Consider the following 72,089-nt stretch of genomic DNA (forward strand, 5'->3'; position numbering starts at 1 on the left):
CGAAGTTGGGCAACAAAAACCAACAAAGAAAACAGACTAAAAATTAGCATTTGTAGGGGTTTGGGCTACTAACGACCTAATTTGGGCATCAATAACCAATAGAGGTAACAATTAGTATGTGTTTTCACAATCTTCTCGATAGGGCATCAACAAAAGTCAAGTGAAAGAATAAGAAGTGCCTTCTTAGCATGCGAGTACAAATGATTTTTTGGGATAAACAAAGCTAAGCGCTTTAGGTTACACTAGAGGGCGAAACTGATTATTATGTGGTTACTTGTAGCATGTGGCTAATCAATCACATGCACCCCAAAGATTGCAACGTTTCTCTATCACATTGGAATTTTTGTATCACTTGTGCAAATCACAAAGCCACAAGTACAGTTTATCATGTCACTTAAGTAGCACCCAATTTAAGCCAATACATCCATGCCCTTGGTGGTGTTATGGCATTACTACAACTGCATCCAATTCTTGAAAGTGATATAAGGTAATAGGACAGTTAACAATAGAAGCTAGGGATAGTAAACAACAATAACTCTTAATACCTCTTATTGTAGCCACATTCAAAACGTCTTTCTTGTGATGAATACATTAGACATTGCTCCTATTTATGAGTATTTGCTTTCTTTGCAGTTGGCTTCTTGTTTTTCCTAGCCGTATGCTCCCCCAAGAACTTCACCTAATCTGAGGATTGTGTCAAGCTGGTTCTAATTTTTTTTAATAAAGTAAACACTAATGCAAGATCGTAACTATTATTCTTTTTCCAAGTTTGACACTGCTTTAGTTGTGTGATAAAACATGCAATCAACCATGGAAAAGCAATCAGGCCACAACTTTGACACCTATAGGTCAGTCCTCTTCAAAAAAACAGGAATAGCCAACCCATGGTGACACATCCCAACTATAAAGTAGGCCAATTTCCCAGTAATAATACATTGTGCAGCATTCTATTTTCCCAGCATGTGAAAACATCAGCTTCACCATTGGGCAATATTGGTTTGAGGAAGAGGGAGCACAACCATTTATTATTATTTCTCTCAATAAGGTTATCAAACTCACAGAGACAAGCTCTTGAAAACTGTAGAAAAATCTAATGGGCTATAGCTGACCTTGTACAAAATGGAAGCCTGATGGGGAGATGGCCATTTCCTCAGTGTCTTTCAAAGCTGACTTAACATGGATATGGAAACACCATTGCTTCTGCAATACTCACGGCTTTCTCCTTTCCAAAATACTTTTCAATGATCGACAGTGTAAACTCTATGGCTGTGCCAGGTCCTCGACTTGTGATGTGAAATCCATCTATTACAACCCGTGACTCTGCTGAGCTTGAATCTGAAAGGCATCCAACAAATGCTGGATGACAAGTGGCTTTCTTACCCTGCAAAAGTAAAAATCATATAATTAAAGGAAATCTTTTCCAGAGCTCTAGCAAAAGGAAAATCAATTTCAATGAGCTCTTCTCCAGTCCATGCAGCCAACAAATGTTTAAAAGCTTGCTAGTATGCAAAAGACATTCTATCTATCCCACAGTCCATCTGTTGTGTCGAAAGAACACAGCTGAAACTGACCTTCAAAAGCCCACTTGCTTCTAGCACCACAGCAGGAGCTGCACAAATTGCACCCAGTGCTTTCTTGCTCTCAGCTTGTTGCTTTAGTATCTTCTTCAAAGCCTCAGCATCATGCAGCCTTTGAGCTCCAGGCATTCCTCCCTGAAAATTAGGTAGAAGTTATAACCAAGCAGGTTGCAAGACACTGCAAACTTGCAACTATATGGAAGAAAAGCTATGTACCCCTTTACTTGGGTCATACAGAATCATTACCTTGATGATCACACCGTTCAAAGCTTGGCATGGCAAGAAACCCAAAGTAGACTACTTTCGGGTGCTTGGTTGCATAGCCTATGCACGTGTTCCGAAAGAGCTTCATGGGAAGCTTGATGACAAGGCTATAAAATGCATATTTATTGGCTACAGTTCGGAAAGTAAGGGCTATCGCTTGTATGACCCACGCACGAAGAAAGTCTTTGTCAGTAGGGATGTCCTATTTGTTGAAAATGCTGCATTTTCACATGATCAGTTTCAAATGCCAGTCACCCATGACATTGGTGATGTCTAGTATTTGAGTATCTCCACCATGAGGGATGAATCAAATAATGATGAAGTTAAGAGAATCAGGAAAAAGTATACGGCTACTTTTTAAAGAACATTTTTCTTTGGAAAAACTCAAAGAACAACAGAGGTTATACGGCTTGAGTTTTGTGTGACACAAGACTTGACTATAGATGATAGACATGTAACAATGGTTCTGAAGCACCTGGCCACCCACTACATGAAGCGCATAGTTCTAGCTTTTCAGAACAACAAACTGGACTCTTCTTTCATGTCGCTAAAAAGAGATATGATCCCAAAGAAATGGACGATGAAGTACATTGCATCACAATAGTGCACATAACAATGACCCAACTCTCTTTCCCATGGGTTAATTGATCTCCACTGAAGCTGCTTTGGCCCTAGGTAGAACCGCCATCTCCTCCTAACCAACTAAAAGAAAGACAAGAAAGGATCTTCCAAGAGGTGCCCTCAATGCAAGACGAGCACTCATGAGTATTAGTGGTGTCAGAAGCATCCCTAACTACGTCACTCTATTGCCCAAAGGCTTCCGATACCACTGCGAAGGATTCTTCCTTCAGAGCCAAAGCCTAGGATCTTCACACACAGCTGCTCATGCTGCCACATTAGTCTCACTGTACCTGTCCCAGCTACCACAAGCTATCCAGAGAGACTGCCACAGCTTCGCAACTTCACCCATAACATAGTCACATCAGTTTGGAAGCAGTCAGCCTCTTTGGAGATATTGCTACATCAACACTTTGCTGCTTTCAAGATGCCCAGTTGTTATCAACAACCAGATCAGGCAGTGTCTTGATCATTTGCAGGCTGCCCACCAGTCACCCTGCCTCCTCCCATCATCCATAGTGTCAATGTCATCATCTACCTGATCAGAATGTAGCTGCTGTACCTCTGTTTCTGTTGTCATCTTCATCCAACACTGTCAGAGCCAATGGTGGATACTGTGCTGGCTTTTAGGATCCGTGTCTGGATGCCAGACACGTCTGCTCCCAGCAAACCTATAATGACAGGCTAGGATGGATCTTTAGTTTTTAGAGCACCTCTGTTCTAATACCATGCGAAGAAACAATAGGGATTGTGGTGGAGACAATAGTGTATGGCAAACACTAGTAGTGAATGAACTCGAAAACACGGAGGATAGACGAATGATGAAAGAATTTAATGATGAGTACAGTTAGCCTCAAGAATCCAATGATGAGGACAATTGGCCTCAATCCTCTCTAGGACCGGAGCTGACTCCCGAGGGGTGAGCCAAGGAGCCCAGCATTGATGAGTGGCTTGAGATGACTGCACTATCCAGACCAATCCAGGCAAAGCATTCATAGAAGGGATTCGCACTGGAGGGAGTGAAACACACTCCTCCGGGCAGGTCAATGTCAAGAAAGACACCAGCTGAATGTTGACAGCAGTGAAGAGAGCCAAACACAGTCCTCCATAGGTATGGTGAATAAAAGGTAATCTTCAGGGGCAACAGCAACAGACCACAAATATCAGCTGGCTGAGAAAGCCTCCAGGAAGATGGACAACTGCTCGAGAATACAGCCAACAGGCTGTAACAGGAGAAGTAACAAAAGGCGCAGGTGACAGACCTCTAAAACAGTTGGCAACAGCTCCAAATCATGGCTGGCAACCTCCAGGAAGGGCAGAGCCAGCGAAAACCGGTGTTGATGGATGGTGACTGCAGCAATTGATAGACGACAGCCCTCAGAAGGTAGACAATTGCAGCAACTGATGGGTGACAGCCTCCAAAAGCTGAAGACCCTGAAAATACAGATAGGTAGCTGCTCCTATGAATGGAGTGGCAGCCTGTCAGTGTGGACAGCAGCTCCAAAACACTAGCAGCAGCCCCAGGTTGGGCAGCAGCTCTAGGACAGGTAGCCTCCACCAAACACCAAAGATATTGTTGAGTTATGAAAATGTCAGTCAGACCACATGGGTGCTCACCCCTGAGTCAAGGGAAACTATCCACATGCATCCATGACTAGCCAACCCCCAACAGTATATATAGACGAGCAACACTACCCTTCAATATATCATACCTATTGAGCAATCACATCTTCTGCATTCATTATCCTCCATCCGACATCTATCAGAATTCATAGGAGCGCACATGTAGACAGAACCTTTGCATTTATAAGCTTTGTGTAACAATCACATCTTCTGCATTCGTTATCCTCCATCCGACATCTATCAGAATTACCATCAGAATTCATAGGATCACACAGGTAGACAGAACCTTTGCATTTATAAGCTTTGTGTAACAAAAGATTTTTTTGTTCACTCATATTTCTCTGGCCATGTTTTCTTTCCAAGGGTGATGTGCTGTAAGAACCTAGACAGATCACATGAGCTAACTTGACTACAGATCTTTCTGCCTTGAAAAACTCAAAATTTCACATAACAGTGTCAAACAAAGTGGCTTGTTAGGAATTATCCAGTTGACCAGGATAATTTAAAGCATAAGCAGCTTCAAATTTTCAAATATGAGCATTCAGATTCTGCTCCACCACAGTACCATATAAGGGAAGGTGAAGGTAGCGGCAGTGGCTTAACATTGTGAAGTGGGTCACGTGGTGAATCTAGCACCACAAATCCTAGGTACAAAGAACCTTATTAAACACAAAAGAATTTAAATAGGCTAACTAATTCAGAGAGAAAAAGAGAAAACACGTGATACAGCTCAGCATTCCCCAAGATGCATCTACATAAGGGATTGATGGCTACATCATAAGCAGAAAGATTATATCAGAAAAAGGTAAACCCCACACAAACAGACATATTACCGGCAACACTATGAGATCAAAGGTTGTTTCCTCCAAATCTTGAATCAGTTTATCTGCAACAATATTCACTTTTCTGGATGCTTCAACTTGCAAATCCTTCTCAACTGAAGCTACAACAACATTTGCACCAGCTCTCCTGAGGACATCAATGATTATAATGGCTTCCATTTCCTCCGAGCCATTAGCAATTGGGACCAAAACCTGAAAGAGACATGGTGCAAATCTGGATCATCCAAAACATATAAGCAACTACAATATAATCATCCACAATATGCATAATATCAGAAAAGCAACTACTAAAACCTTGTACATAAAGATCTCTCAAGCATGTGAATGAATACACAAATATTCTCTCACTCTGTTTCAAGTAAAATCATCTAATTTCAGGGTACCTTTCCTCAATCTCATCAATTTCTTATTTCAACAAAGGTCTTCTGCATGGAATAAAAAACCGGGTTTGATGAGTGATTCAAAATACAGCACACAGGGATCTTCTCAGAACTGGTCCAGAACCAACAACACTAGTATTCAATGTATGTACATGGTTCTAGTCATGAATGGCCAGCCTCACCATTGCCTTAATCAATTGCATCATGATTTTTTGCACATTGTAGACCATGATAATTGTCCTCTGTAACATGATAATGCCTGGTTCAAATAGTATCAATTCCTCATATCTGTAGCATTACAAGAAAGGAGCATAACAATCTAGACATTCTTAAAAAGTAGGAGGCCTATGCCATTCACATATAAAGTTTTGAGCAATGATCATAGCCATAGGAGTACAATAAGGCATAATTAATGGCAGGAAGCCAATCAAGCAACACTTAACCAGCAGCTCAACCAAAAACTCTGAATGTCTCATCGCCATCTTTGTTCAGCAGCACGGATGTGATACTAAAAATGATAATAAAGATTTTAGGTTTGAATGATTTTGTAAAAGGACCACAAACTCTGTGATTGACAATATCCTAACCAAAGGTCAACCACATGCAACTTAGTCTCGCTCTTTGGATTTCCCACCCGTAATCATAGATGTAAAACTTTTGATGCACAATATCCTTGAACCAGCTACATGGATAGATGGCCAGAAACATAACAACGTGCATTCTTATTAAGAGACTGGTTGTTCAAAGCCACCATTAACAACTGTCCTATTACTTATATTTTGTGCAAGGAACAAGGTGAAAATTCTGGGTTATAAGTATTACTTGTGGAGTTCCAGCTGCAGTCCAAATTTGAGAGTTGAATTCATCCCTACATGACTCTGCACCACTTTCCTGTAGGAGGACCTGCATAACACACCCATCATCTAGGTAATTGAATGCAAAAACATCCTCTTTTATGCTCTGGTTGCTTTGTGTGTGGGGTGGGGGTGGGGGTGGGGGGTGTGGGGAACATATCGGGAAAGTAGTAAAAAGATACAGTTCTCTATTATCACTTCTCTGTCAGCATACCAGTGGTTTTGAGACTTCTTCAAGTTTCTCTTTTCCAAAAAGTTGTTCAACAAACGCCAAAGCAAACTCAAAAGCAGTCCCTGGCCCTTGACTTGTAGTTACAAAGCCATCTGTTTGAACTCTTGAGCCCACTGTTACAGAGGAGCTCAGTTTATCAATAAAAGATGGATGGCATGTTGCCTGCAATTTGCAAAGATGACCAAAACACAACAACAATCACTTTACTAAACGAAAAGGCAGAAACTTTCCATGATGGAAAGTGATGGAAAGACAGCAGTAAAGCATGGAAAGGAAAATCTACACCTTCCGCCCCTCCAAAATGCCCCATTCTTGTAGCGTTACAGCTGGAGCAGCACAAATGGCACCAATGAGCTTTCCTTGCTCTGCTTGAGCAGTCACAATATGCTTGAGATGTTCAGAGTCCCGCAGTCGTGAAGAACCTGGCATGCCTCCCTAGAGGGAACCTAAGCTCCATTACATGACACTCTAAAACCTTTCACATGCACTGAGAAAACAGTTTAAACTTGAAGAACACAGCTCTGTGACAATGTGTTGCAAAATTAACATAAAATGAGTGGAGGCATAACAATACTTGCAGTATGCTTTGAGGATATGAATGCAGGCAAAGGAGTATACAGAATGTCAAAGGGCCATGCCAACTTAACAAACAGACTCTAGTAGTGATTAGTTCTTAAATGCAATCTAATGTTTCAAAAATGGGTTAGTTACATCATCAACTTTGATAGTCTCAAAAGATGCTCCTTGTAGGCAAAACCAGAAAAAACAAAGTACATCAGAGTAGGCAAAGGCCGCATCAACAAGTTCCTGGAATTCTGCATACCGGTAAAGCTATCAGGTCAAAGTCTTTCCCAACACATGATGAAATTTTTTCATCTGCCACAAGCTTCACCCGCCTTGATGCCTCTATACAACAATCCTCCTCCACAGATGCAACAAGTACATCGGCTCCAGCTCTCCTGAGTATATCCACAATTACGACAGCCTCAATCTCCTCTGTGCCAAAAGCAATGGGAACCAGCACCTAAAAATTGCAGTTAACATCAGCAGTAGGATATTTGAATGTTACGTATGAAAAATTCCTCAGCAATCCTTTTTTTACTTCAAAGAGCATTCTCAGCAAACACATTAAACCTTTTACACTCGATGTTTCACAAACTTGTTAAATATGGGAAGCAAGGAATTTGATGCAGAAAGAACCTCACATCCCCTTCTCTCTTTCAGTAAAGCCCACAATGGTATCTTTTTATTTACACTGCTGAAGTAGACATTACAGCTTGTGACTAGGTGCATTCTATCCGACTGGGCCAAGCGAAAACAGCTAACGTGAACTGCAACAAGCACAAAAGCAACTGAAACCAACAATTGGAGACTAACTCCACAAGCAAAATCCAAACCCTTTAGTGCATACTATCTGACTGGGCCAAGCAAAAACAGCTAACCTGAACTGCAACAAGCACAAAAGGAACTGAAACCAACAATTGGAGACTGATTACACGAGCAAAATCCAAACCCATTAAATCTCTTATGCACACACAGTAATCAAAGACAAAAAATGATACCACAAAAAATGCAAGTGGACTACCACAGAAGTCTGCCATGCAAACACCCTGAATGACTACTGGAAGCTGCACAATCATAATCGCTGTATAAGCAAGTATTAAGATGCCAGTTCCATTTTATTCACCTCCCTTGTGCATACACAATATGTTGCAAGCTTGATGGGCAGCCACTTCAGTCTCCACACTACTGTTTCTGCCTAAACATGACCACATGCTGCTATGACCTTCATCAACAGGAATGTTGAAACCAGTCCCTCTACAAGCCCCCCAAAGACGGGAGAAAAGAATTTCTAACCTTCCCTTCTGCAATCACCAGCTCATGCTTACATGGAGAGAACAATCTGTGAGCATAGTCAGTGGACAGAATGAGAATGCATGAGCGCCAAAGTAGCCAAGAGAAACAAGAGGTTCAACGGAGTTGGGAGCTACAGCACTGAAGGGAAGAGCACAAATGCTATGAAGCCAAAGCAAGACTATGTGTTGGCTGAAGAAACCACCAACTTCCATCATTACTTGAATGTTGACCATACAGCCATCACCTACCATTAGCAGCTCAACCATCATCTGTGCTCCACAATCCTTCAGTAACTACAATTCCACACAGATCTTATCCTCCAATCATTAATCTTCATTGCCATATCTTCTCCATCAGGCCTGCAAAGGTTAGCTCCCCATTCCCCACTGCTGCTACTGTGGCATTCCAGCAAGCCTCAACAGCCCCTACCTCTGCCATAACTGCTGCAGCCCTTGGTGGCACCTCCTGCTGCTGACACATTGTCAACGAATTCTGGCCTGTGTCAACACCCCTACTTCAAATTAGTGCTGCTGTCTCTGCTCAAAGCATGGCTTCTGCAGCCTCCACCAACTGCTCCAGCTCTATGAAGACTTGTCACACTACCTTCCCTTTTCCTAAAACACAGGTCCCTGCTGCTCATCAACCATGTTGCCACATCACTGAGTGCTCGAAAGTGTCCACCCTGGTGGTCTACATCAAAACACAGGCTGTTTGTTGGCTGGAGACTGCTCCCTGTTGTTCATGCTGTCATTCCAGCCAGTCCCTTAACCTCCAACACCCTCATCTGCCACCAAATACAAATTGCACTACTTCCAAATTGCTCATACAGCCTACTCCATCAAAATCTGAAATGTAGGTCCTCCTCAAAAGACGAAATCCCATACCCCTACCTACAATTGCTGGTTCACTGCTCACATTCAAGATCTCTTTGAAAGATGGCACACCAACCTGTTAAGTCCCTTCAATTCTACCTTTCACATTGCACAGCTCAAACCAGCTCTTGAGTCCCCCCTGATTCCTGTGCATCACATATGATGGAGCTAAGTAACTGACTCCTATGTGGCCCTTCTATCACTTGCATTGAGCCTTCCATCTTGCTCCATTTCCTTATATGATTGCCTCCTTTCTACGGCATTGTACCTCACTTAGTTATTGCCACTTAAGATTTGAAATTAGAATATTAAAAGTTCATTCACATTTCACATTCTGAGTATTTTTAACATTTGTAATTAAGATATTAAGAGGTCATTCAGATTTCACATTCTTGTGATGGGTATAGTACTTGTTCAATCATTTTCATCATTGTTGCATTTTCACATTCTTGTGATGGGTATAGCACCCTTCAACATCTATAAATAGATAAGCTGCCCACCATTTAGCCTTATCCTTTTGTGCAGGTTTCTCACTCTACTGTGCAGATTTCAGCCAGCAGCCACTTACCATCTGCTATCCCACTTTGCTTTTTGGAGGTCTCCATCTATTGTCTCATTGTAGTACTTGATCAGCTTACATTTTCAGCATTTGGTGCCAGGCGACAAGCTGCTACCATCTCTCCCATTGGACAACTACTGCCGTATTTGCGTTTTTTCTGTCCAGCAAGCTATCTACATCAGCAAACATCTCTCCTGGTTATCGCCTAATGCTTCTCTACATCGAGTGATCAGTTTTCAGCCTTCCTCTCGTGGTACATTGTTGCATTTACTAGATTTCAACCTCCGACTGCTACGTTTTGGTGACCAACCTGCTGTCCTTCACTATTCAGCACTCTCTCATCTCCAACTTGTGGTTACAACACTCAAGATCCGTCGCCCGTGGACGTCACTCTCCGACATTGCGTTACTCTGCCCTTGGACATTCTATACACTCCTACATTCATTTACAACATTCATTCACTTCAGAGTTTCTTCTCTCTATGTTTGTTTTTGTGTTTGAGTTTTGCATTTTGCATTTAGGGTTTGAGTTTTGCTTGTCTCTGTTTGAGTCTTTGTGTTTCAATCTTGGTCATACATGCTATGTTTCCTCAATGCAAACCCTAGCATATCTTCACATGGGAGGATGAGATAGTACATATCTAGCTATGTGGGTGAATGATATCCCTATATCTAGTTCCACCCAAATAGGATCGATGGATAGAGTATGTCATATATCCCAAATGAAATAGTATGGAGGTAGCATCTAGTTGGGCTCTCAACTCTGTCAATTGCTGCTCATGTCACTGGCAACTCCCTCATCTCTCTTTGATGTAGCATGTGTGTCCGGTACCCCTGTATCAACAGAAGGTGTGCTACTCCAATCTCCCCAACTGTTTGGATTGTCACCCCTCTTTGTATGGATGTTGTGTGTGTGGTCACTGTTTGGAAGATATCGATGAGCTATGATTGACGTCCCCCTCTATGCAGTGCTAACTTGTAGTAGTGATGTGTGGAGCCTCTGAACCTCAATTAGGAACCGGCCCACGTGGCGCTAGTGTCCCTCAAACTAGTCATGGAGTCCCCACACCAGCGCCACATGGGCCAATTCCTAATCGAGGAGCTCTATGGCACCTAGGTCAAACTATGCCATAGGCTCTACATCTATAAATATAGAGCTCCTCGCTCTCCACCTCCTCTGGCATAACCTACAAATCCGCTTAGCTTGGGGAATGTGGACTGCCCTTCCAATCTTAATCTCAAGCCGATGAGAGGATATCCTGATCAGGCTACTCGCCTCTCATGTGGCATGTATACATCTAGGTATCGATGTCTCTCAATGAAGCCATCTGTTGTAGTCTTCATGAAGTGGTCTCTATAGTACAACATTTTTGGGAGAAGGGGTTGCCTATGTACAACTAGTAAAGGTCCTACTACATGACCAAGTTCCTCTCTCTGTGGGAGAGATGTATAGAGAGGGAGTCAAGGTCATACTGAAAGGACGGGAGATAGTCCATGACGATCCCATATCCTATAAGCCATTGCTCGACCTATGAATACCATGAAGTCTCCTCTCCTTCCTCAACTAGCTGCCTAGAGGCCTCGAAGGTTCTTCTAGGTAGTCTATCTTGGTGCATGTCATGTATTCTGTGTATGAAGCTAATCGTCTGAAAAAGGACCTCCATCATCATTGGGGGTGCAGTAAACTTAGCTCTCATAATCTCATGCAGTCATAGCAGCCATTACAAACGAAATATTAGAAACATGTTTCGTAAGTTTCTTTCAAGTGGGGGTAAAATAAGAAACGCGGGGTTTTTAATATATGGATTTTTTATAGTTTTGACTAGGGAAAGGGTTTCTAAATCTCCATGGAATTTTCTCTTAAACAAAGAAAGGCCAATTGAGCTGGAGTGATAATACATGAGAGTCAATTGAAAATAATACATTACATATCCATGATCCATTATAAACTTGTTACTTATGTCAAAGTTAGTCTTTGCTATACTATGGTTTAGAACTCAAACATTATGATTCATATATATCACACAAAGGAAATTGAAATAAACATAAAAATAGCCTATCTACAATATGGACTAAGTCAAGTTGAAACATCATGATTCTCATTTCAAAACAAACTGACAAAATGTCAAAATCAAGAATGAATCATAATACGTCATAAATAAATGAGACTAAAAGTGTATAATAATCAACTCTCAAGACAAGACCAAATACTAGATTGACAAAGTCCAATAACTAAACAAAATCCCAAAAAGTTGGCCTCTCATTCAAAATCTCAAGCTCTCACGAGTCATTACTCATCATCATCATCATCATCATGTTTAACATTGCCCAATAGTTTTTGTCCAAAAAAACATGCTTTTGGATTCCAACTTTTTTTTAAAAACCCACGTTTTTTACTCTTAAAAATGTTTCTTACTTCAAGAAACGTTTGGTAAGTTTCAAACTAAAGAAACGCATTTCTTTGCTGCTATGCATACAATACTAATGGTTTCCTACGGATCATCTATAAGAGCATTATGATCTATGGTCTCTCGATCTGTGTGCATAGGTATGTAGCCAAGCCAAGAGTCCAAATAGCTGCATCATACATCACCGCTAGTGTGACCAGTGTGTCAAATAGCCACCTCCATGTGCGAGCCTCCTAAAAGTGTGCCTGGTGGCACTGTCTCTCCATCATGGCCAATGTTGTGTATCCTCATGTGAGTCGTCTCTGGCTGCCTATGCCAAGGTGAATCTCCCAACGGATGTAGTGAAAGTGACCCCGAGGTAGATATATGAATCCACAACCTCCACCTATCCAACTCCTAGGGTGAAGACTGATCTCCTCCTCACTGGGGCCAATGTGTGGAAGATTAGGATCTCGATTTTCCCAAGATTAACCAATCAATCCACATTGTGTACCAAAGTCATAAAAGGCATGGAGATGTTGATGCAGGCTCTTTTGTGATTTAAAGACTAGAACAATATTGTCAACATAAAGCATAACAAATACCAATATACCTACTAAGCTCCACCCCTTCACCTCCTCATGTGATGTGATCTTATATCTCATTGAAATAGAGACCAAAGAGTCTAGGTGACAAAGGACATCCCTGTTTTACTCCAATGGTGCTACACGTCACATCATAAGTCCTCTTGGACATCTCACTCGACCCACCACTCTCTCATATAGTGCATAGATACCCCAAATCATATCCGATGGGATCTCCAATGTCTGTAGCCTCTTTAGTAGTCTATTTTGTGGAATCATATCAAAGGCTTTAGGAGAATCCAAAAAGCAGTAATACAGTCTCTTCTTCCTCATTTTCACTTGCTCAATCATGCTCCTCAAGGTAAGATGTGGTCAAGTGTAGAGAATCCCTACCTGAAATCAACTTGTCCTATTGCTCTCAATCTCCATCTCTCTACATATGCACTAAGCTTTGCCTCCATTACTACTCCATATGTCTTTGCCAACTTATGGCCCACCATGATGGTTTTATAGTTACTTAGATCTAGGGGGTCTCCACTCTTGTGGATGGGCACGATGGTATATATGGTCCACTCATCTCAGAAGCCTTCTGCTAGGGCCCTATTGAACATAAAAGCAAGGAGACGAGCCAAAATGTCAACTCCATAAATGAAGTGCTCACCTTGTATACATGTGTGATCCATCAATAGTCCATGCTGTAGAGGCTCTATTGCTCTCCTCACAGTATCACGTGTGAAGAAGGTGGATGTGGTGGAGCGAGGCACCAATGGGTGCAGAATGGATGACTAGTGTGGTATATCATATAGTCCCTCTTCATAGGAGTGTGTTGTCTTTGAGTCACTAATGGTTGTGGGGTGGCATGGCTCCCACAATCTGCACCATGTTGTGGCTACATCTCTACTCGTGAGCAAATGGTACAAATCCCAATATTGTCCCTCCTTATATGCCCGTCGCTTACAACAAGTCAAGATCCGCATTTGTCTGTGGGCTGCTCTCTCTCTAATAGACCCTAGCCCTCTCTAGATCAAGAGGTGCATGTATAGCTCTCTGCATCATCATACCACCTCTTTTGAGGCATAGTCCCAGGTCAAGTGGGTTTGCTAGTGTTATGTGGAGTGTGTAAAGCTCTAGAGAGCGAGTCATGGATGGAGATGAACTAGGAGATGAGTGTCCCTAGGGGGGCAATATACTCAAACTGTGTGAGCCCATCATATATGTGATAGTTGTATATGTCAACTAGCTCATGCCTAAAATAGAAAGTGGTGGATTGGGTATGGACAATGGCTAGTATCTATGGGTGTGGAGAGGAGGATATAGTGAGGGACAAGGAGGTATGATCTGCTTTGATTAGGCAAGGAGGGATGGCGAAGGATTTGACTAGTTCCATCGTCTCGACGAAACCTAGTACATAATCTACTGTGTTGAGGACCATGGGCTGGAAGTAAGTGAGTGCTCCAAATCCAAGCCACTTCTTTGTCTCGTTGTAAATAACGAGATAGAATCGAGACCCCAGCTCTAGTAGGTATTGGCCATAGCAAGTATTCTCTCCTCCAATATCAACGGATATCATGTATGTGCCTGCCTCCTCTACATCCATCACCTATAGCCTCCCTGAATCCTCAAAATCATATGTGCCAAACTATCTACTCTACATCCTTGCATTAAAATTCCAACTGGGAGAATCTCCCTAGACTAGAGTAGTGTACAATCTCACTGGATAGGTCTCTAAAAGGAAACTCTCCCCCTCCATCTCCCTCTCCCTTCTGCTACTATGGCTCTCCAATAGCATACCTCAACCCCCATGGGGGAGAGTAGCAAAGGGCAATATATAACATCTAGCCACAGGAGATTTCCACTCTGATTCACATGTATCGTGCATTGGGATCTCATACCATGATATGGACTCTATCGTGTAGCTCTTGTTTGATCAACATCACCACTCTTCCTGATCCTCGAGTAGTGCCCTAATATCCCATGTAGCTCTTGTGCGTCGACTTCCATACATATCCATGTACTTTGGGCAATCCCCTCTCGCGACACTGGTGAGTCTATGATCAAAATCACCTCATGATTCTCCATTACCTCTTTCATCCTTCTTGGATGTATCCATAATAAGCCGTTATAGTTCCATACTATCATCAGTATCTCTAACATGTCTGTCTCATAGGCCACACATCCCTATTAAACTGCCTTGCCATGAATGATGACTCAGCCATTCTCTATATATTGCATTCTTGCCCTCCTTCCTAGCCTTGACTATTTTGGGCATACTTGCGCACCTATGCTACACTTGCATCCTAGTAAGATCCTCCTCCAAATAGATGGGATTCCCTGGGACTCCACGTACTATGGCTTTCTTCCTCATAAAGACCATCCTCTCTATTTCATCCTAAAACCTCGAGATGAGAGTGCATTTTTGCAGTTCCTTCCCAACTCTCCTGGCTTTCGTAAAGGGGAGTGCTTTTTTCTCTTTATATTTGAGGCATATGCACAAATTCTTACTATCCTCCTCAGGTGATGAGTATCCTCCTCAAGTGATGAGTCCTCCTTGATAGGCCATTTACTTGTACATTTAGTCGCCTCGCCTACCTCATTCTCTCTTGCTCCAATGTAGCATTGACAATGTGTACCCCCTCTTCTTGGTTGTCCTTTTCCACCTTCCTTTTTCTTCACTACCTCCACCCACCTTAGTTGCATAGCCTCAAGCTTAAAGTCCATTGCTTTGGAGATTTCCTCCTTTATGGCAATGATCATGTCACAAAGAGAGAGAGAGAGAGAGAGAGAGAGAGACTGAACCGGACTGCTCTGAGCAGAAACAAAGTAATGGACTGCACCGTACTGATGATGAGGAGAGAGAAAGACATGGAGAAAAGAGTCAACTAATGACTGACTACAAGTTGAACCTTCGAGGTGTCACTCATGGCCTAGCGTGGCAATCCAGATATTTTGCATGGCACATTACATGCTTTTTCTTGTCCTCTCTCTCTTGAACATGTCTTCTTTTGCTTCTCTTGAGACCTCTAAAAAGCATACTTAACCTTTGCATAGGCTACATCCATGTTTTCCACATAATGATCAGCCTCAAAGATCTTATTCATTGGATGCAAAATAGGGTGCACTTTGTTGCCACCTTCCACAACCTCAAATGAAGCTTTGCTAGTGAAACTATGCACAGTGTTATTGTCAAACTCTACCACAGGCAAATATTGCTCCCATTGTGACTTATGCTCAAATACATAGCATCTCAAGAGGTCAAGCATTGTAGAATTTGCTTCTTCTGATTGGCCATCTATTTGCGGATGGAAAGACAAATAAAATCTCAACGTGGTATCCATATTTTTCAAACAGCCCCTTCCAAAACAAACTGGTCATCCGAGGGTCTCCATCTCTAATGATCAACTCTCACATACCATGATATTTAAACACATGCTGCAAAAATAAGTGTACTATATGATTAGCCTTTATCTCCTTCCTCTTCATCAGAACGAAATGAGCCTGCTTACTTAACTTGCAAATAATGGTCTATATTCCATCATTCCCTATAAGTATTCTAGGAAGCTCAAAGATAAAATCCATAGCAATGCTCTGCCAAGGCCTATCTAAAATAGGCAAGAGCCACAATAGACCTAATGTGAGAGATTGAGTGGATCGAAGCTCACCAACTGAGAGTGGAGTAGACAGTATGGAGAGTGGAAGCACGACACCCAATGCAATAGATTAAAAGTGGAAGCACAACACCCAATGCAATAGATTAAAAGTGTAAGATGAAAGTACAAGGTACAACCCTTCAACCTTAGGGTTGTAAGAGGATGTTTACAACCGGAGTGTGTGCAACACAATAAGTGCCTGAAAATGTGTAACATAGGCACATAAAATAAACAAAATCAATATAGGGGAAAAAACCTCTCATACGAAGAGTAAAAAGTGCTCCAATGTCCTATTGAGATTGTCGACACTCCTCTGTGAGCGTAGGCGTAAGTGAAACCCAACAAACCCCCCTAAAGTGAAGAGTGATCAAAATACAAGGGTCATCCGTCACCAAACGAGATCAAATTTAAAGCGTTGCGAAATGCTTCAAATTTGTCACGAGAAAGAGCTTTAGTGAAGATGTCTGCCACATTACTGGTGGTAGGACAATAAACAACGCTGATATCTCCAACATGCAGCCTCTCTCTGACAAAGTGATAATGGATCTCAATGTGTTTCGTGTGTGCATCAAAAACTAGGTTCCGTGCCACTACAATGGCACCCTGACTGTCAGTGAACAAAGGAGTAGGCTCCGTGACAAATACATCCAAATCAGCTAGCAAGCATCTAAGCCATACACATTCAACTGTGGTAGTGAAAGCTGTCTTGTATTAAGCTTCACATGGCGATGTGGCAACAATGGACTGTTTCTTGCTAAGACAAGATATGCAAGATGAGCCAAGAAAGAAAAAATTGCCACTAGTGGAGTGACGTGAATCATAATCACCAACCCAATCAAATTTCATTGTACGCATGTAAGTGCAGTGGTCCCTCCTTGGCATAAAGCAATCCAAGAGATCTAGTACCTTGCAAGTAACAGAAAATATCACCAAGTGGTGATACTTTTTGCAATTGCTTTCCTTATTTACTTATATAAATATTTTATTTTTCTTTTCTTTAGTTGTTGCTTTTTATCCCCAGAGTTCTCTTAGATTAAGCAGGGATCTTTGCATGGCCAAAAGAGACAGCCATTGAGACAAATTGGACTAATGGTTTGTCTGAGCCTTGGGGCCAGATTGAGTCGGCACTGAAGAATAGAATGTAAGTGGTTTGGGACTATGTGCTTAGCCACTGGAAATGATACAGGATATTGAGCCTTGCCAAGACAGAAAATACACATGTGAGAATGCCCACAGAATAAAAGTTACCATAACTGAGCCACATTACACTTTTTGATGTGGTTGCAATGATAAAAGTTGCTCAGAACAACTTGAGGAATGCAAGAGTCAACATCCCTATAAATTTAGAGAGTTACTATTTTTGAACCCCAGAATCTGTTCACGTCACTATCTTTGTTTTTGCACGAGGATTAATTCTCTAGTTACGCCAAGGTCAAATTTTGCACCGATCATGGAAAATTTTAGACCAAAAGGTTTAAATGGGAAAATTATTACATGTATGCCATGTGTCACAATTTGGGCACAATTTTCCAAAAGAGAGAGAGAAAGAGAGAGAGAGAGAGAGAGCATTTTAAAAAAAGGTAATAGGCATGAGGGACAGATCTGAGCGTGAAGTTTTCAGGGGCTGAGGGCAAATTGCTGCAAGTACATCAACTATGAAGAATACTTCTTCGTCTCTAACTCATGTACGAAGGTAGAGCTTCCTCCCTCTGGTCAATCCTCTCTCTATTCTCAAAGAAAATGCTCTACATAATGGGCTAATTCAATCAAATGTACAGTTGTTACAACTCTATAGAAACAAAATTTGTATCCTTTTTCATTAATTTGTCTATATAATGATTTATTAAATTCGTTTCCTTTGCACTAATTAGATATAAAGAAAAGTGCATTGGAGCTTGCCATTGATGAGTGGTCACAGGTTATGGTGGACCCACGCGGTGGGTTAGAGAAAAGATAGTTCACACTTCCACCTATATGGCCCGATTGGGCGCCTGTGACCAGAACTCACACATATCAGGGTTAGACTCGCACACAGAAAGGATTGATGCCTTGAAGTGTGGACTAGATCCGCCAGAACAGACAGTTACAATCAACAAGATGGCATGATCATGAAATGCTTGTACAATGTGCATGTGTGGACTGAAAGCTTGAAATGCACATTTCTTTGCATAGGAAAGTCACATGAAGATTCTGATACCGTTTTTGCGATGTACGCAGAAAAAGCTTTCATATGACACCTATATTGAGGGGGTCCCTAAATTTTAGGAGCCTTGAATTAGCCTAAAAATGCTAGTCCTAAAAAATAAGGATGTCATTCTAAAAATAGTAAAATCTGTACTCTGACTGTGCTTACTAAATTTGGTTGTTTCTATTCTTGACAGTATTCAGCCCAAAAAGGAAGACCATAGAGAAGAGACAAGTGTCAAGACACTTGTCACACAAGTTTCCAAGTGTCCCACCACTTGTCACATCTCATGACATGTGGCTGGACACTTGTCTTGTGCTACTCCACTTTCCCCTTTTGTACTAGCTCTTCCCTCTCCTATAAATAAGAGCTTGTTTTTCTTCATTCAGCATCATTTTTCTTTGCTGTAAACTCATGTACAGCACCCACCACAGATAGCCAGAAACTGGCCCATCCATCCCCATCATCATCCCCCACTTCTCCATTATCAAATTCCTCCATATTCCCTCTTCTATCACTGCTGTTTTACAAGACAGCAAGCCTGTAAATTCATTACAGCACCTCCTTCTCGAGCTCTTTCTTCCATTTTAGCAACAAGAAGCAAGCCCTATCCATGTACTGCTGATCAACGATGGAGAAAGGCTATTTTCCCCTCTTTCTTCTCTCATACTGTAAAGAAATCAGTTCTTATCATTGCATAATAGATAATGCATGTGTGTTTCTACATCTTTGCATGATCTTGTGAGAGTGAGAATTACTTCTCCTCACTCTCAGGTTGATTGTAACTGAGCTCTTCCCTAAGGGACTTGGGTTGAGCATAAATACATTCCTTCGGGGGGGGGGGGGGGTGTTGCCCATCTTCAGCCCTCAATCTTGTCTCCATTACTTTTACATTTTCATGGCTGTAATTTTATGAGTAATTTTCATTTTCAGCTTAAGTGTTCATTCTCTTTTATATTAAATCTCGAAAACGAGAGAATATCATAATTGTTAAGCATACTACGTTGTTTGGGGCGTTTACAACAGTTCTGTGTTTTCTTTGCTCTTCTTTTGAGCGAAGAGCCTCATTGTTCAGGTTCAAGAGCAGCTGATTGCTCCTCCAATACAAGAACTAAAGAAAGTGTTGATCACGCCACAGAAAAACAAGGTTTTCAGCTCTGATTTAGTGCTGTTTGTGGGACTATTTCGTTGTTGGAATGATGCCAGGGTCAAAGGGTTTGTAGTCCAACTGGTATGGAACAGATCTGGAATGGAATAAGGCTGAGAAAAAGGGCAACAAACATGTAAAAATAGTAAATACAAAGTTCTGCAGATTACAATTCTGCACTTGAATTATTGAGTTATGCTCACAGAAAGTGTTTTCGATGTTGTTTTGGATATGCTAGACAACAAAAACAATAAATACAATGTTTTTCAAATTGCAATTTTGCACTTGAATTATTGAGTTATCCTCAAAAAATGTTTTCCTCCATAGGATGTCGTTCTAGATATGTTGTATTGTCCTTATGCAACTGAAATTTGCTCAAAAAATATGAAAGCCAACTATTCACACGTTTTGTACTTTGGAACATTTCATTTTTGTAACTTTTCATCTTTTAATTGATAAAGAAATACCGAAAGGGGCGCCGGACTTCGGAGCCAATCTGGTGTTGAGTGAGAGAGTGAAGTCTCTGTTTGTGTGTGTATGTGAAAAGTCTGTGTATTAATTGAAGGGATTACCGCTTTATGTGAGTCATAGACCGGTTTCGGAAAATACACTTGACAACTTGCCAATGTGGCATGCGTGGCCGATACATGTATCTGCTGAGGGCTGAAACTATAAACTGTATGTCCCGCCTAGTGTTGCATACGTAGATAAGGCATCCAACTACTGGAGCATATGTGTGTATATCAAATAAGTCACTGTCATCATGCAATGACAACTTCAATCCAGGTTCCATTGATGTACAGACTGGCTTGCAATCCTATAAGCCAAACCTCTCAAGAAGTTTACCAATGTATCTTGACTGTGATAAACTGATACCTCTAGCATCATGAATGAACTAAATGCCCAAGTAATAGTGCAAAGGCCCCAAGTCTAACATCTCAAAAGTTTGCTACAAATTTTGTTTAAATGCTGAAATCCGATCAACATGTGTCCCTATAAGCAAAAGGTCATCAACACAAGAAAAATGATCAGCATGGATCCCTCCTCTTTACATACATAAAGAATAGACTTTGATGAGCTGTTTATGAACCCTTAGCTAAGTAAAAAAGCATCAATCTTTGCAACTCTAAGAGCTTGTTTCAAGCCATATAAAGCCTTTTTCAGCTTGCAAACCAAGTGTTCCAATCCCTCAACCACAAAACCAATGGGCTGCTATACATATACTTCTTCATGAAGTTCCTCATGTAAAAATACAGTCTTTATATCTAACTGATGCACAGTCCATCCATAATGGGCAGCCAAAGCAACCATAGACCTGATGGTAGTCATGCGGGAGGTAGGAGCAAATGTCTTCTCATAGTCAATGTCTTTCTTCTATGCATAGCCCTTGGCTACAAGCCTGGCTTTATATTTGTCAATGGATCCATCTATATTCCTTTTCACCTTGTAGACCCATTTTGTTCCAATGACTTTCTTTCCAATAGGCAAAGACACTAAATCCCATGTTTGATTCTTAGTGATGGAATTAAACTCAGCTTGCATTGCTGCCAACCAATGCACACTATGTTGTGCATCCTCAAAACATTCAATCTCCTCATCATCAATTGTATTTGTTGCCATAACAAACTCCATGGTATGTGCAATATCATGCATATGAGCTTGCCTTCTAGTACAACCAGCCATGGGAGCATCCAAATGACTATCTTTCATTGTCTGTAAATACCATCTAGGCATTTGTCTTGCCTCCTGACTGTGCACAAGCTCTTTCTGAATTTCAAATTCAGCACTTTGCTGAATATTCAGATCAGCCACTGGCTGATTTTCTGCATTATCCAATGGAGTAGCTGACTGAACATTAAGTTCACTTGCTGAAACTCCAGTTGAATCACCAAATGAAATGGGCAGCAACCCTTACATCACTAGTAGTCTGATATGTGTCAAAACCAGCGAGGGATAATTCTGATTTTTCATCGAAAAGTACATCCCTACTGACAAATACCTTTTTGGAGATAGGATCGTATAATCTGTATCCTTTGCTCTCACTAGTGTACCCCACAAAAATGCATTTGACAGCCTTGTTATCCAACTTTTTTCTAAGTACCTTGGGAATGTATGCTTATACAAGACACCCAAAAGTACGAAAGTGCCCAACAGAAGGTTTCCAGTTGTTCCAAGCCTCAAAAGGCATAATATTCTTTAATGCTTTCGTGGGGCATCTGTTCAAAACATGGCAAGCACACATAGCGGCTTCCATCCAAAAACTGTGTGGCAAGCTCTTTACTTTCAACATACATCTGGCCATCTCCATGAGTGACCAATTTTTCCTCTCTACAACCCCATTCTGTTGTGGCAGAGGATATATATTCCCCCCCTCGGTCTGAACGTAGAGTCTTCACCCTACAGCCAAATTGGTTCTCAACAAGAGCTACAAAAGCCAAAAATGCATCAAACACTTCTAACTTTTTTACTTAAGAATAGCCCCAACAGAAGCAAGTAAAGTCATCAATAAAAGTCACAAAATAGCATCCACCCAATGACTTTGTCTGCATAGGGCCGCATACATCTGAGTGCACTAACTGTAACCTGGATGTGGCTCTAAAAGCAACATCATGGAGAAACGAAAACCGATGCATTTTCCCCAAAATACATCCCTCGCATAAGTGCTCAGAAGATCTCTCCAAGAGAGGTAATCCATCTAGCATCTAGGTACGCTGTAAAAGCATCAAGCTACCATAGTTTACATGCCCCATGCAAGCATGCCATAACTCCGTCTGTAGCATAGCAAGAGTAAGAGTGGATGCTAAATATGCCAACTGATCAACTGAAAGAGCATCTAACTTATATAACCCATGACATAGAGTGCCAGTTAAGACTAAAGTCATGTGTTCCTTATCTTGCACCATGCATCTGTCATCATCAAAGTTGATCGGCAAACCACACCGTGCCAAAGAAGAAATAGATAACAAATTTTTCTTTATACCTAGCACAAACAAAGCATCCTGTAGGCAAAGAATAGAGTCATCAATGGCTGTGAGCACAATCTCCCCAATATCTCTAACAAGGTATGATGCATTGTTGGCACACTGTACAGACTTGCCAACTGAGACTGCACCAACAAAAGCAAACAAATCTCTGCGAGATGTGATGTGCCTAGAAGCACCACTATCAAAAAACCATGTGCCAACATCCTTAGTAGAGCTAAACGCTTTATCATCCCAAGAAGAGTCATGACTACATGTATAAAAACAATGGTCCCTATCTGCAACAAAGGACATTGACTCAATAGCAATGGAAGGAGCATTAAAAACAAACATCCCTGACTCCTTTTTCTTCTCCTTGGCTATGTGCTTTCTACACACATTGATGTAGTGACCTAGCTTCTTGCAATAATGGCATTTGCCCTTCTTGGCTTGCGTGCCCCCTTGTTTCTTATTACCCTGTGAAGTGCCTGAAGTCCCAAAGCTCTGGGACTCCGAAGCATTCTTTGTTGGCTATCATTGCCCTTCTGTAGTGCCATAAAAGCTTGCTCAGAGGCTATAACATCCACACCACTATTTCTTCTTGTTTGCTCCTCCTCTAAGAGCAAACTAACCAACTGAAGAAAAGTAAGTGGCTATGGGGCAATCCTCATGGTGAGGTTCAAGGCTATATGAAAGGCCAAGTAGGAGGGCGGCAATGAATTCAATGTAGTAGATATTATCTATGCATCTGAGTAATACTCATCAACATTCATAAGCTGCTCATGGAAGTCCTAAATTTTGTTTAGGTAATCCTGCATAGAATCACCCTCATCCATCTTCAGTGTCTCAAGCTCTTTCTTCAAGAAAGAGATACAGGTCTCATTCTAACATCTGCTCCAAGATCAGCCAAGCTTCTCGTGAAGAAGCTCAAGACTGAATGTGAGGGATAATAGACCGCTGAACTATCAATGCAATCAACGACAAAGCCTGTGCATCCCATGTATCTTATGCCTTTTACGCTACTTATCTTTGGGGAAGTGGCTGAAGTGGAGCAAGCTAAACAAGCTGAGTTGCCCGTTGTCCACATCCTCCTAGAGGAGTAGCAAAAGCCACAACTCCAGGCCAAACTTCTTCTCCGCTTACGTAGTCCCAATGATTCTTCGCAATCAACACATTCTTCATCATGAAGGACCAGAGTGAATAGTTGTTGCCATCCAACCTGTCCTCCTTGGATATATAGGTAAATACATCACCTCCTTGATTTGCCATGATAAAAAATGCCCAAAAAAAAAAGTAAAATAGTAATGTACGAGAGTAAAAAGTACCCCAATGTCCTATTGAATCGCCAACACTCCTTTGTGAGTGTAGGTATGAGTGAAACCCAACACCCAACATCTTTTATCCATCGTACTTCACTTTCTAACATACAATGCATGTCTTGACAAACTACTCAACATCGTGTCTCAACAAAGGCCAATAAAAGAAGTGCTTCACTACTTTAATTGTAGCATCAATCCCTCTATGCCTTGCATAAAGAGGAGCATGACTCTCAAAGATCACCTTAAAAGCACAAAGTACTCATGCCTCTAGCCATTGCAAAGCTTATCATACATATTCAAAAAGTCTAAATCATTAACATAGTGATCTTTTATGGCATCCAATTCAAAGTGATATACCATAATGATTGTGGAAATCTTAGGCTTATATGACAATGCATCAACCACCACATTCTTTTTGTTAGAATTTGTCAATTTTGAGCAGTGCCCAATGTAATTTGTGGTGTGGACACTTATTAAAGTAACAATGTAGGGTATGTGCAGGTAGTGTCTTAGAATATTAAAGTAGTGACACTACGCTCTAAGTAAATAAACCTAACTCTAGTTAGTTGGTGGAAGTGTGGTTATGTCAACCTTAGACCTAAACCTTAGTTGTACTTTCATCTATCTTTTCAATTATGCAAGCAAGTACTCTCTCTTGTTCAACTCACACACTATCATTGTCTACTGTCTCATTTTTCTCTCTCCATAGCCAACAACCTGCTCTCACATTTAAAATCAAAGCGCTCGATCCATGTCATTGCCAACTCCATTTGTGAAGGAGAGGGAAGTGTTATTGTTGAAGCGCTGCCACTATTTAGCCACCCAAAGAGAAGCTATTGTTGAAAGAGCTACTCTATCCACGCAACCACCAACTTACTACCGCCAAAGGCCACCACCCTACTACAGTCACACAACTTTTTTGCACCCAGCCTATAGCACCGCCTAGCGACTAATTGCAGTGGCTGGGTGGCTTAACCCATGCCGCCACCAACTCCATCCGCAAAGGAGAGGGAAGTGTTGTTGCTACGGCACTGCCACTATTCAGCCGCCCAAAGAGAAGAAGCTATTGTCAACCACCCAACATCGCCAATTGTTGCTAACTCCCCCGCAAAAGGCCACCACCCAATTGCAGTCACATAGCCCTTTCGTGCCCAGTCTATAATGCCACCCGACCGTGCTCACCTACAATGCTCACAATGCCAATACACACAACTATGCCACCGCCCGTCTGTTATACATCACCAACTGTCAGCTCCCGCCGCTCGCCAACTACTATACAATGCCATCTATGCCTTGCCTTGTTGCACATGTTTTTGCAGCTGCGCTGCCATCTCAACCAAAGTACCAACCCCAATCTACCATTCTGCTGCTGCCACCTCTATCTGAACAGCAAACCCACCCTCAGCCAATCTGACAAAGCCCCTTTCCTAGGGAGGAGACTTACAACTACAAGCTTAAAGCAATTCAAGTTATGTTGTGACTCACACACTAGGCAATCTATTAGAAATATTGCTTCTTTCTAGGACATTCATGGATTTCATGGCTTAGCAAGAAACAACCCATAGTGGCTACCTTGTCTTGTAAGGTTGCTGGCTAGTTGAATGTGTTTGGGTACATAGAGTATTGGTTGATCCACAAATCTCATTGGAGAGCTACACCCATTTTCTCTAACAATCAAAGTGCTATTGTAATTGCATGAAATTCTGTAGTTCATGCTCACACACAACACATTGAGGTTCACTATCATTATGTCAAAGAAAGAAAGATGTTATGCAAGAGAGATCATCTTAATGTATCCTACACAAGAAAATGTTACAAACATTTTCACCAAAGCATTACTGTGACATTAATGTGATATTAAAAGGGATATTTAATGTCACATTAAGGTCATAAGTGTGGAATGTGACATTAAAAGGGATATTTAATGTTACATTAAGGTAAATTTAGGGGAACATGCACGAGAAAGACCGTCCGGGCTCTTGGGCGCCCGAACGGGGTTTAGGGGAGCCTAGAGGTTAAGGGAGTCCAGAAATAGTAGGACTCCAGCAAGTTGACGGCTGGCAAAGAGATAAGCTTGAGGGCCAGCACTTATCTAGGCATGGCTAGGAGGTGAAGAACTCTCGTGCTTCCATCAGTTTTCAGGAAATCTGTGCCCGTAATCTAACATTGGTATCAGAGCCTATGTTTCTGATCATCAATCGAACAGAAATCCGTCAGGATGTCAGTCGTTAGTTGGTTCGTCAGTATTTGTAACATTGCGTGAGCATCAAAAAACGGGCCGTCACTTCTGCCCTGCACCGTCACATAGGAAAACGGGCCGTTACCTCTTCCGTCCGTCGCGTGAATATCAGCGGGCCGTAAAGGAAAAGTAAAAGGGGAGAAGCCACGTCACATCACATACATTAATGACTCATTTCGCTGCGGGCAGAAAACGATACGTCACATTAAGGTGACCCGTTTCGTGACGGGCAAGGAAAAGAAAAGAAATTTAAAAAAAAAACGTGGGTCGCGAGGACCAGGCGATCAGCCACCAGCATCCGTGAGGACCAGGAGTGGAGTCGCCAGCATTCGCGAGGACGAACCAGCTCAGACGTGAAGCTGCCAGCAGCCGCGAGAAACAGATCAGAAGTGGAGCTGCCAGTATCAGATTGCTGTTGACAGATAGGACTGCTTCTGAGGCGGATAAGACTGCGACTGTTGTGAGACAGGCAGAAAACTTCATACATAACTGAAGCCACAGCCTGCCATAAAAAATCAGGGAAGTATTTTATCTTGTATGCAAATTTCTTATTTTTGCTTTCCAATTCCAGTGTATTAATGGCAGAAAAAGGGAAAGAAAGGGTAATGGAAAGTCCTAGTTCTGGGGATCAACCTATGGCAGATCCCCATGAACCAGACATACAAGAAGAACAATGGGAAGAATTTTTGCCACAAGAGAGTAATTTGATGATCTTTCTGCTCGTGTGCAAACTCAGGGGGTTCAAATGGAGTTTTTAACTCAAACACTTACTGAAATAAAATCTCAACTAACTTTATTGTTGGAAAGAGATAAGAATAAGATAGAAATCTCGGATGTCCCATCTTCATCGAAAGATTTAGATGTGACTATGCGAGATCCTAAGGAACCCCAAACCTACCATAAATTGAGGGATAATCCGGTTTTAAAGGATATGAAACCACCTCAATTTTACGGGGAGGAAAAAGATAGGAATAAAGATACAATCTTTAATTTCCTCCAAAAATGGGAAGATTTACATAAATTAAAAAATACACCACCACATCTCCAAGCACTGGAGGCCAGTTTAACTTTGGGGCCCAAAGCATATAAGTGGTGGCGAACCTTAAAGGAGGCGAATAAAATACCTGAAACTTGGGCTCAATTTGAATCCGTATTTTTAAAAGAATTTCTTCCTGAAAATGAAATGGAAAGAAATTTGGAAGATTGGGATTATGTCAGACAAAAGGGACGACCCCTATTGACATATTTGGAGGAATATCGTGAGATAATCCTCAAACTAGAAGGAATTGATGAATTCCAAAAAACAAGAGGATTCATTAGGACACTGGATAAAGCCTGTAAAAAGGAAATAAAACGGAGTTTACCTAAGACGCTTGAAGAGGCAATTAAATTTGCATTAATTTATGAAGATAGTACGCGTCCAGGTACACTCACCAGTCTCACTGATATGGAGCCCAAGTCTAAGGAATTAGAAACCTCAAAATTTGTGGGCAAATTTAAAAGAAAAATGCCATTTTTCAAAGGTAAAAAACAACCTTTTGAAAAGAAACCATATATGAGGCCAAAGCTAAGTCCTGATGACTTTGATAAGGCCAAAAAACAAAAATTGTGTTTTAATTGCCTATCCCCTAACCATGCTGCTTGGAATTGCTCTCAAAAGAAAAAGGGGGAAGACAAAGAAAAGGACAAGGGCAAGGGAAAAGAAAAACAAATCCATGTAGTGCAGACCTTAGAATTAAAGGGCCATGAAAAGTATAAATCTTTAGAGGTCTTGCACATGGATGTACAACATAAGTGTTGTATGTCAACTTCTTTTGTGGCAGCCTACCTTTGGGCCACATGATTTACTTAGAGTACATGGATTGATAGCTGGAAAACGGGTTAGAGTCATGATTGATGACTCTGCCACACATAATTTTATAAATTATGCACTTGTCAAAAAATTGAAACTTCCCCAACAAAACAGTGAGCATCAATACGTTGTGCGTATGATGCAAGGCCAAGACAATAAAATATGGGATACCATGGTATCCAATTTGGAAATCGAGATTCAAGGATATAAAGATAAGCTTGATTTCCAAATAATGAATATGGAAAGAGCTGATATTGCTCTAGGGAGGGAGTGGCTATGGGGATTGGAACCATCCTTAAAACGTAGCTATCACCATAATACACTGGAATTTGAAAGGGATGGTAAGACTTTTGTCATTCAAGGTGAACATGAAGTATCTGATAATCCTTTGCTGTGTTCTACTGAAGTTCAGAAGCTGATAAAGAAGGAAGTTTGTGAGGTATATATGCTATGGTCTTTTCCTGTACAAAATACTTTTACTTCCTGTAATATAAAGCAACAATTTTCTTATGTTTGCGAATTGAATGTAAATAATGAATTGAACAGTTTGTTAGATGATTTTAAAGATGTGTTTCCTTCTGATTTACCTAGTGGCCTTCCACCAGATAGGGGTGAAATAAATCACCCAATTGATATAAATAAGGATACACGCCCAATTTCAAAACCACCATATAGGTTAAGTGAAACACAGCATCAAGAAGTTGAAAGACAAATTAAGGATTACCTGGATAAAGGGTTTATTCAACCCAGTAATTCACCTTGGGCTTCACCAATTTTATTGGTAAAGAAAAAAGATGGTTCTATGCGACTTTGTGTTGACTATAGAGCACTTAATAAAATAACGGTGAAGAATAAATTTCCTATGCCCAGAATGGAAGATCTTTTTGATCAATTGCAAGGGGCAAAATTCTTCACAAAGATAGACTTAAGATCAGGTTATCACCAAATAAGAATTAAGGCACAAGATATTTCCATAACGGCATTTCGTACTAGATACGGGCATTATGATTTTTTAGTGATGCCTTTTGGTCTCACTAATGCACCAGCTACTTTTATGAAGCTGATGAATAGTGTTTTACGGCCCTATCTAGGACATTTTGTAGTAGTCTTTTTGGATGATATCTTGATCTTTAGTAAATCAAGAGAAGAACATTTGGAACACTTATTATTAGTATTCCAACTGTTAAGAACACATTCTCTTTATGCGAAGAAAACTAAATGTGAATTCTTTCCACAAGAGGTCAAATATTTAGGGCATATAATCTCGAAAGAGGGAATCAACATGAATCCAGAAAAAGTAAGGGCAATTATTGAATGGCCACCTCCACGGAACCTGGAAGAGCTGCAGATCTTCCTAGGTTTATCTGGATTTTATCGTAGATTCATTCGAGATTATGCCAAAATAGCTGTTCCAATGACAGACCAACTTAAAGGGAAAGGGAAAAGTTTTAATTGGGGAACAGACCAAAATGAAAGTTTTCAAAAACTTAAGGTAGCTATTGCTACAGCTCCAGTATTATTAATAGTGGATCCCAATAAACCATTTGTGGTTGAAGCTGATGCCAGTGACAAGGCAATAGGCGCGGTCTTATTACAAGAAGGTCGACCAGTTGCTTTTGAAAGCAAGAAATTAGATCGTGCAAAACAGAATTATTCTGTTTATGAGAGGGAGCTGTATGCAATAGTACATGCAATGAAGAAATGGAGGCATTATTTGTATGGTGCCAAACTTTTGATCTTATCGGATCATGAAAGCATTAAGTGGCTTAATGATCAACCAGATTTACATGGGCGTAAAGCCAAATGGGCCGAACTCCTCCAAGAGTTCGACTATGAAATAAGATATAGAAAAGGAAAGTATAATATAGTAGCTGATGCACTCAGCAGAATGCCCATCATTAATGAATTGAGTTTTACTCAGTTCACTTCCAGTTTACTTGAATCTTTAAAAGGGAAATGCCAGGTTGATCCGGCATATTCCAACATATGGGAAGCAATAAAAAATGGGGATCCAAATGAAAGTGCTTCTACTGAGGAAGGAATATCTGAGGATGTTCAACTAGGAAATGGAGCATCAGGGGTTGCTCAAACTGGATTCAAGTGGAAGAATTTTACCATTCATAATGGTTATTTACTCTACAAGGGTAGGGTATGTGTCCCGAAAGATATAGAAATAAGGCGCCAGATACTCTTTGAGTGTCATGATACCCCTAGTGCGGGACATCCAGGAGTTAATAAGATTTATAGTCTTATTAAAAGGCAGTTCTATTGGCCTGGAATGAATAAGGACGTCCTTGACTATGTGGTCAAATGTAATAAATGCCAGGTTAATAAAGCTGAAAAATTAAAAATGGGAGGACTTCTCCATCCATTAGAAATTCCTTCGGGAAAATGGGAGAGTATCTCCATGGATTTTATTGTTGCTTTACCTAGAACACAGAGGGGACACGACTCTGTGTGGGTAATTGTGGATAGGTTAACCAAAATGGCTAGGTTTATTCCAACTTCAACTGATGTTAAAACACCAGAATTGGCTAGATTGTTCATAGAGAACATATACCGATTATATGGCCTTCCGGCAAATATAGTTTCTGATCGGGATAGAAAATTTGATAGCCATTTTTGGCGTGCGGTATTTAGGAAATTGGATACTAAACTTAGCATGAGTACGGCGGATCATCCGCAAACTGATGGGCAAACTGAAAGGGTTAACCAAATTCTTGAAGATATGCTTAGGGCATATGCGAGTAAAAGGCAAACTAATTGGGAAGAGTATTTACCGATAGCAGAGTTTGCATATAACAGTGCCAAACACTCTTCCACTGGATATAGTCCATTTATGTTGATGTATGGGTTTCAGCCCAGAGCTCCTTTTGCAGTAGGACTGCATAAGGAAAAGGTTCAGGCAGCTAAAGACTTTTTGGAGGATATGAATAATATGTTAAAATTTGCTCAAGAAAATATTAAAAAGGCTCAAAGTCGAGCTAGAGCATATGCCGATCCTCACCGAAGAGACATCTCCTTTAAAGAAGGAGAATTGGTCTATCTTAAGGTGCCTGAACAAACTAAAACTATGAAAAAGGGACATTGTCCAAAGCTTTCACCAAGGTATTGTGGTCCTTTCATAATACTTAAAAGGGTGGGAGAATTGGCTTACAAGCTCCAACTACCTGCTGGTAGTAAAATACATCCACTTTTTCATGTAAGCAAACTAAGGAAGAAGCTGGGTGATTTGAATAATCTAATCTTAAATGATGATATTGAGGAGTTATTCTATGACCAATCTAATCCACATGAACCAGAAAAAATATTAAATGTTCGTAATAGACGAACGAGGAATACTATTTATCAAGAATGTTTGGTTAAGTGGAAAGATTGTTCAGAAGAAAGCTCAACATGGGAGCGAGTAAGTACTTTAAAGAAAAGGTTTCCCGATTTACAGTTAGACCTTCCAAATATCGTTTTCGAGGACGAAACCGATTCTTAAGGGGAAGGAAATGTGACATTAATGTGACATTAAAAGGGATATTTAATGTCACATTAAGGTCATAAGTGTGGAATGTGACATTAAAAGGGATATTTAATGTTACATTAAGGTAAATTTAGGGGAACATGCACGAGAAAGACCGTCCGGGCTCTTGGGCGCCCGAACGGGGTTTAGGGGAGCCTAGAGGTTAAGGGAGTCCAGAAATAGTAGGACTCCAGCAAGTTGACGGCTGGCAAAGAGATAAGCTTAAGGGCCAGCACTTATCTAGGCGTGAGGTGAAGAACTCTCGTGCTTCCATCAGTTTTCAAGAAATCTGTGCCCGTAATCTAACAATTACCATGTGAGAAGTTTAAGGCTTTTCGAAAGTCCTTGAATTTACTCCCCTTAGGTGATTGATCTTCATTATACTTCATCACATTGGCATTGCAAGTGGGTGTTAAAATTTGCCAATTTTGGGTTGTGCCCAATGCAATTTGTGGGGTGTGGACACTTATTAAAGTGCCAATGTAGGGTGTGTACACCTAGGGTCTTAGAACATTAAAGTAGTGGCACTAGGCTTTAGAGTAAATAAAACTAACTCTAGTTAGTTGGTAGAAGAGTGGTTAGGCCAACCTTAGATCTAAACGATCTAACTTTTCAATTCCGCAAGCACGTACATTTACTCATTCAGCTCACACATTGTCATTGTCTATTGTCTCTTATTTCTCTCTCCTCCATAGCTAGCAACCTGTCATTAATGACCAACTTATACTTACACAATTCATTGAACACAATGTCCAAACGCTTTCTATACTCTACCTCATTCTTTGAGTAGACAATCATATCATCAAAGATAGTGCCCATGAATCCCCTATGTGGCTTGAAGATGCAATTAAAAGTGGTAAGAGCATTCAAAAGTCCAAAAGACATAATAAGAAATTCATACAACCCAAAAGATGTTCGCAAAGCATCTTTCGTATATCCTCTAATCAAATACACACCTAGTGATATCCACTTTTCAAATCAATATGACTAAAAATGGTTGCTTTGCAAACCATCTAGAGTGTCATCAATTCGAGGGATTAAAAATCGATTCTTTATTGTGATTTTATTCAATCCATGATAGCTAGTGCACATGCACCATGAGCTATCCTTTTTCTGCACCAAAAGCACTTGAGTGTGAGAGATGAGAGAATACATAGAGATCGAAGCTCAAGCTTAATAACAACTACAGTCAACAACGAAGAGAGTGTGTATTTGTGTGATAGCACAACACCCAATGCAATAATCTAAAGAGTGTAAGGCGCACGTACAAAGCACAACCCTAAAACCTTAGGGTTGTAAGAGGATGTTCACACCCAAAAGGTGTAAAACACAATAAGTGCCCAAACTGTGTAACATAAGCACATAAAATAAAATAAAATAAATCTGGGGAAAGAAACCTCTTGTAAGGAGAGTAAAAAGTACCCCAATATCCTACTGACAATCATCGACACTCCTCAGTGAAGGTAGGTGTGAGTCAAACCCAACAAACCCCCCAGAGTGAAGATTAATCAATATACAAGGGGCATCAACCAAAGGAGATCAAATTTAAAACATTGCAGAATGCTTCAAATTTGTCACAAGGAAGAGCTTTGGTAAAGATGTCTGCCATATTACTTGTGGTGGTACAATAAACAAGGTTGATATCACCTGCATGTAGCCTCTCTCTAACAAAGTGATAGTGGATCTCAATGTATTTCATGCGTGCATGAAACACTGGGTTCCGTGCCACTACAATGGCACTCTTAACTGTTGTCAGTGAACAAAGCAGTAGGCTCCGTGACAAATACATCAAAATCAGCCAACAAGCATCTAAGCCATACACATTCAATTGTGGTAGTAAAACCTGCCCTGTATTCAGCTTCACGTGACAATGTGGCAACAATGGATTGTTTCTTGCTAAGCCAAGAGATGCAAGATGAGCTAAGAAAGAAACAATTACCACTAGTGAAGTGACGAGAATCATAATAACCAACCCGATCAAAACCACTGTAAGCATATAAGTACAGTGGTCCCCCCTTGCATAAAGGAATCTAAGAGTCCTAGTATCCTACCAGTAACGGAAAACACGCTTGACAACTTGCCAATGTGACATGCGTGGCTAATACATATATGTGCTCAAGGCTGAAACTGCAAACTGTATGTCTGGCCTTGTGTTGCATAAGTAAATGAGACATCCAATTACTGGAGCATACATATGGATATCAAATAAGTCATTGTCATCATGCAAGGACAGCTTTAGTCTAGGTTCCATTGGTGTACAAACTGGCTTGCAATCCTATAAACCAAACCTCTCAAGAAGTCTACTAATGTATCTAGATTGTGATAATCCAATGCCTCTAGCATCATAAATGAACTGAATGCCCAAGTGGCAAGTAATAGTGCAAAGGCCCCAAGTCTGACATCTCAAAAGTTTACTGCAAATTTTGTTTAAATGCTGAAATCTTATCAACATGTGTCCCTATAAGCAAAAGATCATCAACATATAGACATATGACAGCAAGGATCCGCCCTCTTTACATATGTAAAGGGCAAACTCTAATGAGCTGTTTATGAACCCTTGGCTGAGTAAAAAGGCATCAATCTTTGCATACCAAGCTCAAGGAGCTTACTTCAAAACATATGAAGTCTTTTTCAGCTTGCACACGAAGTGTTTGGATTCCGCAACTGCAAAACTAATGGGCTGCTGCACATACACTTCTTCTTGAAGTTCCCCAAGTAAAAATATAGTCTTTATATCAAGTTGGTGCACTGTCCATCCATAATGGGCAGCCAAAGCAACCATAGACCTAGTGGTAGTCATACAGGATGTAGGAGCAAATGTCTCCTCATAGTCAATGTTCTATGTATCCAAGGAAGACAGATTGGATGGAAACAATTATTCGCTATGGTCATTCATGATGAAAAATCTATTAGTGGCTAAGAATTTATGGGATTATGTCAGTGGAGAGGAAACTCGACCGGGAGTTGTAGCTCCCGTTACTCCTCCTCCTCAAGGAACGCGTGGACAACGGGGACCTCAGCCCGCTCCACCTCAGCCACTTCCTCCAAGAATTGCAGCTCAAAAAGCTTGGGATACACGAGATGCACAGGCTTTGTCACTAATTGCTTTGGCAGTTCAGCGGTCCATCATCCCTCATATTCGTTCAGCATCTTCTTCACGAGATGCATGGCTAACTTTGAAGCATATGTTTGCAGGAAAGAATGAGACTCGAATCTCTTTCTTGAAGAAAGAGTTAGAGACTTTGAAGATGAATGAGGGTGATTCTATGCAGGATCACTTGAATAAGATTCAGGACTTGCGGGAGCAGCTCATGAATGTAGATGAGTACTTTTCGGATGCACAGTTGATATCCACCACCTTGAATTCCTTACCTCCTTCGTACTTGTCTTTTCATACTGCATTGAACCTCACAATGAGGATTGCCGAGCACCCACTCACTTTTATTCAGCTGGTTAGTTTGCTTCTAGAGGAGGAGCAAACAAGGAAAAATAGTGGTGTGGATGCTATAGTCTCTAAGCAGGCTTTTGTGGCAAGACAGAAAGGCAAAAACAGCAAGGTGAAAAATGCTCCACAGAGTTCTGGTACTTCTGGCACTTCACAGAATCAGACACAAGGGGGGACGCAAGCTAAAAAGGAAAAATGTCATTATTGTAAGAAGCCAGGTCACTATATCACTGAGTGCAGGAAACGCATTGCCAAAGAGAAAAAGAAGGAGTCAAGAATGTCTGTTTCTACTACTCCTTACACTGCTAGTGAGTCCGCGTCCTTTGTTGTAGACAGGGACTATTGTTTTTACACTTGCAGTTATGACATCTCTTGGGCTAATAGAGCACTTAGCTCTACAGAGGATGCTGACACTTGGTTCTTTGGCAGTGGTGCTTCTAGGCATATTACATCTCGCAGAGATTTGTTTGCCTATAGGATGCTTTGTTTGTGCCTGGGATCAAGAAGAATTTACTATCTATTTCTTCTTTGGCACATTGTGGTTTGCAAGTCACATTTGATGATGACCGTTGCATGGTTAGAGATAAAGAACGTATGACTTTGGTCTTGACAGGATCTTTGTGTCATAGTTTATATGAGCTGGATGCTCTTTCAGTAAATCAGTCGGCATACTTGACATCCACTCTTACTCCTGCTATGATACAGGTGGAGTTATGGCATGCTCGTTTGGGGCATGTAAACTTTGGCAACTTGATGCTTTTGCAGCGTACTCAGATGCTGGATGGCTTAGAGAGAGACCTCCTGAGGGGGGTGAGGTGACGTGCCGTGGGTCGAGCGGGGTTTTTGGAGGTGGGGTGCGCTGGGGATACGCCGCGTCGTCGGGGGGTGCGGTGGGGTGGAGGGTGCGCCGTGTCGTGGGGGGGTGACGCGGGGTGGGCTGGGTCGAGCGGGGTTTTTGGAGGCCTGGCGGGGTCGTGTGGATGGAGCGGGGTTTTTCGAGGTGGGGTGCGGGGGGGATGCGCTGCGTCGAGGGGGGGTGCGGTGGGGTGTGCCGTGACGCGGGGTGGGGTGGTGTGGATGCAGCGGGTTTTTCGAGGTGGGGTGGGGTGGTGTGGATGCAGCGGGTTTTCCGAGGTGGGGTGCGCGGGGGCGTCGTGGGGGGGTGACGCGGGGTGGGGTGGGTCGAGCGGGGTTTTCGGAGGCGTGGAGGGAGCGGGGTTTTTCGAGGTGGGTGCGGGGGGGGCGTTGTGGGGGGGTGTTCATGCCCGCACGAAACACATTGAGATCCATTATCACTTTGTCAGAGAGAGGCTACATGCAGGTGATATCAGCCTTGTCTATTGTCCCACCACCAGTAATGTGGCAGACATCTTCACCAAAGCTCTTCCTCGTGACAAATTTGAAGCATTTCGCGATGCTTTAAATTTGATATCCTTTGGTGGCGGATGATCCTTATACTCTTGATCACTCTTCACTCCAGGGGGGTTTGTTGGGTATTTGACTCACGCCTCACTTACGCCTACGCTCAAATGGGAGTGTCGGTGATCAGTAGGACACTGGGGCACTTTTTACTCTCGGTAGGAGAGGTTTTTTCCCCCAGACTTATAGTCTTATTTTCGTATGTGCTTATGTGCTTATGTTACACACTTATGGGCACTTACTGTGCGTATGTGCTTATGTTACACACTTATGGGCACTTACTGTGTTCGGGTGTGAACACCCCCTACAACCCTAAGGTTTAAGGGTTGTACTTTGTACTTTCATTACACACTCTTTCAGTCTATTCGATTGGGTGTCGTGCTTCACTCTGTCTCTCTCACTCTCACACTATCTACTGCACTCTCAGTTGTACCTCGATCCTCTCACCCCCTCACACATCCAAATGACTGTCTTTCATAATCTGCAAATACCACCTAGGCATCTACCTAGCTTCCTAACTATATACAAACTCTTGCTGAATTTCAAATTCAGCACCTTGCTGAATATTCACATCAGCCATAGGCTGATTTTCTGCATTACCCAATGGAGCAACTAGCTGAACATTAAGTTCACTTGTTGAAGCTCCAACTGTATCACCAAAAGAAATGGGCACCAGCCCTTCAAATACATCATTGGGAACATGACATGTATCAAAACCAGCAAGGGATAATTCTGATTTTTCATCGAAAACACATCCCTACTGACAAATACCTGACAAGATCATATAATCTATATCCTTTGCTCTCACTATTATATCCCACAAAAAGCCTTGTTATCCAACTTCTTCTTAAGTACCTTGGGAATGTGTGCATACACAAGACACCCAAAAGTACGAAAATGTCCAACAGAAGGTTTCTAGCTATTCCATGCCTCAAATGGTGTGACATTCTTTAATGACTTGGTGGGGCACCTATTCAAGACATGGCAAGCACACATAACTACTTCCGTCCAAAAACTGTGGGACAAGCTCTTTGCTTTTAGCATACATCTGGTCATCTCCATGAGTGACAGATTCTTCCTCTCTACAACCCCATTCTGCTATGGAGTATAAGCAGTAGTGTACTGATAAACAATGCCTTTCTACTTCAAGAAAAATTTCAACATAGAAGACATGTATTTCCTCCCTTGATCCGAATGGAAAGTCGTAACTTTGCAACTAGATTGATTTTTAGCAAGTGCTACAAAAGCCAAAAATGCATCATACACTTCTAACTTTTTCACCAAAGAGTAGACCCAACAAAAGCGAGTAAAGTCATCAATAAAAGTGACAAAATAGTAACAACCACCCAATGACTTTGTCTGCATAGGGCCACATACATCCGAGTGTACAATTTGTAATCTAACACTTGCTCTAAAAGCAACATCACGAGATAAGAAAAAAGATACATTTTTTCTAAAATACATCCCTTGCATATATGCTCAAAAGGTCTCTCCAAGAGAGAAACCATCAAGCATCTATGTGCGCTGCATAAGCATCAAGCTACCATAGTTAACATGCCCCATGCAAGCATGCCATAACTCTGCCTGTGACATAGTAAGAGTGAGAGTAGATGCTAGATAGACTAACTGATTGACTAAAAAAGCATCCAACTTATATAACCCATGACATAAAGTGCCAGTCAAAACCAAAGCCATGTGTTCCTTATCTCTGACTATACATCGGTCATCAACAAAAGTGACTTGTAAGCCACATCTTGCCAAAGAAGAAATAGATAACAAGTCCTTTATGCCTGGCACAAATAAGGCATCCTACAAACGGATAATAGAGCCATCAATGGCTATCAACACAATCTCCCCAATGCCGCTAACAAGATATGATGCATTATTGGCACACTGTACAGACTTGCCAGCAAGAGCTGCAATAACGAAAGAAAACAAATCCATTCGGGATGTGATATACCTAAAAGCACCACTGTCAAAAAACCATGTGCTTGCATCTCAATAGAGCTAAATGCTCTATCAGCCCAAGAAGAGTCATAACTACATGTGTAAAAACAATAGTCCCAATCTGCAACAAAAAGACCCAAACTCAATAGCGTGGAAGATGCATCAAAAACAGACATCCCTGACTCCTTCTCCTTGGCTATGCGCTTTCTACATTCTATAATGTAGTGTCTTGGCTTCTTGCAATAGTGGCACTTGCCCTTCTTGGCTTGCATGCCCCTCTGTTTCTTACTGCCCTTTGAAGTACCTGAAGTCCCAGAGCTCTGTGGAGCATTTTTAGCTTGGCTAACCTTGCCCTTCTACCTTGCCATAAAAGCCTACTCAGGCTATAACATCCACACCTGTTCTTTCTTATCTGCTCTTCCTCTAAGAGCAAACTGACCAACTGAAGAAAAGAAAGTGGCTATGGGGAAATCCTCATGGTGAGGTTCAAGGCAATATGAAAGGCCAAATTTGAGGGTGGCAATGAATTCAAAGTAGAAGATATCAACTGTGCATCTGAGTAATATTCATCTACATTCATAAGCTGCTCATACAAATCCTCAATTTTATTTAGATAATCCTACATAGAATTACCCTCATCCATCTTCACAGTCTCAAGCTCTTTCTTCAAGAAAAAGATGTGTCTCATTCTTTCCAACAAATATCTACTCCAAGGTCAGCTATGCTTCTCGTGAAGAAGCTGCAAACCGCATATAGAGGATGATAGACCATTGAACTACCAATGCAATCAGCAACAAAGCCTAAGCATCCCATGTGTCCCATGCCTTTTATGTTGCTGATCTCTGGGGAAGTGGCTGAGCTGGAGCAAGATGTACAAGATGGGTGAAATAAGTTGCCCCTTGTCCACGTCCTCTTGGAGGAGGTATAGTAGAAGCCACAACTCCAGGCCTAACTTCTTCACCGCTAGCATAATCCAAAGATTACAATCGGCACATTCTTCATCATAAATGACCATAGAGAATATTTGTTGCCATCCAACCTATCCTCCTTGGAAACATATATAAATACATCACCTCCCTGATGTGCTATGATAAATGTCATTGATCAAGGAGCAAAAGAGTAATATTTCTAGTTGGACCAACCTAGAAATCTCAAAATTTTCAAAAATTACAAGCACTTCGCTATAACTAGCAAATTTAATCACACACTGTCAAAAACTATCTGAAATACATGTTCAACCAAAATTTCTTGTCCCAAAATGCACGAATTCAGTCTATTTTAGTCTGTTGTACATTTGTTAATCTTTGAGCTGACAACAAAAGCCCCAAAATTTTAATCCAAAATTTCACGAAATCTCTGCGTAAAATGTGTCCCAAACACTTGCAAAATTAAAGAAATGCTATCGAGCACAAGCCCCTTCCAAGAGTTGAACTCTAAATTAAAAACTTGAAAAATTAAAGGATTTTTCCTGTATACCTCTGATAATCCAGACCTAGGGCAGAGTTGGCAAGAGCTAGTGGAGCTCAAGCTGGAGGCAAGCGGGCTATGTAGATAGATAGGTCATTAGCCAAGCCTGCACAGGGAACCACAAGGAGCTGTTGGGTCCAGCACTGGGGCAAGCACCTATAGTGGTGGATAGGCAAGGGGACGGACTGGAGCAGGAGCACTAGAGATAGAAGCACTGCAAGGGGAGGCACTACCTGCTCAAGTGACGCACAAGGAGCTACCAACATCTGATATAGAGAGGCGAACTAGAGTGCTCAGGCAGCAATCAAGACCAAGCAGGTAGCTTTGGTGTGCTTGACAAACTTATGGTGCAAGTGCAAGCACAGAATGATTGCGTATTGGTGCAGGCTATGCAAGCCAAGTGGTGCTACAAGTGGCAATGGCAGACTAACATGTTACAGAGGGCAGCACAAACAAGCGGGCAACATCTCAACTGGCAGCCACTGTAGGTCTAGTGGCAAAGCAGACTTCCTGACTAAATATCGAGGAGCTAGAGCGTGGCAACTCAACTAGCGGTGGCCATGAGCTAGGCTGAGCAAAGGGCTGCTCTGGTACCAAATGTGAGAGATGAGAGAATGCACAAAGATCAAAGCTCAAGCTCAACTTCAAGTACAGTTGACAATGAAGAGAGTGTGTGTTTGTATGATAGCACAACACCCAATGCAATAATCTAAAGAGTGTAAGATACAAGTACAAAGTACAACCCTTAAACCTTAGGGTTGTAAGAGAATGTTCATACCTGAAAGGTGTAAAACACGATAAGTGCCCAAACTATGTAACATTGACACATAAAATAAAAGAAAATAAATCTGGGAAAAAAACCTCTCATAAGGCGAGTAAAAAGTGTCCCACTATCCCACTGAGGATCACTAGCATTCCTCTGTGAGTGTTGGCATGAGTCAAACCCAACATTGAGAACAAAAGAGGGATGAGTTGGGTTAAATTAGCCCTTTTTTCAACTGCTCATTCATCTGACTCATTATCTCCTCCTTTTGGACTGCACCAACTCTAAAAGATGGCTTATTAAAAAAGCTACTATCAAGGTTCAAATCTATCCCATGATCTTCAGGCCTTTCAAATGGTAGTTGCCCTAAAAGAAAAGCAATCAACATACATTTTCAGAAATGAAATATAAACTCTATCCAAATTAGTCACATTCCCATCATTAACATTATCATTCTTTATCTTTAGCAAAGACCAAGTGCACAAAAAGATGATTTTTCATTGCTTTTGAAAAAACAAAAGCAAATACAACAGGAATTGATTCCCCTTTAAGTTTTACATCAAGGGTATAGGTCTCATCCCTATGCTATAAAATAATCAATTTGTCATCAAAATCAATGACTCCATAAACTCTATTACACCATGGCATACCAGGCAAAACATCACAATCCTCAAGTGGTACACTCAAAAAGTCTTTGCTATCCATATAACTCTGAACATGTTGTTAGCAATTCTATGTGTCTTGTGTAGTCATCTCCTACCTCTGAGCCTCAATCTTAGTCAAACAAAGACATTATGGGCTCTAACATTGTCTTTGTCTGTCATTTTGTGTGTTTTAGACACTTTAGATGGAGACACATTGGTGCATTTCTTTTTGGACACTCCCGGCTTTCCTAGGCACCCTATTTAGAGTAAGGCCACTTTTGGCCCCAATTTGCCTATATATAAGCGGCTTGCCCTCCCACTCATTATCCATCATTGATCCTTCGTGATCAATGATGATCCTTCATGATCAGCCCTCCTCATTCTCGCATCCCCCTACTATCATCTAGCGCCCACACTCACACGTAGAGCTGCATGTTGGGGCTAACTCTTGCAACTTTGCACCCCTTCAACCGTTGCAATCACATTGTTTCTTCCCTCTCCTGAGTCCTCTCTTTGTCTCCTCTCCATGTTCACTTTCCTCTTTCCGTTGCGCACTCTCACATGGTATCAAAGCCACAGGTGGGAGCTCGAGATCTCAAAGAGAAGCGTGTTGTCCGCGACGAAACTTGTTAGGCACCTTCCATACGTGTTGCAAACCTTGCATTTGGAGTCACACATTATTAGGCAGCCTATTTATAGACCATATTTGTCTGACTTTGACAAGGATTTGCTGCGGTCTACTCCTTGGGCAGCCTTGTACAGGCTGGGCGGCACCATTACTGACCTTAGGCGGCCTCTACCAAGCTGGACAGCACCATTTTGCAAGTTCAGACTTGTGTTTCCTGCAGGCAGCCCCCCCTCCGATTTGCGTTTTAGTGCAAGCAGCCCCTGTATCTCTGCATTTTGTGCAGACAGGTCATCAGTCCTCCTGGGCGGCACCTTTGCAGGCTGGGTAGCTTGATTACAAGCAAACAAGACTCATCTTTCAGCTGCATTTCACACTGGCTGGCCTTTTCTGATCAAGGCAACTCCTTTTCAATGCTGGGCGGCCTCTTTGTCAGGCCTGACGCAAGGCAAATCTGTGTTCCCAAAGTCAGATGACAATCACACTGTTCTTAAATAAGCTGCCATCCAAATGCTTTCGCTTTATGCAGCAAGTCATTTCATTACCCTCACCAATTGAGAATAGTATATCAAAGCATGTTGTTTATCCAACAGTGAAACACAGTTGTAGCTGATATCATCACGACATTTACTGTCCAAGATCCTCCAAATGGTGGTGATGACTGCAAGGGGGCCTGCCAAAGAGCAAAACATAAGGCACTAGCTGCTGGAAACATGCTGAAAAATAGATTGCCAAGTGCTGGAGTGATGCACCAGCTGGGGCGGCTAGTAGAATAGCTGATACAAAGTAGGCAGCCTCCAAAATGCAGGTGGACCAGGTCGTGGCAGCGAGTGAATAGCTTGACAATAGACTAAAGGTGTCCTCAAACCAATTACTCTTGCTAACCAATTGCTCTTGCTGTCATAAATGTCCAGCAAGCCTTTTGGGTCATTTGCCCTTTGTTTCACCCAGGACTTCTTCTCCAATTTGACCCTTGGCTGCCCAAATGCTGCCCCAAATCAATTCGAGATGGGCTGGCTCCTGAAATCCCTTGATAATCTTCAATTATCAGCTGCTGATTTCAGTCCCTTGAGCCTTCAATCTTTGGCACGGATCCCAAGGTGGCTGCTAAACCCTGATTTCTGCTGTGAATTAGGGTTTACTGCATAAATTACAGATCAGCCCACCAAAAATGGCTGAGATCTCTTCCGAATGGCTGAGAATTGCTGAGAATGGCTAAGCATAGACTGAAGGAGATGAGAGAATGTTGTAGAGAGAGAAAATTTTGAGATTTGTCAGGAAGAACTGTCAAAATCAGTTGCTGCCATGCTCTACCAACCCCAAACGGATGCACTAACAACAATAGAAGCATCAGAGACTCTGATCTTCAGGAGAAAGTGCATCAGCAGCAATTGTCAACTTCCCAAGGTCAAGAATATGCAATCTCCATCACCAAAATGGTCTCCAATGGCTGGGAATTGGCCCCAAAAGCTGGTAGCAACAGTCCAACACCTCTTTCCAACAACTCCAAAATGACAAAACGAGATTTCCCTCTCCCTTCAGCCCTATTTAGCCTTTCCCCCACTTGCATGGGAAAGTTTGCCAAGTGGCAGCTTTCTTAATCTATTTTCAAAAATTTTCAGCCATTTAATTAATTTTCAGAATTAATTAATTCTAAAAATTAATTCAACCCTTAATCCATGCCTAAAAAATTGGCCTTGCCCATCCAAAAATTAATTGGCTAGGCCATTTGCAACCCAAAGTGGTCCCATGCATTAATTGACCCTTGGACAAGCATTAATCCATTAATTAATGCCTAGTCCCTAGTGTCACCACTAACACTTAATGGCCAATTAATGGTCCTAGGGACAAATTGACACCAAAATTCACCTAGAATCTAACAAGTGTGACTTGTTACAACTTTTGCCTTTGACACCATCTTTTTCACAAGGTCCTTGGGCCTTTAAGTGTAAAAAAGTAGCTTGCACCTCACATGTGCAACACATGTGCATCCTTTAATTGCACATTTGATTAATCCTTTAATCAAATGTCAATTAAACATAAGCAAAGCATCAAATTTTCACGTCCTCGTGATAGACCACCCCCTTAAAATCCTTGCAATCGTCCTCAATTGCACTGTAATGTGTCAAAGCAAACAATATTGCACTGGAATTTTCACAAGGCATCATAGTCAACACAACATTGGCCACTACTGGCTAACTATCTCTTATGCCCACCATTTGCTCGAAAATTTCCAGTCAGCATAAACATAGCATAAAGCTCAACAATAGTTCAGAACTGTTGCCAGAAACTCATCAGATGCATCCCAAACTCTTGTTTCTCAGCAGTGCTGACTACACAACCATAGTAAAACATAAACCAAGCCAAAACCATGGCTGAATTGTCAATGGCATTCAGTACACATGCTGATGTCCTTAGAACCAGCTGAATACCACTGAAACTAATGATCATACACTGAAAACCAGCACTTGGTAATCAATCTCTCATGATCATAACCTGATGCAAATGTACAGTTTCAGAGCTGCAATGAAAACCATACCCATCTACATACATACCACAGTGACTAGTACACTGAATAGTGACCTCATGGCAGACATACTGTCAGCACAGTACCTTGGATGCATGCTGAATACATCCGAGATCCACTATACACGAGAGCAGTCCATTCTTGGAGGAGTGGAAGTGCTACCTCCCCCTTGAGTATCAGGTGGTACTCTGGACCCTTGCCCTGCTGAACCTGAAAGAGCCCAATTCAAAGTCGGCTCTAACTAAAAGGTATCAAGGTAAAGCTGCAACAACTGAGGATGGTCTGCCAAGTCATCCTCTTTCATCCATTTAGCATCCATTGGTGAACAGTTGTGAAACTTCACCCAATAGCTTATGGAAGCTTTACCTTTGACCTTTTCTCTTTATGTGCCAAAATCTGCTCGGATACCAATATCTCATTCAGCTCCTCTACATTGGACTGAATTTCAGCAGATGCATCCTTAGGCATATCAGCATAAAAAGGCCTCAACAAGCTCACATGAAAGGCATAGTGTATCCGCTAGTGTAGAGGCAATGTTAGCCGATATACCACATCGTTGATCCTCTCTAACACTTGGAAAGGTCCATAGTTCCTCATTCTGAACTGCAGATACATTCTCGTTTGCCCTTTCATCTTTTTCAGCCTTGACTTTTCAAAACGCAGCAATACATAATCACCCTTTAAGAAATACAACACACATCCATGGTGATCAGCTGCTCCCTTTTACGTTCCTTAAGTTCTCTGAAACACATACTTTATCCTTACATAAGCTGTAATAAACTGCGGCATCTTTTGCCTACCATGCTTCACTTGCTAACATACAATGCATGTCCGATCTTTCATCACATGCAACCCAGTGTGATATTCCATACGCCACTGATTCTCTCATGTGCTATCATCATTATCAGCTTGTTGATTAGGACAGTTTCTAGCAATGTGTCCCTCCTGTTCACATGTGTAACATTTATTAGCAGCCCTCAATTCTCTATGCTCTACCACACTTTTCGAAGGTGTTTGCTGCTGTTTTTGCCTCTTTTCAGCCTAATTTTCAGATCTGCCATTTTTCTCAGCCTTCATTTCCTTGACATTCGACTCATCATGGTCTTGAAAGCTGGCATCTTTTCCACACAGCAATGTATCAGCCATAGTAGTAGTTTCTATAAGCTGAGACATGCTTGAAACAGTGGATTTAATGCAAAAATCCCTGATTCCTTTGGGCAGCCCACATACATATTTTTCCACTTGCTCATGAAGGGGTACAGCACGATAAGAAGCGACGGGCAGCAATGCATCCCAAAACTTCTTATTGTATTGCTCTAAATTCTTGCATTCCTTTGCATCAAGCTTGCTCCAAGCTGTCATGATGTCCACCTCAAAGGTACTAGTCAACTAATTCGATGCAAACATTTGCTTAAATTGTACCCATGTTGATTGATGATGCTCTACCTTGCATCAAGAGCGTGGACCACCACTACAAAAGTGGTTGCCTTTCGAATCTTAGAGGATTCGGTGAAGTTTCCCCCGGAATAGGCTACATCAAACTGCTGAATGAAAGTCAAAGCTTTCAGTATATCTTGTGCACCCCTGAACGGCTCAAATTTCACACTTTTACCTCCCTCATCATAGTCCTTTGCTGGACCTATGGGAGTCAAATTGTCATATACGGGCTGCTGTAAAAAGGGTGCATTTGCTGTATTTCCATGATAGCCAATATTAAACGAAGCATTTGCATGACCAACACTTATTCCTTGAGCCCCAAAAGCACGACGGGGTACCGATGCTTGCCCATATGGGTGATTTTGCACACCAGGCATCATACTGATGCCGCCATACATCGGATTATGCATTCCATGAGCCATATCCAAGTACATTGGATTATACAAGCCATGTATTGGTTGCTGTAAGTTATGGGGAGGTGTGCTATACTTTCCCACATTCGATCGCTCACCCACCATAGCATGAAAAATTATGCTGCCACCAAAGTATCCTCGCTGCCCCATCATAGCATGCATGCCCGGCTGTCCAAAATCCATTGGATTGGCACTTCCATAATGGCCTTGCATTTGCATTTCTTGCCCCATAGGTACCAACTGTTTAGCTTCATTGGCCTCTTTAGGAGCTTCTTGAGAAGGCTTTGGCTTGTTCTTCGGTGCATCTTGCTGTCCCGAAGTTCTAGAAGAGGATTTTCTCTTCTTGCCCTTGTTGTCCTTCGTAGGAGTGTTCAAAAACTGAGTAAACTGAGAATCTTTTGCCAGTTCAGCAACGAGATTTGCTGCTATCCTAATTCGAATCTTGAACGCATCAACAAATTCCTCTACCTCATGACAGCTTGAAGGCCCTGCATCTTGCCTAACAGCAACATTTTCAGCTTGTCCATCGTGAGAGCCTTGTCCAAGACTAGGCATTGCATTTCCTTCATTTCCATGAGAATGTCCATACTGAGAGACATCATCACTGCTTGATTCCATCACTGTATGAAGACATGTTGCTGTAATTTCTCAGCTAAGCACAAAAATCAGCACTAGCACAAAGCTTTGGCTTGCAATCAGGTGCCTCGGGCTCACCAAATCAAGAGATTGAGTGATTATCCCGGCAATGGAACCTTGAAACCAGCCTTCCTTCTTGGAATGGATGGTGATAACCTGATTTAAGAGTTAATTACAGCAATAAATAAATGCACATAAAATAAAATACACACTTTACCATAACATTCTTGGACAGTAAACACCCTATTGGCCCCAAATTGGCGCCCCTTGCAGTATTTCTGTAGCTTTCATTCAATTGGAAGGAGTACAACTCGAGATTCTTCAATCTCCTCCTGCTAACCAATTGCTCTTGCTGTCATAAATGTCCAACAAGCCTTTTGGGTCATCTGCCCCTTGTTTCACCCAGGACTTCTTCTCCAATTTGACCCTTGGCCGGCCAAATGCTGCCCCAAATCAATTTGGGATGGGCTGGCTCCTGAAATCCCTTGATAATCTTCAATTATCAGCTTGCTGATTTCAGTCCCTTGAGCCTTCAATCTCTAGCACGGATCCCAAGGTGGCTGCTAAACCCTAATTTTTGCTGTGAATTAGGGTTTACTGCAAAAATTACAGATCAGCCCACCAAAAATGGCTGAGATCTCTTCCGAATGGCTGAGAATTGCTGAGGATGGCTAAGCATAGGCTGAAGGAGATGAGAGAATGCTGTAGAGAGAGAAAATTTTGAGATTTGTCGCGAAGAACTGATCAAAATCAGTTGCTGCCCTACTATACCAACCCCAAACGGATGCACCAACAACAATAGGAGTATCAGAGACTCTGATCTTCAGGAAAAAGTGCATCAACAGCAATTGTCAACTTCCCAAGGTCAAGAATATGCAATCTCCATCACCAAAATGGTCTCCAATGGCTGGGAATTGGCCCCAAAAGCTGGCAACAACAGTCCAACAGCTCGAAAATGACAAAACGAGATTTCCCTCTCCCTTCAGCCCTATTTAGTCTTTCCCCCACTTGCATGGGAAAGTTTTGCCAAGTGGCAGCTTTCTTAATCTATTTTCAGTAATTTCCAGCCATTTAATTAATTTTCAGAATTAATTAATTCTGAAAATTAATTCAACCCTTAATCCATGCCCAAAAAAATTGACCTTGCCCATCCAAAAATTAATTGGCTAGACCATTTGCAACCCAAAGTGGTCCCATGCATTAATTGACCCTTGAACAAGCATTAATCCATTAATTAATGCCTAGTCCCTAGTGTCACCACTGACACTTAATGGCCAATTAATGGTCCTAGGAACAAACTGACACCAAAATTCACTTAGAATCTAACAAGTGTAACTTGTTACAACTTTTGCCTTTGACACCCATCTTTTTCGCAAGGTCCTTGGACCTTCAACTATAAAAAAGTAGCTTGCACCTCACATGTGCAACACATGTGTATCTTTTAATTGCACATTTGATTCATCCTTTAATCAAATGTCAATTAAACATAAGCAAAGCATCAAATTTTCACATCCTCGTGACGTAAGCAGCACGCAAAAACGCTTATAACTCACTATATGTATAGAGGATTTCCATTTGTCCTATTGTTCAATATTAAAGCCATTCAATTTTGGTAATCGACATTGGTTTTTGGGTTGTTTTTAGGAGACATTATTAGAATTTAATGCAAACTAATTTAGGGTTAGTGCAACCCCTGGTTCAATACCAGCCTCCCAGAATCCCTTTAGGTTTTTGAACTCGATGGCATCCAAGGCCCTCAACTTCCCATCATGGCACCCTCCATACAAGTGCCTATTCTATTCAAGCTCCAAGAAGGAGAAGCTAGACAGCTTCAACTATTCCTTGTGGTCATGCAAGGTGAACTGCATCCTTGATATCTTTGACTATGGGAATATGTTAACCTACCACTACCCAGCCCACCTTCAATTTCTGCATCATAACCACTGCTTACCAAGGAGACATTTTGCACCGGCTTAACTGGAGGGACCATTCCCCTTCATGTGCCATGGCTCTATTTTTGTACGTGTCAAAAGGATTCGCTTTGCAGTAATAGCCTATCTCTACCGAGTTTGGACCTTCACTGACCCTTGAGATGCAATTTCAACAACTTCTAGCTGCCGATTCACCAACCATGAAGGACTACAGCAACAAGATGGAGGAGATTAAAGATGAGCTTGCATCCCTCAAGAAGGTCTCGACGGAGGACACAGCTGTGACCTTACTGTCACATCTTCAATACAACGTATTGCACACTAGTCTCCTTACCTCCAGTGTTTGGGATACCATCATGTGGACGTTGCTTGCCGATGATAATGGAGCACAGAAAACTTATGCACAAACAAGCATAGTATATCAAGATCATTCGATATGCGGTAGATTCAATCTCATTCATGGATGCACTGAATGTGCTGATCGCACTTCAATAAGAAAGGTGATGAGCGATCGGACAAATGAGGATCATTCGATAAGCGGTAGATTCAATACGTACTGAATGTGCTGAAGGCATAAAAGCGAGAAAGGTTAGGCGCATGCATAATAAAATCTTGCGGTAAAAGCGAGCTTGATTTGTGCTTCTCGGATGGACAAAATGTTCTAAAGAGAGAAGGAGAAACGTTATGCATTCACCGTTAAAAGGAAACACACGAAACTTGCCTTCTTCTTGCTGGTCGTTTGAGATAGGGGACCGCCAGGACCAGCAGCAGCAGCAGCGAACGCCATGACAGCGCAAGAGACCCTGACGACGCCGCGACGATGGCAGAGACCGGCTCTCGCTGCTACCGACCGCGATGGAAGAAAAGGAGAGACAGCAGCGGCACGAGAGGGAGATGCTTGAATAGACCGACCGCCGACCGCAGCTAATGCCCTGGCAGCCGCCATATCCTAATAAAGTTCAACACCCCACTCCCCATTTTCAGTTTTTATACGAACTGGGCGGCTGCAAGGAATTGATCTTGCGACGAGTTGGAACTCACACACCCATCTCTACTGGTGTAAGGGGCCCATATCTACTAGGGTAAGGGCCCATCTCTCCGAGTGGGAACTCACACACCCATCTCTCCTAGGGTAAGGGGCCCGATTAAGACGGCCCCCTATTTTGTGACAGTGAGTGCGACAAACCAGCACCGATTTTAGAGCAAATCAAATGTGTAACAAGCAACCAATGGGGAGCTGCCAGCACATTGTCTTTAAATAGGCACACCCATATCAAAAAACAGTGGGCCTTTTTTGCATCACTAATTTTCTTGCACAGTACTACAAAGGCTTGCCATAGCTGCATCTTTGCCTATATTTTGTTTTTGGAAAGCTCAATCCCTTGCGAAGAGGGGTGAAACATCATTTGGTCCAATTCTGCCGTCCTAAGATTTTTCGACAAAGGGGCCAATAACTGCCTCTAAACTGGCCCCCTTACCCTAACTCTACTTACTGAGCAATGTCTCACTAATAATTTGATACATCATGTCATCATGTCATCGCCTTTGGCTGGATGTCCCGATAAAGAAAGCGTCCAAGGGTCTGCTGACATGCCAATGACTAATTGGTGGGAAAAATGAATCTGCAAAAAGCATTATTGATCGATGTGTCATAGTCGTCCACGGCAACATCATTTGGTCCAATTCTGCCGTCCTAAGATTTTCCGACAAAGGGGCCGGTAGCTGCCTCTAAACTGGCCCCCTTACCCTAACTCTACTTACTGGGCAATGTCTCACTAATAATTTGATACATCATGCCATCATGTCATCGCCTTTGGCTGGACGTCCGGATAAAGAAAGCGTCCAAGGGTCTACTGACATGCCAATGACTAATTGGTGGGAAAAATGAATCTACAAAAAGCATTATTGATCAATGTGTCATAGTCGTCCATGGCATGGACAAGCATATATCAATGCCGAAAGCAAGATTTGAACCAATGAGTTGATGAAACTATCTCAATGGTCCTTCCATCTGACCAATGGCCAATTGTCAAATGTAACTTGCTTAAAATAAAACTTGTATGTGTCACGTGTGAAAAGACCCATGCCCATTAATATTCGATGTGCTCCATTTGTCCAAACCACTATGAATTAGCTTAGAGTTTGGTCATGCATGGGCAAATCCCGCTTATGCGACTCATCATGGTTAATGTGGCTAACATGTGGTAAGTGGACTTTGAGACACTTCACGCATGGGTTTGTTTGGGGGGAACTAGGCCCCAAAGGCATGTAGATGTGGCTCCATTCACCCACATGTTTCATGAATAAACCCCAAGTTATAAACATATGGGTCCCGTTTACTCTATGATTGCCTTCGTGATCACTTTGAACATCGCATTGTAGATAAACCATGCATGCATTAGCTCGAGTATCTTCCAAAGTGTCCGTAGCTCCCCTCATGCATTTCACCATCATCCTTGAGCTCCTCTCAATTGCACCTTTGTCCATCTTACAATCCAACATAAGGTACAAGGTTATGCAAGCTGTGTGGACTACAGAGTGTAGAATTAGAGGAGCACATGATTATGACATGCCCAGCATATGCACACTTACGAGCTGACTTTGATATCCCTTTATAGGGGCCACTTCACCAATTTTTGACCACTACTCCTATATCGAAGTTAGGGGCTCTCATCACCCGCATGTTACGCTTTCGGGAGAACCACGCTGCATAGATCGTTCTTTCACCGTAGCTACCACTTTCCTACCATGGGGGAGGAGAATCATTGTATATCTGGAAAGGTCCCATGGGTCATAATTTGGCCTTCTGTGGACGATAGTAAACTACTCTCTCTCTCTCTCTCTCTCTCTCTCTCTCTCTCTCTCTCTCTCTCTCTCTCTCTCTCTCTCTCTCTCTCTCTCTCTCTCTCTCTCTCTCTCTCTCTCTCTCTCTCTCTCTCTCTCTCTCTCTCTCTCTCTCTCAAATAAGTTTGAATTGATGAATTGAAATATTTACAAAGGGCGAGGTGGGCACAATTGGGGTGGTATAGATGATATCCAAGCATGGTGCAACCACTTCTCCAAGAATTACACTAGCCGAAAGCATGGAAGTAATTTGTTGTCATGGTAATCCTCAAACACTATCCACATGACCATGAATACATAAGGCCAAATTAAAAAATAAAAGCATTGCATGTCCACCAAATGTGCCAATGCAAAAAATGAAAAAGATAAGGATGTTGCAACTATGAAGTGGCCATGGATGACATGTTGTCCAAAAGCCAAGAATGAATGGTTATCCACAAATGTGCCACCAAACTCCATATTTAGGAAACATAATTCCAAACCTATCTAGTACTATGTAAGAGATTAAAAAATGAACATGGAACTTATCAAGTGTAGTACAAAAAACACATCTACCACTAGAGTTCTTGTAACCATGCAACATATCCCCTTTGGGGATGTAAGGAAATAGGATGCACCAAAATACATGAAATTTATAAGCAAGTGATGAATTGAGAATACGGAGGATCAAAAGCATTCATTATTGTAGATTATTATAAGAGATAGCCAATGCTTCCCTACTCTGTGCTTCTGTTAGGAAACTTCGATAGCACACCAGAAATAGATGAGAGCAAAGGTTGTGCTCACAAAAAAGCATGGCAATAGCAACTAAAATGAGCCACAAGCTGATATGCTAAATAGAGTGTTGCATGCATGCTTTTTTTAGCATGCAACCAAAACTAATCACCAAATGTCTATCAATAGGTACATAAATCATGCATAGTATTTTAGCATTATGGTTGTTTGGGCCAAGGGGGTTGACCCTCATAGAGAGGAGCTCTGCCCCCTCCACAACTCCACCAAAGAAGGATAGTGGGAATAGCCCTGCCGCAACAAAGCCTCCAAATAAGGACCTAGTATAGTGGAGGATTCTACACATGTATATAGCCATGCTAGCAATGTACAAACCTCTACAACGGTTTGTCTCTAGCTATTTGGCCACACTTAGCCACCATCTAGTGTTGAATTTGAGACTACTAGGTGACTGTGCTACTCATAGATACCTTCTCCTCATATGGGAGGCTCACAAAGATCAAGATAGCAATTACCTACGTAATTACCTAAGGAGTGGAGCATTGATCTTCAACATAACACCCCATGCCCCTTCAGTGTTCTCCTAAAAGGTGAACTACTCCTTTGATCCAATACCAAGCTAATGAAGGTGTTGCTCCAAGGTACTTCTCCAAGAGCTTTGCTAAAATATACAATTGCCATGCAACTCAAATTGTCACAAAGCAACTTTATTGGCTCCTTCTGCGCTACTCTCATATACCAAAAGCCTCCCTAACCATAAGGCCTTGCATGTAATAAAGTAGCTGCTTTGTACTCCACTTCAGTCAAGAGAGACCAACTATAGGTTTTTTCTTGATAATCCATGAGATGACTCCAAATCCTAGTGAGAACCAATAACTTGTCTCGCTGATCCCCTGTCAAATATACCTTAGAACATGCTTTTCTAGCCTAGCTTCACTAATGTCTATGTATGTATTATACAAGCAAAGAAGGCCTCCCATGAGTTTTCTAAAAAGCTCACTATCAACAAATGAAGATACATCTTCTTTTGAAAGCTTCGAGTTGACTTTAGATGGAATAACCATAATCTTACAGTCAACTGAACCAAAAACTTTTCGAAGCTCGCTAACGTATTTCCTTTGAGAGACGAGGATTAGATGCACCCAAATCGACATACCATACATCATCATGTGTCCCCTTTCCTGTAAATGCATTCATCATATGCTGCATAACAAACATATGCTCATTTTTGTCTTCATTCTGTCATGAAGACGATGCACAGCTTCCTTGCTACAATTTACCACTGCAAATATCATCCTTCTTAGCATAACAATGGGCTGCAATATGACATATCTTGCCACAATAATGGCAGACAACAACAAAATTTCCAGAACCTCTATTCTGCCATCCACCTATTCCTCTAGAGCTCCCCATGCCTCTAAAGTTTCCTCAGCCTCGTGAAACTTGCATTTCACCAAATTGCTAAGTGAACGATACTATCTAGTGCTTGTTAAACTTCAAACCCCAAACAAAAGTGCATAAGTCCCAAGTTCTATCTAGTGCGCAGATCGGATGCCGTATGCTTGCGCAATGAATGCCAAAACGTCCCCAAGAACAAAAGAACCCTACTTTTTGCACAAAACTCAAGGTAAAAAGCATGCATGACATGAACAAGAGACCAATTGGGTGCAATCTCCCCCCATGCCTTGTGTGAGCGCTCCACAAAGCATGTATTTTATGTATAGCCCAAATTACAAAATAGCAAGCTTTTGGCTTTTGAGTTTGCTTTAGCACAAAATAGAAATAAAGCTAATGGGGGGCGCCCAAAGAGTCAGGCATACCCAATACAATGTCCAAGTACAAATAACATAATCATGCGCCCATGCGCATACAAAATAATAAACAAATATCCAACGCATCAATAAATAGGCACGACAAAATATAGGCGCCATGCCTAAGCTATGCGCCCATCAAAATATAAGTGATAACTCGAATACTCGCTATCCTCCAATGCTTTCCTCCGCCACTACTGCTATCTCTACACATCAACTGAAGCATTCACAATCGTTAGTAAAATAATACAATTAAACCGACAAAAGTGAATACCTAGCAGTCTTCAGCTACATAAATAAATCAACTGGTTAGAAATCAATCATAACCTTAATTTATTATGAGTGCGCACTCTAACTCATAAACGTTTATTAATTTAATATGCATTTTGCGGAATCACCCGCTATGGAATCACCCATGTACACACTAAATTAATGAAACGCCCGAAAAGGATAGGCGTCCCCATCAACTTCTCGCACAAAGAATCTACTTTGTGTATGAGCCCCGGTCAACAAAGTTTACGGAATCCACCGTAAAACCTCACGGAATCCACCGTGAAATATGCCTCCTGGCATCACTATCATCTTGTACTCACTATCTAAAGCCTCTTTGTTTGAGAAATCTTCTCATCTTGATCTCTAGTAATAGTGAGATCATCCACATATATTGCAATGAGCATGTATTTGCCATTCTCTTCAAATACATACAAACTAGTATCAAAAATACTTCTTTTAAGACCAATACTTATCTAGATTTGTCATCTTGAACTCACTACATAGAGCCTCCTTTATTTGAGAAATCTTCTCATCATGATATCCAGTAAGAATGAGATCATCCACAGATATTGCAATGAGTATATACTTGCCATTCTCCTCAAATACATATAAACTAGCATAAGAAAGACTTCTTTTAAGACCAATGCTTAGCAAGTAACTATCAATCTACTCATTCCACTCGTGGGCTTGTTTCGTTCCATATAGTGCTTTATGGAGTCCTCAAACTTTGTCCTCAACACTTGGAGCTACAAAACCAAATGGTTGTTCCACATACACTTCCTCCTTGAGATATCCATTTTAAAGGTTGATTTGACATCCATTTGCATCATTGACCACCCATGTTGTGTAGCAAGGGCTAGAATGGTATGGATGGCAGTCAATATGGCTATAGAAGCAAATGTGTCTTTGTAATCAAAATCTTCTATGTGTGCAAATTCTTTTGCTACAAGTCATGCCTTATGCTTTTTCGACAATCCATTGGCCTTGTAGCTAGCGTTGTAGACCCACTTGGTGTCCATTATCTTGTGATTCTTTGGATTATTTATAAGGGTCCAAAGTGTGATTATGTAGTATGGAATCATATTCCACCTACATAGCTTTTATCCACTTTGGATCTTCCATAGCCTCTTTAAGGCTACTAGGCTCTTAAACTTTCTCCAACCATATCATCGATGTATAGTTGACCAAACGTGTTTGATCCCTTGGTTGCTCCTCTATCCTCCTAGATCAGCATAGAACATCTAAAAAATTTTCAATTACTAGTGGACCCTTGCCATCCAAGAGCTAAGTTATCCACTTAGACAATGGCTTCCTTGTGTCAAGCTCCTTAGACTCATTCTTCTCATCATGTCAAAGTTCTAAGCATCATAGAGGATGGTTGACCTACATCTAGTGGTTGTGGTTGATGAGTAGGGATTTCTTGGGTGTTTGAAGAAGGATCTTCATTCTCCACTTGATAAGGCTACCAAATCATGACTTATGATGACCTTTCTTTCAAAAGGATTATAGAGTTGGTAACCCTTCGACTCTTCACTAATGCATTTTTGGCTCTTTGCCTCCCACTTGGTTCTTGAAGAATCTAGCACAAGTAGAGGTGTATGTGCCCTAGTGGACTCTCAAACCCATGATCCTTGCAATATTTTGTGAATTCATTTGAAGTGAATTCACCTCCTCCATTTGACTTGAGTTTCTTTAGCTTATTTCCTGATTATTTTTCTACCAACGAATGCCATTGTTTGAATTTTGCAAAGACTTCATCTTTAGTCTATACGAAATACACCCATGTCCTCCTACTGTAGTCATTGATCAGCATCATGAAGTAAGTGGAACCACCTAAAAGCTTTCATTTCATCTTTTCACAATGATGTGTGTGTTCCTAGGAGCTTGTGCTCTACTCGCTTCTTGTGAAAAGGACTATCAATGCCATTTTCCCATCATGCAAGTGTCACATGCATTTCAAAAATCCATTACCAAAGGTAAATATGCAACCAACCTAGAGTTAATATATTTTTTAGAATATGAATACCCAAATGACCAAAACTCTCATGCCAAAGCTTACTTACGTTGATCCTAGCTTCTATTGTGTAAGCTAGGAACTAATATAAGTAGTTGCCCTTGCGACAACTACACCATCAACATTTGTTAGTTCTACACCATTCTTGTCAAAGTGGGTCGACCTTCATGTCATGATTGGTGATTGCCCCAACAGAAAGTAAGTTCCTCTTTATATTTGGTACATACAATACATTTTAGCTTTTTAGGAACTCCATCACTTGATAGAAAGGAAATAGCACATGAGCCTTTTGATGGACACTTTGCATCATTGCCCCATAACAACCATGATATCATCCCCTACTAGTCATAGTGAGACTACAAATCTTTATGAGGTGACTAGTCATGTGTTATATGGAACCACTCTCAATGATTTAATGAACATCCACTTTTGAAGAGTGAACTGCTTTTGCACAAATCTCTTCAATAGTAATCCACAATTCAAGCTCTGCTTGAGTATTGTTGTTGGATTCTTCCTTAACTAGTCTAGTGGATTTGACTATGTCATTCTTCTCCCTTGCAACTTTCTTTCTACATTCACTCTAAATATGTCTAGTCTTCTTGCAATAGAAGCACTTCATCTTTTTTTCTTCTTATCTTTGAAGTAGATGGAGGGTTTACCAGAGTCCTTTCATTTACATTTCTTTGTATTTGTAGAGAAGGGCACATCCTTACCTTGTAACTATTGTGCCTTGCCTTTTGTCATAGTTCTTTCTCCTACAAGATTGAACAAAAGTTCTTAAAATTGAGTGAATGAATTCAAACCTAGATATTTAGAGAACTAGACCATCAAACTTCGGAGGTAGCATATGAAGGCATCTTCGTGCAATATCTTTAGTTGGAATAGGTATTCCAATAGCTACCATTTGATCTCCCAAGTCCTTGGCTTGAGTGATAAACTTTTCAGCAGATTCAATCTCAAACATCTTCTTAAGAGCTAGCTGGTTTTTACGGTTTTGCTTCCTTGTCTCATTTGTTGTTTTGTACTAGGCTTTTAGGATTGCCAATGCTTCTATTGTAGTATCAACATATTGTATCAATGTGTCCAATCTCCTTATAATAGAGACACTTCATCTTTTTCTTATTCTTATCTTTGAAGCAGATGATGAGGGTTACCAAAGCCATTTTCTTTAATTTTGTATTTGTAGAGAAGGCCACATCTTCACCTTGTAATTATTATGTCTCGCCCTTTGTTACAGTTATTCCTCCTACAAGATTAAATAGAAGTCCTTGAAATTGAGTGGATGAGTTCAAACCTACATATTCAAAGAACTAGACTATCAAATTTTAGAGGTAGCATATGAAGACATCATCTTGCAAGATCTTTAGTTGAAATAGGTATTCCAATAGCTAACATCTAATCTCTCTCAATTCCTTAGCTTGAGTGATTAACTTTTCAGCAATTTCAATCTCAAACAACTTCTGAAGAGCTAGCTAATTTTCAAAGTTCTACTTCCTTGTCTCGTTTCTTGTTTCATACTAGGCTTTGAGAATTGCCCATGCTTCTATTGTAGTATCAATGTGTCCAATCTCATTGTAACAGAAACACTTCATCTTTTTGTTCTTCTTATCTTTGAAGTAGATGAAGAGGGGTCACCCAAGTCCTTCCTATACGTTTCTTTGTATTTGCAGATAAGCTCACATCCTCACCTTGCAATCGTTGTGCCTATTCTTTTGTCATAGCTCTTTCTCTTACAAGATTGAACAAAAGTCCTCAAAATTGAGTGGAGGAATTCAAACCTACATACTCAAAGAACTAGACTATCAAATTTTGGAGGTAGCATACGAGGACATCTTCATGCAATATCTTTAGTTGGAATAGGTATTCCAATAGCTGCCATCTGATCTCTCAAGTCCTTGGCCCAAATGATGAATTTTTTAGTAGATTCAATCTTAGATATCTTCTCAAGAGCTAGTTGATTTTCAAGGTTCTACTTCCTTGTCTCAATTTTTGTTTCATACTAAGCTTTGAGAATTGCCCATGCATCTATTGTAGTATCAATGTGTTCTATCAATGGCAAGTTCGAGTCTTTGACATTGATCATGATTTGACACAAGACAACTACATCCCTTCTACTTTAGGGCATCACATCATTCAAGTAGGTTGAATTGTCACATTTGGATCATTGGGATCTAGGTATGGAATGGGCATCACATCTTCACCTTCTATAATACCCCATAGCTTGTAAGCACTTAAGATGGCATTCATCTTAAATCTCCACATTGTGTATTTTGTGGTGTCAAGCTTCCCTTTGCTCTCCCATGCAGGACATCCAACATGAGAAGGTAGATTCGTAGCAAGTTGTGCCATCTCTCCAAATCTCACAAGTCTACTAGCTCAAAGCCTATGCTCTAATATCATGTAACAAAACTAGACACATCATAATACAAGAAATTTGTAAGCAAGTAATGGACCGAGAATATGGAGCAAATATTAGATTGATACTAGGTTACACTACATTGGGAAATTTGGAGGGGATATGCTCACATGCACAATTCTAGGAACATCTTATCAAGTTGTGGCTATTTGATATGCTAGTCACATCGATATTACTTTATGGAATACAAGTATGGGAACCATTCTTGATCACAACAGTCAATCATGTCATGCTTATGATGGACGATTAATGGAAAGGTCTTGTGTATCTATTATTTGTTGAATGATCAGATGTAAGGTCTTAGTCCCACATGAGGTTATGAGAGCTAAGTTAGGGTTACATTGACTATAGTAGAAGCCCTCACCCAATTAATCTCATTCATACATAGTCTCTACTCAGAGATGGATATGCATGAGTGGTTCTTGAGTCCTCTCAACAGCTTGCTAGAGAGGAAGTTACCTCGTGTTGGTATGTGTAGATGTTAGCTTGGTTTGAGCTACATGGCAATTTAATTTTATTTTTCTCTCTCTTTCTCTTTCAAGTTTTTTTCTCTTGCTCTCATTTCTATCTATATATTTTTTATTCTCTCTCTATTTTTCTATTTTCTCTCTTTTCCTTTCTCTCCCCCTATTTTATCTCTATTTCAAATTATATATTTCCTCTCTGTCTTTCTCTCTAAGTCAAAAACTATATTAAAAAGGGTTTAATTTAAAAATGATTATTCTCTTTTCTCTTTCCCCCCTCTCTTTGTATTTTTCTCTTTCTTCTTCTTCTTTCTTTTATCCTTCTCCTTTTTTTCTTCTTCTTCTATCTCTCTCTCAAAGTGTGTGAAAAACTATGTCCAAAAAACTTTAAATTAAAAAAACTTTTAAAAATATTTAATTAAAAAGTTTAATCTAAATGAGAGAGAGAGAGAGAACCTAGGCCCTACACATGAGAGAGAGGGGGTAGGGGGAGAAGAAAAATTTTTAATTTAAAAAATACTATTCTCTTTCCTCTCCCCTCTCCCCTCTCCTCTCTTCGTCTTCTTCTTCTTCTTCTCTCTCTCTCTTCTTCTATCTCCCTCTCAAAGTGTGTGAAAAATTGTGTTTAAAAAACTTTAAATTAAAAAAAGCTTTCAAAATGTTTAATTAAAAAGTTTAAATTAAAAAGTTTAATCTAACTGAGAGAGAGAGAAACTTTTGATTTAAAAAAAAGTCTGTTTTAATTAAAGGAGAGAGAGAGAGAGAGAGAGAGAGAGAGAGAGAGAGAGAGAGAGAGAGAGAGAGAGAGAGAGAGAGAACCTAGGCTCTACACATGAGAGAGAGGGGGGAGGAATTATGTTTTAAAAACTTTAAATTTAAAAAATTAAAAATATTTAATTAAAAAGTTTAAATAAAAAAGTTATAATCTAATTGTGAGAGAGAGAGAGGGAGAACCTGGGCTCTACACATGAGAGGGGGGGGAGGGGGAGAAGAAAAATATTTAATTTAAAAAAGACTATTCTATTTCATCTTTCCCCCCTTCTCTCTTAGTCTTCTTCTTCTTCTTCTTCTTCTCTCTCTCTCTCTCTCTCTCTCTCTCTGTGAAAAATTATGTTTGAAAAACTTTAAATTTAAACTTTTTTCAAATATATTTAATTAAAAGAAAAGTTTAAATTAAAAAGTTTATTTCTTCTATCTTCCTCTCAAAGTGTGTGGAAAAACTATGTTCAAAAAACTTTAAATCAATTTTTTTTCAAAAATATTTAATCAAAATAAAAGTTTAAATTAAAAAGTTTAATTTAATTGAGAGAGAGAGAGAGAGAGAGAGAGAGAGAGAGAGAGAGAGAGAGAGAGAGAGAGAGAGAGAGAGAGAGAGAGAGAGAGAGAGAGAGAGAGAATCTAGGCCCTGCACATAAGAGAGAGAGAGAGGGGAGGGGGTTTTAATTAAAAAAGGGAGGTGGAGGGGGGGGGGGGTACTTTAATGAAAAAAGGAAGGGAGAAGAGAAAATGAAAGATTGCACGTGAGAAAGAGGGGGGGGGGGTTTGATTGAAAAAGGGAGGTTTGAAAAAGAGGATATGTTCAGGAAGCCCTCTGGAGGTTCGGGGCTTTCAGAACCTGCAGCGAAAATAATATAGTAGTAATATTTACCACTCTCTTCAAACACTTGTCACATCACATAGAAGATTGTAAGTCATTGTCTAATATGTCACTTTGGCCTTTTGTAGGCATTAACAAATCATTTCAATTCATTTCATCCCCCTCTCTCTCTCTCATTGTTGTCTCATCTTTCCAAAGCCAAATGGGCCATTGCTATAAAGGCAACTTTGTCAATTAGTTTCACTTGTTAAACACTTGTTTTGCACCCTTCACTGCAGATGCCTGATTGTTTCCATACCATCATCAATTTTAATGATTTAGCTCATTCACAAACTTTCAAAATCGATTTTTAATGCATGCATGCATAAATAATTGAGATTGAAATGATTAATCATTGCATGCATGGAATGTAGGGTTCTAAAGCCACAAGATGTGGCCTTTCAACCATGACATTCAACATTGTTTTGTTCCATTGTGCTTGCCTTCATTGCTACTTCATTGTTATATGGTTAGTCTCTTTAAGGTTTTCTAATGTTATGATTAATTGCCTTCACAGCTTTTTCTTTTAGTGTGCCTTGATTGTATTCATGTGCAATCTTTGCCTATGGTAATACATCTATGTAGGATTTTTGGTTTTGTATCTCAATACAGTTTAGCAATTTGAATTGTACATCTCTTAAGGGATTTAGTTTTTTTAGATCATTGACATTTATGGTTCGAATGGTATATCTCTTTAAGGTTTTCTACATGTTATGGTTTTGTGTGAGAGGGAAGCAATGGTCAGATGTGAGGTAGAAGCTATGAGTGCAAGAGGGTTGAGAGAGAGAACACAATAGAGTTTTATGGATACAAAATAAATGGTACCCTTATTCTTTGTTATCTTCAATGATATATGATTGTACATTGTGTACATATACAAGGGGTGCCCCGCCTAGCTCTAGGCAATCAGTTTTACCCAATAACCTCCCACTTAGAGACCAATGTACATTTACAGAATTATAAAAATAAAGTGAATATATTATTTAATACCCATTGACACTCCATAGTGTGCAAAGTGTTCATAATCATGAGAAGATTTGCATGGTTATATCTATATGGATCTTGACAAGATCAATGCACTTGTCCTCAATCACCTCCCTAATGAACTTATACTTCATCTCAATGTGTTTTGTCTTTACATGAAATATAAGGTTGCCAAAGTGAATGGCACTCTAATTATCACAATGCAATGTAGGTACCTCTCTTGCAATGTGCAAATCCCTCACTAGATGAGAAAGCCATATAGCTTTCTTGTAGGCCTCAATGCCTGCAACATACTTTGCCTTATTGGTAGATAAATCCATACATGTTTGCAATCAAGAGATCTAAGAGACTGCACTACATGTGAAAGTGAAGATGAAACCTATAGTAGACCTCCTAGAGTCTAGATTCCAAGAAAATTCAACATCTACATCCAATAACAGATACATCCTTCCTTTCAAAGCATATGCACATAGACCTAGTGCCATTCAAGTATCTCATGATACTCTTTACTACCTCCCAATACTTTTTGCCAAGACTTTCAATATACATGCTAGTCACTCCCACTATATAACCAATGCCTAGATGTGTAGCAAACCATGGCATACATCAATCTATCAATTACAAATGCATACAGAACCTTGGCCATTTTAGCCTTATGCTCATTTGACTTGGCCATCAAGTCACCAACTACAAATGTATATGGATCCTTGGCCATCAAGCTACCAACTACGATGCATATAGAACCTTAGCCATTTCAGCTTTTTGCTCAGTTAATTTGGGGTTGTCCTCTTAGCTAAGTTTCAAATATGAAGGTAGTGGAGTACTGCGAGCCTTCCCCCTCTTGTTAACCCTGATGCGAGATGAAAAAAAAGAAAATTCAAAATAAATAATAATGTAGAAAAAGGCAACCTAGCAAATGAATAAGAGAGGAAAGGTCAAAAGCGCAAAAGGTCAAGTAGAAGGTGAAGGCGCATTTTAAAATGCAAAGACATCACCAAAATTTTGTAAAAGAGTGCCAAGCTCCCTCCTGTGCAAATTGTAAAATCTAGACGCGCATAGGTAAAGGGATAAGGAAACTAGAAGGGAATAGGGAAAGAGGACCTTGGCAAGATGCCCGGTCATGTAAAAAAGGGGATGGATGTCCAAGGGATTTAGGGCTTGTACATAAACTCAAAAAGTGAATGAGAAGCTCATTCTTTGGTGTGTGGCAAAAGTGGCTTCTTCTTCCTCTCTTCTTCTCTTCTTCTTGCTTGTGTGTGCTTGTGCTTGAGAGAGGGAGTGTGAGAGTGTGAGGGAGTGAGTGTGTGAGGGTGAGGGACCATGGTGGAGAAGCTCTCCATCTTCTTCTCTCTTCTTCTCTTATTTTCTCTTCTCTTGACCCGCGTACGACTATGGAGGATGGAGCTGAAGGAGGAGACATGAGGTTGCTTGAGCTTGCAACTAGGATTGTGGAGCTATCGAAGTGCTTGCAGGAGGAGGCCACTCATTCAACCATCAAGGTAAGCTCACTACACCCATGGGATCGGAGGTGCGTCAGCTAGGTGAGAGATACTCATTAGAGCTCGCTTGAAATGCTTGAATAATAAGTGGTCTATGGGTTTTGGCGGTTGAGTGTGAGCTTCCACTACATTTTGGTTCCATTGCCAGGACCAACAGATTTAATCTTGAGCATTTGTGTGCTTCAAATCGAGCGTCGAAGTAGGGTTTCATTCTCGAACCAGTGCTTGATGTAGATAGGAGATTTCAGAGTTTAATCTTCAATGCAAGTAAGTATTTTGGGGTTTTGATGACTAGGCAAGTAGGATAAAGCATTTGTACTTGAGTTGTGATTTCTGTTGCATTTAGAGTAGGATAGGATTGAGATATTGAAGCAAATCACTTTAGGGTTGTTGCTGTAAACAGGCCCGAAATAGGGCAAAAATAGAAAAAAACGGGGGTGAAATCCATTGACAAGGTATAAGCACTTATAACGAGGCAATGGTCAGGCATTAGAACAAAGGTTTAAGACCCAAGGAAGGGGGGTTAAAGGCTCATTTTTAGCTTCAGCACACAAAGAGAGAGAGAGAGAGAGAGAGAGAGAGAGAGAGAGAGAGAGAGAGAGAGAGAGAGAGAGAGAGAGAGAGAGAGAGTCCAGGGCCAAAGCACGGATCGATCGTCATGTGCGTTTCTAGCCGTGCTAGGTATATACAAACCTTGCCCCTTGTCTATTCTTGCATTCTAGAAGTTTGTGTGGCATGGCATGCCCAAAATTGTTCCTATCAATTTGATTTATGCCTTGACTAGAACCACGGCCATTAGAATCAGACGTGACTAATAGAGTTTGATTCTAGATAATCGGATGGTCCATTTGGAAATTGGACCACTCGAACACCAACCAACCCTGCCAATCGGACACGTGGCTCTTCCGATTCAGACAATCGAACATTCAGATAATTGGACTTACAAAAATTGGATGCCCAAAACCAAACACGTTAGAATCAGACAAACGAACCACCTGCACTCGGACGTCCAATTCTGGGAATCGGGCACTAAGAATCGGACCACCCTGTCAAATCAGACCAAAGGTGGATGGTGAAAATCGATTGATCCAATGCGTCTCGAGCAAAGCAGAGAACCTTTTGTAGTAGGAAAACCTTCCGGTATCCTTCCAGATGCATCGAACGACTTGTGGAACCTCCTGACTATGCGCAGTGAGACCTATATACCTAGAAGCAACACTAACTAACTCACTAGCTGTCCAACTTGCTTAGAGCCACAAATCAACCCATAGAGCCGATTAAGATTTGATCGAGCTGAAATATGAAATAGAGACCTCTGAGAGTAGCCATCAACTAAGCCTAGAAGCATATTTGGCCGAGAATGTGCAAGGGAGTAAGAGAGCTGCATCTATCATCCTCCATTCGCACCCCACACTATTCTTGACACTTGAAGTGCACTTAAGAAATTGGAAGCTTGATTTTGCATAGTGCACGAAAAGAACACCACACACACTAGAAGTGTACATAAGTTGAGGGTTGTTTGTAATAAAGAAAGGAACACACTGAGAAATAATAAGTAGAACAAACCCACCAATAGAAGACGACCCTAAACCTAGATGGGCAATCAAGAATCTCAATCTGCTAGACCAAGAGAGAGACTCAACATAGAAAGCCAGACACATAGAAGGATCAACTTCATTAAAGGCACAACACTACCTGACTTGACCAACCACAGCAAAAACTTGGTGGAGCAAGAGGTCGCAGACACGGTAGGAACCAGTGCAACTCATGGAAGCAACAAGCTCAACTTGCAAGATTTCCCAGTTGAAATCAAGCAAATGGTGAAGAGTAAATACGATCTCCAAACTCGGATGGACCACCATGATAGACCATCAAAGGACATCATCATTGTAGACCTCGAGGAGGAGAGGAGATTAGCACATAAGGCACTATAGAGCATCACAGCCTACAACCAGGAGCATCAAGCTAGTAGATTGCAGTAGGACATAGAGATGTGAGAAGTTCAGCGCATGTTAGCTCTAGCAAATAGGAATCGAACAAGATCGAATATAGAGAGTGAGAGAGAGAGCGCTAGAGGTAGACTTAATGTTGAGTGGGCTTCTTACAAAGCGGCTCATTGACAATATGTCAGTAGAGCAAAGCACAACAACCTTAGAAACCTCATTGCAAGATTAGGAGTCACCCAGGACTCCAAGAGCCAATCAAAGATTCCTGCAGTCACAAAGCAATAAGACAAATATTAGTTGGGTGACAACTTGTATAGTTTCGTAGAGCAATTTGAGCACGTCTGCGAGGCTAACAGCTTCACTGATCTTGCTCAATGCTATGCCTAGGCGATAAGGGTAGGACATGGTACACAAGCTTGGAAGAGGCGGAACGCAACAACTTCAACAACCTCAAGAATCTCTTCATTAAGAGATTCTCTAAGGCTGGGTACGCTGACAATCTCATCATTTGGCTGATGAATGTCAAGCAAAAGGACAAAGAGGACATTAGGGACTACGTTACCCTTGTGCAAAGTCTCTATAAGAGAATCCCAACTAATGAATGACCCACTGAGAGAGCGGTCTTCACAATCTTTATTAGTAGAATACGTAGTGAGGAACTCTACAAGGCCTTGGTGGGAAACTTGAGCTTGCAGAGAGATGCACTAGCTAGGGTCTTTGAAGAGGTCATACGAGTGAACAACCAGCTTAAAGAGAGAAGCTCCCGGAGCTCTAATCAAAAGGGTCACAGTATCTAGCGAACGGTCAACCCCAAGTGCCCAAGATAAAGGAAAAAGCATTGACGAGAGTCAAGAGCTAGTAGAAATGAAGATAGAGCTAGCTAGACTGCAGGAGATGGTAAGGAGACCCACGCGCCCACATGTTCGATGTGTGCATTGTGGCAGAAACTACCTCCCTATAGAGTGTCAAGACCCTTGGTCTCAGCCTTGCATGAATTGCGGTAGGTTCGGTCATGATGCCATGCATTGCAGGCTTCCAAGAAGATTTCCATACTTGCAACCTTACAACCTGCCATACCAAGGGAGTAGGCCACCAAACTTCTTTGGGAGGGGAGTCCCATTGGCTCTTCGAACACCTAATGATGCAAAACCCTCCGTCCCCAAGATGGAAATTAATCCCACAGGAATACCTAGGCCACCTGAACCTTTTGTAACCCACCCATTGAGTGATGCTCTAGTCCATTATGTGGAGGATTCGAATGATGAAGAGGCATATGTGAACCCTTACATCTCATACGATGAAGAGGGCAATTCAATCCTTATGGACTATTGACCAGTGCCAATGATGGCATTAGACAGAGGTAGAGGCCAAGGAGGGTAGAACCAAGAGCTGATTGCTTGTTGGACTTGTGGTCACTCGAGACACATTTCATCGCGCTACCCCAAGAGGGGGAGCAAGCCAATCGAGAAAAGGCTAACCTCAAATGCACAGAGTGTGGAATCACACACCTATTTGTTGACTGCCCTAAATGAAAACCATCCTCTAGTTCAGCAATTGTGCCATTAGTACCATTGGGGATGTTCGGAGTTAAAACACTCAACGTAGAGGCTACACCCATCCAGTTGCATATTATGATTCGAGCACATATGAGGTAGGCTGGCATGTCACTGCTAGGGCCTAGCAATCTAGATGCAACCTCAGTAGGAAAGAAGAGTTGTAGGCAAAGGAAGAAGAAAAGTGAAGCGAAGGTCACACTTAAAACTGAGAGTGCCATGACACTACCCGCAGGGAAGAAAGTCACGAATGCAAAGGTAAAAATATCCGCTCCGAAGACTATAGAAAAAGAAAGTGCTAAGGTTGGGGAGTACCCCGATCCGAAGTGCCAACTGGAATCCATAGATGAAGTCAAGGAGTGGGTGAGAGAAGCCCAATAATACTTAAAGGATGCTAAGCCCATCTTGGAGGATGAAATCGATGATCTCTCTAGTTTCACCTACGTAATTGAAGCCAAGAGATGTCATTGTACCTCAAGCATCATTGAATAGACAGAGCTTGAATGCCACGGGCCAACAAGCTAGCTAGGGCCATTGGCCAAGAAGCGCAAAATTAGGGGATAAGCTAGAAATTAGCAATCTTCTTATGATGCTAGTAACTACCCAGTGACTTTGAACTTAGGAGACTTGCTTAGCAGCATCTGACGCTATGGCAGGAGTTGAAACAGTGGGTGGAAGGATTGCTTCAGTAAGAGGTAGTTGACTTTCATGACCATGATGTAGTGATGCAGATATTGACCTTGACACTCCACTCAGTGCCCACGTCCTTACATGTCAATACTTTTTGGGAAGGCACGGAGATACATGCAGCCTTGTTAGACCTAGCACTAAGAGACACAACAAGGAAAGGAATTGTAGACATGGGGGTAAGAGTTAGTGTGCTTAGCCATGCGTTGCTCCAGGCCTAGGGTGACCCATCTATTTTGAGAACTCCAGGTTTAATGTCACATTGGCCAATGGGATGAAGATCAAACCGTTTGGAGTGCTAAAAAATTAGCCATTGAAGATTGTAGGAGTCCAGTGCTCAATAGACTTCATCATCATGAAGGGAGTCAACTACGATATCCTATTAGACCGACCTTGGATACGGAATGCATGAGTCATATAAGACCGGGGCAACGGTCTAATCTTCTTAGGAAATTGAATAGAAGTAGTGAAGGTAGAAATTGACACCTGGAAGACTACGCCAGTCGACCTCAACACCATCTCAACTTTGCTGAAGGGTGACACTTCGGTTAGAAAATCTTACGCGCCGCTAACAAAGTATATCCCCTACCTTGAGGATGAGCGTGATTGGATGTATGTGCTAGCCACTATTGATCTGCCATTATCAGACGAGGAATAGGAACAAGCTGCTAATGCAATCGGTGAGCCCAAGGACAAACCCTCATCGCCACTATGCATGATGGCCTAGTGAGTGGCCCACCCCTATCGCATTCCATATCCTGAACAACAATCGAGAGCTCCATGATATCTTAGAGCACTTAGAGGATGAGCTAAGTGGCAACCTAGTCGCTAACCTCAAACCCCTCAAGGATGTCTTGGACAAGAACCCAAGTGGAGATGAACCAAGTGCACAATCGGAAGTTGATGTACAATTTGGCCTTAGTCACCAATGAGAAAGAAAGGGAGCATCGAGACTTGAGAGGTGAGAAGCAGTTAGATGAGGATAGTTCAGATGATGAGTATGAAGACTGCTACTCTACAGATGAGGATGGTGAAGAGAAGACTGACACCATATAATATGACATGGATGGTTGAGTGATTGAGCAGATCAGAGTAGACTCAAAGTCGCAGAGTGCCAACACATCTAGAAATGAAAGAGGAGTTTTCAGAATCAAATGACCTCAGACTGTTACATGTAAATATCCTCACGCAAGTCCCCATGCAAGAAAGCAATCATTACATCCATTTGAACCAACTCCATATCCTCTCAAGCAATGAAAGCAAGAATTGTATGAAGGGTGCTCATCTTGACTACCGGTGAGAAGATCTCATCAAAGTTGATCCCCTTCTCCCTCTAAATCCTTTGGCCACCAATCTTGCCTTATACTTAGATAATGCATTACATAGAGGTACATTCAGCTTGGAGCCCCATTTATATGGTAATGCATGTTTGCCCTTAGGTAATGAAACTAACTCCCATGTAGCATTCTTTACCAAAGAATCCATCTCTGACTACACCTCTTCCACTTATGAATGTCATCCCTAGTCATAGTATCATCATAACAAGAAGGCTCACCATAATCCATGAACATAGTATAGTCCAAATATAAAGTATATTCATTTGGCAGTCTAGAAACCCTTGTAGTTCTATGTAAAATTGGCTAAACACGAGCCTCTTGTTGTCCCACCTATTTATCATGTAAGAAAATGCCAAGAACTTTTGAAATGCATCCAACACATCACTTTTCTTGTGGAGAGGAAAAGCTCAAACTAGACACATCACTCTTCTTGTAAAGAGGATAAGCCCAAACCTGCCTAGTGACATCATCTATAAAGGCGACAAAGTACAAAACTCCACCCAATGAAATTGTGGGCTAGAGAACCACTCCCTATGTGAAGTAACATGAAATGATGTTCTAAAATCCATAAACCAGTTCTAAGATATGTCATTATCCATGGTAACTAATAATGCATCGCCAAAAGAGGATACAAAAAAAACATCATCCTTATTGCTACCACATGTGTTAATTTCCTTGGTCTTTACCTTGCTTTTTCGTTTGCCATCATCATCATTTGAATTCTTACCTTTTTGCTTATTCTTCTAGGTGAAGAAATCCTTTTCTATGTATCCCTTATTGTTACAAAAGTAGCATTCTACATTCTTCTACTACATGACTTGCTTTTTAACTTGCCTCTCTCATGAGAAGTAGCATTCTACATCCTTTTTGCTATGTAGCTTGCTTCTTGACTTGCCTCTCTCAACAAGAGTTCCCCTTGGCATTTGATCCTTCTCACCATAAGTAGATTAGAGCTCTTTAATCTTGCATTATTCTTTCAGTTCACCCTCTTAATGAGAAATTTTCTCTCAACATTAGCACTCATAAGACCACCTAATGGGTATAGAGTTATGAATGCCAATCCTAAAAGTATCTCAACTCTTATATGCAAGGTGTCTAACAAGAATACGGCCTTTACTGCATCATGAAAGAAAATCTTCTGCGATGTCAATTGGTTGAAAATAGTGTTGAACTCATTGAGGTGATTAGACATAAAAGCCCCCTTCTCTATAATGCAGAGATGATGAGTTTTTTCAGCCAATAAACTTGCAAGGCTACACTTTCTTTTTTCATATAGATCACGAAGATTTTTCCATACACCATATGCACCTATAATGTCTTTTACATAATAATTCATAGACTTTGAGAGTGCCAATATGATAGTGGAGTGTGCTAGCTTATCCAAATTCTCCCATACATCTACATCCATGTCTTTAGTCTTAATCCCACTACATTTGATTGACTTTAACAGCTTCTTCTGGACCAATACATTGTGAATTTTCTCTTTCTAGTATGAAAAGTTCGTATCATCAAGCTTTTTAATATTAAATAATGCATTCTTTGAACTCGATGAAGAAGCCATAATGACTAAAGCACACCAAAAACAATAAAAGGAATACCTAATTGCAAGCTAAAGACAAACCACTAGACTTAAACAAGGTGCCCTTACTAATGGCCATCCAAATATCAAACCAACATTAAATTGATGCAAAAATTATATTTTAGCACTTTTAAAGGTATATGAATTTTTTGCAAGCTTTTCCAAGTGTTCAAGATATCTTTTGAGCATAAAACAACCATTGGAGACCAAGTATATGCAAACTCTCTTCACAAATCAATTTCAACCCACATAATCTCTAAAAAATGGGCATAAACCAACATGATAAATCCTTCAAGTCAACAAATCCATTGCATTTGTGTGCAATTCAAAGCCTCAAGTAATTTGGGAGCCTTTGAGTGCAAGCTGTTGTTCAAAAGTGCTGTCTAAAGGAGAGCTATTCTATTCTAGGCAAAAGATAGAATCAAAAACCCAAATCTATACTTCTCATCATGCTCTTTGTTTTAAGCTATAGAATCCCTCAATCCGAGATCGTATTCAAAAGTTATGGCCAAAATACAAAATTGTTGTTAAGCTACCATAGTTGTCCTCAACTTTTGTAATATGCTTATATCCACTCAGTATGGATAGAATGGCTCCAAAGTGAAGGTATTTTCACTTTCTTCTTTACTTTACATACATTTAAGAGGAATAAATTAATGGAAGAGAATGCTAATTTCTCTTTTCTTGATAAGCCTCAATGTTGCTTAATCTCTTTGCGCATCCAATGGCCAAGTTACTTTCTATCAATTCTAGCTATCAAGGGCTGCCCAAATATAACCAATTTGGGCTATTGTAATCCCAAATTGAGCCTCAATGGCTCAGCACTTGCTTGACTCAAACCTAGATCTTGAAAACAAGAATAGTGTCCATAGTGATGTGCGGGTAGTAAGCATCAATGTTGAAGAAGAAGCTTGAATTCTCAACCTTCACAATAAAGCTTCACTCCTTGCACTCCTCACTCTAAGTAAGAGCTCCCATGAATGTCGAATGCTACTTTGATACCAGTTGAGAGGGAAGCAATGGTGGGATGTGAGGTAGAAGCTATGGATTGTAAGAGGGTTGAGAGAGAGAAGAACACAAGGGAGCTATGTGGGTAGAAATATGAATGGTACCCTTATTTTTTGGTATCTTCACTTACATATGATTGTACATTGTGTGTATATACAAGGGGTGCTTGCTTGACTATAGGCTAGTGGCCTTTACCCCAACACTCTATAGGGCAAAATGTCATCCTTCTATGACCTCCTCATCAACTTGACTAATGGGGAGCTAGAAGCCAAAATATTGCAAAGATGTGGCTTGGTTGCATTCCACTCAAATTCCTCAAAACCCTCCCCATGGATTGTTAGTAGCTTAGTTCTCAACATCTTCCTTTAGGCCCTTTTGTGCTACCACCACACAAATTGGTTTGACCCATATCATCCTCCCCTTATAGGCCAAGCCTCCTATCATAGGCCATGCACAAGCACCAAATCCCACCTTCATCATGCGACAAACGCAAACACCTCATTTGTCCCCTTTACCACAACTATCACAAACAACACATCCCACT

General features: G+C 41.1%; 1 protein-coding gene across 1 annotated transcript; it reads right to left on the minus strand.

Annotated features, from left to right (window-relative positions):
- Positions 1 to 777: 777 nt before the first annotated feature.
- LOC148018976 (protein DJ-1 homolog A-like) lies at positions 778 to 49,754 on the minus strand. Its single transcript, XM_087701485.1, has 8 exons — positions 49,484 to 49,754; positions 7,214 to 7,414; positions 6,676 to 6,825; positions 6,373 to 6,552; positions 6,127 to 6,207; positions 4,916 to 5,116; positions 1,572 to 1,712; positions 778 to 1,381 (listed from the first exon to the last, which is right to left on the minus strand). Exons 1-8 carry the CDS (start codon positions 49,706 to 49,708, stop codon positions 1,172 to 1,174), a joined length of 1,389 nt encoding a protein of 462 aa, XP_087557611.1. The 5' UTR covers positions 49,709 to 49,754; the 3' UTR covers positions 778 to 1,171.
- Between the last annotated feature and the right edge of the window lie 22,335 nt (positions 49,755 to 72,089).

The sequence above is a fragment of the Lygodium microphyllum genome, chromosome 20 (assembly GCF_053477565.2).
Source record: "Lygodium microphyllum isolate KBCC chromosome 20, Lygodium_microphyllum_v1.1.10, whole genome shotgun sequence".
Taxonomy (NCBI): domain Eukaryota; kingdom Viridiplantae; phylum Streptophyta; class Polypodiopsida; order Schizaeales; family Lygodiaceae; genus Lygodium; species Lygodium microphyllum.

Excerpts from the sequence above, each read along its gene's own strand:
- LOC148018976 (XM_087701485.1), bottom strand. The coding sequence starts at position 49,708 with ATGGCGGCTGCCAGGGCATTAGCTGCGGTCGGCGGTCGGTCTATTCAA. Across the intron at positions 7,415-49,483 it reads AAACGACCAGCAAGAAGAAG|GTGCTGGTTCCCATTGCTTT; the intron begins GCAAGTTTCGTG and ends TGCAATTTTTAG. Across the intron at positions 6,208-6,372 it reads AAGAAGTCTCAAAACCACTG|GTCCTCCTACAGGAAAGTGG; the intron begins GTATGCTGACAG and ends TGTGTTATGCAG.